General features: G+C 38.6%; 6 protein-coding genes across 13 annotated transcripts in view; 1 reads left to right on the top strand and 5 right to left on the bottom strand.

The window, feature by feature from the left end:
• Positions 1 to 7613, top strand: part of LOC112571243 (bone morphogenetic protein 10-like) — a 12352-nt gene extending 4739 nt beyond the window's left edge. The window contains 3 exon segments of the mRNA XM_025250120.1: positions 4489 to 5265; positions 5267 to 5365; positions 6640 to 7613. Coding sequence (XP_025105905.1) covers positions 4978 to 5265; positions 5267 to 5365; positions 6640 to 6873 — 621 coding nt within the window. The 5' untranslated portion in view covers positions 4489 to 4977 and the 3' untranslated portion in view covers positions 6874 to 7613.
• A 5847-nt stretch (positions 7614 to 13460) lies between these two features.
• LOC112561630 (DCN1-like protein 3) lies at positions 13461 to 23672 on the bottom strand. Of its 2 annotated transcripts, XM_025234224.1 has the most exons (3): positions 23467 to 23672; positions 23080 to 23192; positions 13461 to 21960 (listed from the first exon to the last, which is right to left on the bottom strand). In XM_025234224.1, the coding sequence occupies exon 3, from the start codon at positions 21923 to 21925 to the stop codon at positions 20972 to 20974; it is 954 nt and encodes a 317-aa protein (XP_025090009.1). In that variant the 5' UTR covers positions 21926 to 21960; positions 23080 to 23192; positions 23467 to 23672; the 3' UTR covers positions 13461 to 20971. The 2 variants fall into 2 exon arrangements, with proteins under 2 accessions (XP_025090009.1, XP_025089999.1); XM_025234214.1 differs by lacking the exon at positions 23080 to 23192 and having other exon boundaries at positions 23467 to 23671.
• Positions 23673 to 23850: 178 nt separating this feature from the next.
• On the bottom strand, positions 23851 to 31056 carry LOC112561607 (TGF-beta-activated kinase 1 and MAP3K7-binding protein 1-like). Of its 3 annotated transcripts, none has more exons than XM_025234191.1 (7): positions 30898 to 31056; positions 30540 to 30673; positions 29683 to 29836; positions 28882 to 28968; positions 28119 to 28257; positions 27131 to 27356; positions 23851 to 26728 (listed from the first exon to the last, which is right to left on the bottom strand). In XM_025234191.1, exons 1-7 carry the CDS (start codon positions 30955 to 30957, stop codon positions 25864 to 25866), a joined length of 1665 nt encoding a protein of 554 aa, XP_025089976.1. In that variant the 5' UTR covers positions 30958 to 31056; the 3' UTR covers positions 23851 to 25863. The 3 variants fall into 3 exon arrangements, with proteins under 3 accessions (XP_025089976.1, XP_025089983.1, XP_025089990.1); XM_025234198.1 differs by having other exon boundaries at positions 30540 to 30687; positions 30898 to 31025; XM_025234205.1 differs by lacking the exon at positions 30540 to 30673 and having other exon boundaries at positions 30898 to 31031.
• A 1680-nt stretch (positions 31057 to 32736) lies between these two features.
• LOC112565456 (D-beta-hydroxybutyrate dehydrogenase, mitochondrial-like) lies at positions 32737 to 45177 on the bottom strand. 4 transcript variants are annotated; one of them, XM_025240938.1, is made up of 7 exons: positions 45140 to 45177; positions 39575 to 39787; positions 39012 to 39212; positions 38720 to 38872; positions 38256 to 38449; positions 33447 to 33683; positions 32737 to 33122 (listed from the first exon to the last, which is right to left on the bottom strand). In XM_025240938.1, exons 2-7 carry the CDS (start codon positions 39777 to 39779, stop codon positions 33030 to 33032), a joined length of 1083 nt encoding a protein of 360 aa, XP_025096723.1. In that variant the 5' UTR covers positions 39780 to 39787; positions 45140 to 45177; the 3' UTR covers positions 32737 to 33029. The 4 variants fall into 4 exon arrangements, with proteins under 4 accessions (XP_025096723.1, XP_025096724.1, XP_025096725.1 ...); XM_025240939.1 differs by lacking the exon at positions 45140 to 45177 and adding an exon at positions 40232 to 40583; XM_025240940.1 differs by lacking the exon at positions 45140 to 45177 and adding an exon at positions 40196 to 40217.
• Positions 41188 to 48294, bottom strand: LOC112565443 (D-beta-hydroxybutyrate dehydrogenase, mitochondrial-like). Of its 2 annotated transcripts, XM_025240917.1 has the most exons (8): positions 48169 to 48220; positions 46379 to 46461; positions 44485 to 44697; positions 43717 to 43917; positions 42873 to 43025; positions 42409 to 42602; positions 42000 to 42236; positions 41188 to 41591 (listed from the first exon to the last, which is right to left on the bottom strand). In XM_025240917.1, exons 3-8 carry the CDS (start codon positions 44687 to 44689, stop codon positions 41493 to 41495), a joined length of 1089 nt encoding a protein of 362 aa, XP_025096702.1. In that variant the 5' UTR covers positions 44690 to 44697; positions 46379 to 46461; positions 48169 to 48220; the 3' UTR covers positions 41188 to 41492. The 2 variants fall into 2 exon arrangements, with proteins under 2 accessions (XP_025096702.1, XP_025096710.1); XM_025240925.1 differs by lacking the exon at positions 46379 to 46461 and having other exon boundaries at positions 48169 to 48294.
• A 1614-nt stretch (positions 48295 to 49908) lies between these two features.
• The window catches only part of LOC112565501 (cytosolic 5'-nucleotidase 3-like), a 7042-nt gene continuing 2091 nt past the window's right edge, over positions 49909 to 54859 (bottom strand). The window contains exons 4-9 of the mRNA XM_025240942.1: positions 54303 to 54349; positions 53921 to 54006; positions 53330 to 53419; positions 52744 to 52906; positions 52259 to 52459; positions 49909 to 52045 (exon numbers count right to left, since the gene is read on the bottom strand). Of these exons, the coding sequence (XP_025096727.1) occupies positions 51935 to 52045; positions 52259 to 52459; positions 52744 to 52906; positions 53330 to 53419; positions 53921 to 54006; positions 54303 to 54349 (698 nt within the window). The 3' untranslated portion in view covers positions 49909 to 51934. The remainder of the gene's footprint in view (positions 52046 to 52258; positions 52460 to 52743; positions 52907 to 53329; positions 53420 to 53920; positions 54007 to 54302; positions 54350 to 54859) is intronic.

Raw genomic sequence — 54859 nt, 5'->3', positions numbered from 1 at the left:
TGTGTAAAGACAGAATGGAAAGTATAATCTGGATGTTCAGTTCAAATTTTTCTCTATCTCTCACACACACACAGTGCGAAAAAGGATCCTGTTTAAACTTAAATGTATCTGCTTACTCAGAGACATAGAGCATGAAAAGACAAATATAAATTTCTCTGCCTGTTTCTCTTAAGTTTGTCGTCTGTTTTCCCCAACAAAGAGGAAGAAGGACTTTGTCCGCCAGGTAGAAGGCATGTTGTTTTTCTGGGAGTGCGCCGCCATGCATAACCGACGTACACGAAGTTTGTGGGGTAGGAGTTAGGGAAAGGTGCGGGGTGGTGTCTTCTTTGTCTTCTTGATATCGTCGAGAAGATGGCAGGTGTATCCAGGTGTTGCCTAATATCGGATGTTCACGCCTGGAGTCACGTATGCCCACCTTTATATTCTATCTCGTAAAATAGAAAAACGGACGCGCTCACACACACACACACACAAACGCACGTGGTCTGTCTGTGTGTATGTGTTTGGTAGTCTTTTGTCTGACTACTGCGTATGTATGTCTGCATCTCAGAGAGAGAAAAAAAAGAAAGGAGATTGGGGAAGTATGGTAATAATCGGGAGGGCAGAGTCTTTTCTCTATGTGGAGTATTTGTAAAATAAATCACCTGAGCAAACACATGTCATTGAATCGCTTGTACTTCTGTTCATAAACAATTCGCCTGGAATATTTTTCAAAACGCTTGCTTGTTCAAGACTCTTCACCATCTTTCTTGCTATCAGGCGAAATATTAGACTATCCGAGTCGTTACATTACGAGAACAAGCTGCGCGCCTTAAATTTTGATTGAGGGCTTTGTATCACATTCTTTTTCGCAGGGCAAAAGGTCAGTCCTAAAACCAGAAATACTGGCGAAAAATAAATTTCTTAACCTGAACTATAAACGACCTTTTTTTAAAAGTCCTCCCCCCAACCCAAAGAATTTCGTTGCACCACTATTCTGACTACCCTGGCAAGCCGGGATGGGGTGTGAGTCTCTATCAGCACCTATACGATACGCTCAGATGCCTGCCAGTGGGCTGGAACCTGCTTCGCCCCAAACCGGAAGTCTGCGAGGCATCAGATTCTTTCAGGTGGCCATCGGTAGGTTGCAGGACCGTGTTTCAAGGAACGCTACTCTATTCCGAGCTTTAGCACGGCTGTCTACACGTTTAGTCCATCCAGTCTTCCCCCACTCCACCTCTATCTCTGTCACTGGCTTTATCATTGCTACCCTTATGACGCTTACATTAATAGAATTGTGACAAACATATTTTTGTGCCCATCCAGGCTAGTTTTTTTTTACTCTTATTGCAAAGAGTTCATAATTATACCATTCCGCTAAAAAAAATTAAGTTTATTCCTCCCCCCTTCGTTCTGCTTTACTACAGAAACTGGTTTCTGAGTTTGTACAATGCTTTTTCCTTTTATTTCTCTTTCTCTGTGAGAAAGGAGCATAAATAATAATTTCAAAGATCCGATAAAGCATCTTTAGAAGAGAAGACGTGGACACCGGCAACAGTAGGAGACCAATAGACGGGAGAGGATTTCTGCAGGACTGATTTATCGACTGCCAGCTTTTCACGCGCAATTAACTGTGAACGTGACGGTGATAGAGTGATGTGAAATATGGTAGCACGGCAAGCTGGCTGGCCAGGAGGGGACCAGCAGACGAGCCACACCTCTAGATAGTGGGCGTGCATCTCAGAAAATACAGAGACTGATCCTGTGAACAACGTGGACCCCGCCATGCCATACAGACATGTTGAACTCAAGACACTTGGTGGTAATTGCGCACTTACACGCCCCTGCCTCTACACACACAGTGATACTCAGGTGTACTCGGGTGTATTCGCGCATGTTTATATGGCAAGTACAGAGGTAGTGAGATATGTACACAAACACGTTGGCTAACTCACAAAGACGTTGACAGGTTAAACAGTTTGTTAAAAACTATCAATCAAATAAAAAGAAAACAGCAAAAAGAAACAGGCTGTAACAGAAAGTCCGTGTAATGTTTACTGATGATTTTTTTTTAATTATTAAAATTGTCAAAACACGAAGATATAGTGACATGAGTACACCTGTGACACACCAGGCTCCTTCTGTTTTCAACTGTCCTGACGTTGACACGACCGTCAAAGTTCTCAGCTTCAAAAAGGGTTAATATGCGGAAAAGAAGGGCCTGGTAATTTCAGGGAGGTTGCCAGAATTTGATAGTTTTGATGCCCGTATAATTGGTGAGGTTTAGTTACCTTGAGCATCGTCTCTAGGTAACAGTCTGACCAGGTGCGGATTAACTTGTAAATTTTTTTTCTGAAATCCTGGTTACTTTAACAGGTGATGGAGATGGGAGGAAGTGAGGTGTACCTCCCGAAAATCGGGTAATCCCACCCTTACTTGGCATGCGTGAGGTGGAAATACCTATACCGCTAGTAACTTACCTAAAGGGACCTTGAAGCTTTTTATAATGCAGATGAAACATCGTGCGACACTTCCTGATCGTTCTTGCTTAGATGTTTAACTTAAAATTTCGTTTCCCAAATCCCGATTCGTCATCAGCCTTTCACGGTGAACCCAAGCCAAGCGGGAAAATAAGTTTATTAATTAAGCTTAAAGTTTCTGAGATCTCAACAGAACATAGCTATTATTAGTTTCTTTTTTAAAGTTATTTTGGATTACTTAAATTTTAATCCTACATTACGACATTTCGTGTACAAAAGGTGTTGCTGACTCAACAAGCCGATGTTTAGTGAGATTTGAACTTTTTCCGAAATGCAGGTGACAACTGCAACTTCCAAAGGTTGCAATCAATTTGTGCGATTAAAACCAGGGAGTTTTACTGTCACTGCAGTTAAATGCTACATTTAGTGTTAGTTTAGTTTATTAAAATAAGTTGACGACGGGGGTAATTTCACTGTTAATCACCAAGAGGCCGCGTGTTTGAGACCCCGATTAAACCTTCTCATTTGAAAACATCATCGTCGTCGTCCATCTGACTTTATTTTCCTAGACCGGTTTCCAGCACGGCTTTAATTAAGAACTCTAAAAACTCTCGATTGCTTGAATTTTTCAGTAAACCGAGAAAGAATGTGTTGTTCATGTACAAGCAGATGTTCGTAGGCTTTGCAAAAAAAAAAATAAAAAAAATAAATCAGTCTCAAATCTTTAAGGTTTTCCTTCTGTGTATCTTTGAGTTGGCAGCCGGTAAAGTTTACAAAACATTTAAAACTTTTCAGCGATCTACCTGAAGCCCTCTACATCTCAATCACAGGTGCATCGAAATACGGTCGCGTCCTATAAACAACATTCTGCAACGATACAAAGAAAAATGTCTGTGAAGAAAACATTATCTCAAAAAGAAAACACTGATCCTTTCTGAGAGAGACCGATAAATCCAGGACAGAAAAAATATGGTGGTTGAGTTAACCTCGGGTTCGCTACATCGCCAAATCTGCCAGCATTCAAACATCGCTGTGATTACCCTCGCCGCCACTTTCGGAGCAAACCACATATACGAAGACACCACTGAACATAGCCCTGGCCTTAAACTGGACCTCAGAGAGTAGAGAAGTGAACAGGATGGCTTAAAAATATTCTAAGGGAGGATAGAAGAAGAACAAGAGCTAATATTTACGAGAAACTAATAAGTATATGAAAATAACTAAATAAATCAATCAAGAAATACAGCTTCAAATTTTGCTCCTCCTTTTTCTCTCTCTTTTTTTTTCTTGAACGGGCCAGGTGGAGTGACAGTTAAGATCTGCTGTCTGAGATTTATATCTTGTCTTCGGCACATTTGTTGCTTTTTTTTTTTTTTTTTGTTTTTCTCTTCATTGCACACCTGTTTAAAGGAGCTGAATTTTTCGCCTTGAGATAGCCTCTGCGTAAAATTCCAGTCCCCTTCTCCTGTTCTTCATCTTCTGCCTTTTCTTCATTTTTTTTCTTCGTCGTCTTTCGTCCTCATTCACCATCATCAAATTAAAACTCTCATATTTCTACGATTTTTTACTGTATGGTGCGATTGTGTTGATCGCTGGATTGAAACAAGGTCCTATTTCCCCAAATGTGGGTGACTAACTTTCCTCCGTTCTCGAGATCCATGTGTACAAATATCACTAGAGACAGGAATGGCTCAATCTTGACGTCACGATTGTCCAGAGACACGAGTAATCAAGAGGTACTCCCAGTTATCTCATGGCTCAAGAGCTTGAAGTGACATATTCATGACATCTTGATGTCAATATTTTCTTAGCTCTTACGTGCTTGGGGGTGTGTGCAGGCGTGTATCTGAAAATTGAATAGTTTTGCTGCTTCTCACCCAGGTCTAGAGAAACAGTACCGTGTATTGAGCTCTGCCAAACCTTTAGTGGAACATGCTGCATTGTGGTATACCTTGAACGCTCAGCACTAAACAAAACTGAAATGCTATTTGTACATCGTGTAAGTCATGACATCACATGTTTGCTGCAGATACCGACAGCGACGCTTCTGATGGCTGGGACCATGAGGGGCAGGAGCAGTTGCCTGGCGTGGAGACGGTACCACACTCTGGTCTTCAACGTCACCAGCCTGCTGTTGTCAGGGGAACGCGTCTCTCGCGCCGAACTCCGCCTCTACACATTGGTGGCACGCGACCGCCACACCTACCAGGGGCGCGACCGCCTCGTCACCGTGTACGAAGGTCTGGGCATGCGCGCCTATGCCTCCCGTGACGTCACGGCACGTGTACGGACACGCCAGCGGCTGGGAGGCTTTCGACGTCACAGAAGTCATCAAAGCACCGGGTAGAAAGTGGGATCGAGGTCCAAGACGCCCGACCCAGGCCCGCCTGCGCCGGAAGTGCCAGAGAGGACGGTAGAGAACGAAGTGGAGGAGGAAGGTCCCGACGACGGGGTGCAGGTGCTTGAGGTCAGCATCGCCACGGTCTTCCAGCCCGGGCACAGAACGCCGGCGACAGACATGGATATCGACGTGGACCCGGAGCACGATCAAGGACCGCTACTGGTGGTCTTCTCCCGTGACACGCATCGCCACCGCCAGAGGGAGCTGCAAGCGCTGATAGGCCATGAACCGGAGTCGGAAGACTTGGAAGCCACAAGCGTCGAGCATGCGCCCGGGACCGGAGCGGCGAACGAGTTTTCTGCCGTCAGGAAATACCGAGATACCCGTGCAATGGTTGCAAGAAGCAACTTGACTGATGGGCCTGACGTGGAAGAGAATGATGTCCCCTTGCAAAGATTTCGCCGAGAGAAGAGAAAAGCGCAACAGCTGCAGAAGGACGCCGCTGTACGTAGACTTCCAGGAGATCAACTGGCACCAGTGGATTATTGCCCCACCTGGTTATCAGGTACTTTATTTTGTTCTCCTCTCTCTCTTTCCCTCTCTAACTGCCTGCCAAGACCAGTTTAAACAGACAAAACCTGTCCCATTCCTATCACATTTTATTGACAAAAATGTTTCGCATGTTTTGCCGACCAAAAAAATATAAAAATTCCCGCAAAGTGCCTCGTAACCACATTTTGGCCGTCGTTCGTAAACAGAACTGCATTTGAGCTGAAGTGTTGTGCTCGAACAAATACAGAGAAAGGGAAAATCGGTAAACCAGATGCAAGCACCTCTATTTATTTTCCTTCGAAATCTGTCCCTTTCTCTAAACACACTGTCCCGTTAAACTTCTCACTGCATGTCAAGATAAAGTGTTCTCTTCGTCACAATTGAACGATCAGCTAGTTTTGGCAAACCTGTTTATGATGCGCTTTCTTTGTTACTAGTAAATTTTCTACACCGGTAATCATCTGAATGTCATTAAAATTCTCGAGAATTTGAAAATGAAGCCACTCTATTCTCTCTTCAGCGAGTGGCTTCTTCGAAATATAAAAAGTAACTTTATATCAGATTTCTGGTCAGTTTTAACTTTATACACGAAAGAAGTAAAGCTATAAATTCTGACATAAAGTTACTGCGAAAAAAATATTTCGAAGAAGCCACTCTACTAAGACATAGAGTGGTTTCATTTTCAAATGGTTACTTCTACGAATGAATTAGGGTCGGTTTGTTTTGCTGAAGAAATACGAAATATTCACTTTCGTTCTATTGTAAGGGTTGAGACCAGCTAATTAATAGCCCATTTGTTGCTTAAAAATATGGAATGAAAATTCCAGCACATCAGACTACATATTTAATGACAGATCGAAGAAAGATGTAGCTAGAGGACACGACGTAGTCCAGTGTTAAACTGCGGCTAGAGAACACGACATAAGTAATTTTTAGTGAACTACTGATGTGAGAATAAATAAAATAAAGAAGAATGGATAACATTTTCCATTGCATGTTAACAAAACGAACCGTGAGTGAACCTTCAGCCATACCCTTGATTTCCCTTTCCATTTCTTTTCCTCCTCCCCTTCCTCCTCTTCTTCTTGTAATTATCAAATAAAATGTTGGGAACGGGCGTGTTGTCGTGGATTTATGATTGTGAGCGTCTTCCTAATCAAGAGATAGATAAACAAGCCGACATGTTCAAGACAACATACATACAAACATGCAGGTAGATTTCTTTCTTTTTTTTTTCTTCCAGTATCATGGAAAATTCTAATGGCAGAATTACTCTTCTCTTTACAGGCGTTCGAGTGTGTAGGCAAATGTTACGTCCCTATTGGCTCTCACCTATCGCCTACGAAGCACGCAATCATACAGACCCTGATGCACGCTGCGCATCCTAAGCGCGCATCACGTGCTTGCTGCGTGCCCACGAAGCTCGACCCTATCTCCATCCTCTACCTGGACGAGAACGGCGTCATCACCTATAAATATCACTATGACGGCATGGTTGTGGCGGAATGTGGCTGCCGGTGACGGGTCAAGCGCTACCAGTGACGTCATTTCATTCCTATGGCAGCAGGAAACATTCTCACCAAGAAGGCTGTCAGTGATTGACCAGAGTATGATTGTTGCTCATCGATAAAAGCTTTAGCTGTTTTGTTTTTTTTGTTTTTTTTTTCAAACTCCGATTCTGATTGTCAAAACAATGCTTCTGCCAAATAAACAACCTTTTCCTGTAAGGATACCAAAGAGCGTCTGGCATTTGACCAAGCAGTATTTGGCAGCCGTAATCAAATGTCAAGAGGAGGGTATCACACCGCAATGTGCTCTATTAAGCGCCTCATAAAACTTTTGCTCAGGTGCATGAGTCGAGAACGGTTGAACGGTATCCACCAATTGTCTTACCTGTTCACTCGGGAGCATTCTGCTGTTCCTTTTCAGAACTCGAACCTAGCAAACCTGCGGTGGAAATCCTCAAAGAATTTTTAGAGAAATTTCTCGTTTGACGAGTTTGGACAAAGCTCTATGATTCAGAAGATATTTAAAGACATTAAAGACATGCATCTGTAACGGCGAAACAAAGAAACTCTACTAGCTACGTTCTTTTAGTGTAGAGCTTAAAACTCAGAAGTAACATGCCTTGGAATTTTTCCCAGGATGAACATTTATGACCAGCTTTCATTCATACGTGTTGTGCTTGTTGTGACCACGCCTTTAAAGTATTCTACACTCTCTTTACACGAAAAGCTTATAGTTCGATTTACAGGAAAAAACAAGGAGGAAATGGTTGATTTCCGCTTGGTTTTGTTTTGTTGTTTTTTTTTTTTTTTTAATGTATTTCTGAATTACTGTGCCAATGAAATTAGTTTTTTTTAAACTATAATTTATGGCATGTTCAAATATTGTTGTATTTATTCCATACAGATGCTTTTGAGTGTGTTTTCTTGTAATTCGTGGAGTATGTATTCAATACATCAATATTTAACAAGTTGTTTACTTACAATATCAGGGAGAATAATGTGCAGAAATGATGCTAAGCATTTAACACTGCGAAATGATAAAATGCGAAATGATATAGGTGATGACAGGACAGGTGACTGTGCTCATCACGCGGGATCACGCATGCGTCACGACCTTTTCGTGACGTCACAGATGTGTTGATCAGACGGCTCTAATCGAAGAACATTGCAGCTATGTGCAAAACAGGATGCACCCAGTTATATATCGGGTATTTTTTCAAGTTTCGATGTTACCAGCTAGTTTTTACCCTGTGGGGTTCTCAGGCCGCAAATTGTGCAAAGGAAGGTCGGGTTTAATTTTACATGTAAACACAGTAGACGAGTTTCATCGGCGGTACCCGCCATGTTATTCGTTAAGAGCTACGACTCAATTTTTCTCTGCCTCTCGCTTATCAACGTGAACAACAACAAAACTAACAGAAAACGTCTGAATGTACAGTTCTGTATCTTTCTGCGAATATACGAAAAGTAGTTTATTAACTTATTTCAATATTTATTGTAATTTAGTTGTAGAATCCGTTGATGTGTTTATTCTTTCATATAAGATTGTAAGAAAAGATATGAATGCTTTATGGGTCATTGAAAAAAGTAATCTCTTTATTCTGTTATCTGTACTATTCATCAGTAGTACAGATCGTTATGCTTCCCTCTACCTCTCAGTACTAAAAGAAAGTAGTCGAAGTATGCATGTCCACCTAGGTAAAGCAAAACGGTTTGTACCAGTGGTCAGCAGGGATTCTTTCTAATAGATCAGTAGAATTGTGAATAGAAGATATGAAGGTTCATGATAAAATATAATATAACGTAACCGTATTAGCAAATGCCTTGTGATATATTAAAAAAATTTAGGCGTGCCTTTCTGAAAGCTTTATTTGAGACTACTATAAGCAGGACAGCTAAAAAAAAATTTTTTTAATCGTCAACACCTTTCACTGTGTTGCATAAATGACGGGCAGATAAATACTCGCTCATGAAAGAATAAACGCTGTATTAAAAGCAAAGCTTTTGGAATTCATCTCCCATATTTACTTGCCTCCCCTCCCCATAAACTCATTAATTATTACTCCAAACCACGCATGAATACTATTTCTGTAAGCTTGTTGTGACAGTAACCAGTAATATATAAAACCGTCCGGGTTTGTATTTTTAGCCATCATAACCCGGGGCATTAAACAGACATCTACACATTTCTAAGATATCTACACCTTCTCCATCCGCTGTGTAAGCTCATTTAATCATTATCAGTATTTCATTACCGATTTGAAGTTATGGAGAAGCAAAAGTATCAATACTCTAATAATTCAATTATGATTTTAGCGGTGCACCATACTTTGGACGTCGTGTTCATAGTTCATGAGTAGATTCCTCGTTTGCGCTCGGCAATGTTGATGATTGCATTGGCGGTCACATCTCTTGATTCCCAGTGTTGTCCATAGGAATGGGAATCCCATGGGAAACGTCCCATGGGAAACGTCCCATGGGATGGGATGGGACAGCACACATTTGTATTTCCCATGGTAGTCGATACTTGATATTGCAAAATAAATTTACTGTTATTTCATTCATCAAGGATTTAAATCTTTCCTCTGAATCATCTATTGTATTTGAAGTAGCAGGAATTAGAACAAAAGCCGAAAAGTGGTTTTCAGTGTTGTCCATAGGATTGTTAATACCATGGGAATCCCATGGGAAACATCCCGTGGGATGGGACGGGATGTGACAGGCATAAATTGCCATGGGATGGGATGGGACGGGATAGAAAAATATGTCCCATGGACAACCCTGTTGATTCCCCCTTTCAAGATTTTCGCTGTTTTCTGTCTGCCTTGTTCAGTCGTGAAAGACTGACAGAAACTGTGCATCTGGAAGTTTCTACTCCGCTGCCATTGTTTCTCGAGGTATCCTTGTACTGTTGTAAATTATTTTTTTCTTATTACAGCTGCTGACAACTGACTGCAACAAAACGTATTATCCAAGTATCAGTTGCAGCTGCCAACAATCTTTCCGCTCAACGATTCGCGGTCCTGTGACCTTTGGCACCTATGACGTGCGGCGGTTATCGATAACATATTTCAGCTACACCATCTATTTTCGTGTCCGTGACGTTATAAACAAAACTGTTCCGTCCGAATTTATAATATTGAGACATTAAATGTATGTATAAAAAGTGTTGCTTCTATCCATGTCTTTTGTATGCATCACTTTCAGCTCACACACGAACAGAAACCTGCCCCAGACAGAGTCATGCCCACAAGAATGCAGTCCATCTATATATCATCTCTATTGTGTACTTGAGCTTTGTATACAATACGGGCTATTGTTATATAGACACCACGTATCTTAAAGCTGCATCGTTATAGCTAGCTTCAGATATGCAAACTTGTGAGCTTTTGACCCTTCTTTACCGGGTAGCATCATCTGCTCATATAATAACTACCTAGGCTAGATTCTGAGCATTTGGTCTGTATCCGGTTTTGCTGTGACATCAATTTTTATTTAAAAATATTTACTGCCTTCTGATTGGCCAATTAGCGATACGCAGACGTCCGGTTCCCAGGTAAACAAATGCCACACGTGTAGGAGAGGTACATGTCATTGTCAGGTCAGCTGATACTGCACTGATCACCATGCTGCACGGATCGCATCATTCGCTCTAAATAAAAAAAAAAATGACAAGTAAAGAAGTCTCACTACTGTAGGCATCAAGAAATACACCTGCATCCGGTTTCGCTGTTACGTGAGTTAATTAGGCGAGGTCTGATTGGCTTATTTCCCTGGGGCATAACATTTCACCAAGGTTTGCAATTATTCCAAATAAAAAGTATGAAGAGCTTATGCGACCTTTGACCGATTAGGTGGGCATGTGAATTAGCCTTCTTATTTGAGATCTGTGTATCTTCGTTGCCCCGAAAAGTATGTGGTTATTACCCTCCGGAATAAACGAACCTCGACGCGTGTTGAACTGTTGTCTGGTGTCACGTATGCACTCCGTCGTTTGCGCTATTCGATGTGCTTAGTGTAACTCTCCCCTGGTTCCGAGTCAGGCTTGTTAGCTTGCTTTTCCAGCTGGATACCTTCAAGCATTGTTGAACCGTGACACCCGATGACACTTCTTCGAAATCCGAAGCCTCGGCCACAATACGCTTTGATGGAACGCAAAGATTACCCGAATCACGCAATGGTGGATAAAGCGAAAAACAAACTAAGAAAGAACTTGCAAGACTGCAAGATGGAGCCAAAAAAAAAAAAAATGTGGAGACAATATCTATCCCAGATTCCGTGGCCCCACGTCCAAATCCCGCACAGCGCCTGCCAAATGTCTTCAAGAACGCGGTAGAAACACAATGCTGAACATGTACTGTGTATGATGCTTTGTAAACCCTCAGCTCCAACCCCGACTCTGCCAACCTTAGTGATGTTTGAATGTTTGAAATATAACCTTTCATACACATTCGTGTTCCAAAATCATCGCAATTTTCAAGTCTTTTGTTATTGTGCTTTTATGAACACTGCTTTTGCATTTACGTCCGAGGGAAATTTAAATTAGGAATTTTTTAAACGGACAAATAAGACCTCTCAGGGAAAATAGTCGTAGTCTATAACATTGCATAACTGTGGGTATATAGATATATAGATACCTTTTTTTTTTTTTTTTTTTTTTTTGAGGGATATGAAGCCAATAAAAATAGCTGGCAGTTTTCGTCTAGTTATGATGACAAGGCTGGCCAGGTTTCTTACAAGGTTCTGTCAAGCAATATGTTTGCTTGCATTTTAAGGCAACATTTCAAATCCTTTATTATAGATCTTCTCTTTACATTTTTTTTTTTTTTTTTTTTGGTAAATTGTCGTTCGCCGGCTTGTTCTGAATATACAAGACCCTTAAAACGAGAGTACTGAAGTCAGAAATGGTAAAATTTTAATCTTGATCGCTCAAGTTTTATCATTACCCCTTCAACAGTATATTTCAATTGTCAACTAATCATTATACCTCCTGACAGTATATCAAAATATTCATTTATCCTAACAAAAATAAACTTTTCGCGATGAGTGGAAAGGGGGGCAAATCTCTTGAAATAGCTCACCATTGTTCTGCTTACTTGTTCACAAAATATTATTCCACTCTATCTACTGTCCTTAGGTTCTATGCGGAGTGTAATGAGTTTATTATTACTACTCTGAGTGATTTTTTGTTGTGCACAGATTTTTTGCTGGATTGTATTTATCTGCACTACCTATGCACAGGCATGCCGAGACCCTAAGAGATGTTTTGTTGCAGTAGAAATGCCACATCAGTGAAGACGATGGTGTGTTTTTGTCATTTTCCATGTTAACGATGTCTGCGAAATAAGTCCCGAATGTTTAGGTAAGATAAGAGTTCATTCATGCCCTATAGTCCACGGGGGTTCTTTTAATACTTTTTTAATCTCAGTAATAAAAAGAAGAGAATATATAACACAACTGTTTGATGTCTCAGTGTGTGCCTGGGTAGTGAATGTACCTAACGATCAGTATGTTTAAGGCGAAAGTAAGTCAGTCATTCCCTGAAGGCAAAATCGAAAAATCAAGTGAACATTTGTTTCCGTAGTTGCTCTGGACTTGTAGTCTTTCTTTATGTTATTGTATGGAATCTTCATCTCTGCTTTATAACTGCGGTAAGGCAACATCCACGAAATCCATATTACTATGGAGACAAGACGGTTTTCTTGAACTTACCCTGGACAACGACAACCTCGGTCCAAGCATTCACTACCGGTAAGGGAGCGGGTAGGAAATGGTGATGAGGGAGAGGTACTCAGGGTTTGTTTTACTTCCTACAGTCCAAGGAAACCATCGCTGTGCCTGCATCGAGTTGTAAGACGTTGCATCCCTTCTGTCCAAAGCTTTAACCCTGAGCGTACCCTTACCTCTTCTTCATGGATACGGATGCCGGCCGATTGATCTTTCCTTTCCTCACTAGCCCGTTGTCTACAACCGCACTATGCGTCACCGGCGATGACGTTCTCTCCACTCCCACCTTCCACTCGATAATTAGCATGCAGCTTGCAAGAGATCAATTTACACCTGAACCTCCCGGTAAATGCGTTGACGCCCATCCGCTCATACGGGTATAACACCTATCTTGTCACTCTGCTGGCTGGATGCTAAATCCTCATTAAATTAGACAGAATATCCAATACGGGTTGCCTCCTGGCTGAAGGTCAATGCTGCCACGGGCGATAACCGTCTGGGTAATGAGGCCTCTGTTCATCTGGTCTTCTGCCGGAACTACTTCCGGGACGTGGTAAAGGTCCCGCCAGTGGACATCATGTCGACGTGTTTCCTTCAGGCTTATCTCGTCTGCAATTACGCGATAAACGAATCATTCTCAAGCGCAGGATAAGGTGGTAGAGTTGGCGGGTGGGAGAAAGCATAATTTATACGACGGCGTATGCGCGTGCTTACACCCACATCCGCCTGCGTGTTAAAATGGCGAAAGGAGGAGGCAAAACAAGAATGGAAGAGAAAGAGATGGATGCTCGAACGGCACCTCGCCACACCCACACACACAAGCGTTCCCAGGTTCACGCCACGATTCATGACATAAAGGAAGAAGCTGGTCACTTTCTCCACAGATCTTTTAATTGGAAAGCGGCTGAGGGTGAACCACGTGACTTCCAAACGTTAGCCACCCCCTCTCCCCTTTTCTGACCGGATGAGAAAGTCTGAGACTACGTCAACCCCCCCTCCCACTTCCCCCACAACACTCCTAATCATACATCAATACGCACAAAATGCACAACACAGTAGCCAGCAACAAAACCTGTCAGTAAACATACAGGATGCACTTATCTGCACGTCAGCACGAACCACCTAAGAGCGGCAAATAAATTATGACACGAATTTGGACTAGAATTGGAGGAGTTAGGCGGACAGTCGGCAGAAGCCAACACAACAAGCATTTGATCCGTAAATTTGTTTGTACACTCAATACTGTTCGAAGGAGAAAAACAAACACAAAATAAAGGAAGTATTACATCACTCAGCAATAGCTAACAGAATTTTTAAAAAAAATTACAGAGAAGCTGGTATGATCGCAAGACACATTACGTTCCACTTTATATACTTCACAAAAATCTTCTTTATATACATGTCATTTATGCTTGTGTCGGCACGAAGCATTACAAACAGAACAATAGCGATTCGCTCCTTTCGCAACGACCCCTTCAGTGTCCACACACCATCAACCCGTTTGAGACTGGAGGCAGCGAACGCGACCAAGACCTAAACTGAACTTGGTGTCAACAGCCGGCATGTCACCATCATGCACTCGTTTGAAAATAAATTCTTGTCCTTTTCTGGGTCCTTCTAAATCATTATATTTGACAATCTTTAGTTAAACAAGTTTGTCCAAACATCTACTGCAGCGGTGTCCTCACTTTTCCAGTCTCTATCCCTCAAAAGGAAAAGTAATGGCGAAAATAGAAATTTACTACCCAGACTATAGTTTATTCCTGAAAGAAATAATAATGGAAAAGAAACAAACCAGTTTTAAACTATCCGGTGAAAGTCCGACTGCGGACATCACGAGATATTCTGCCTACTCTTTTCTTTTTAGGGGAGAAAAAACTAACGGTGGGAGTTGTCTGAGCATCAAACAGTAAGTCACAGGGTATCCTTGAAAAGAAACGCACATAATGATAATTATAATGAAACAAGAATGATAAACCTACAGATCTCGATCAGTAAAATAATACATCACATTAAATACTATCTGAAAAAAAAACGAGTAGGGGTATATATGTACAAAAAAAGGTACAACAGCGGTGCATACTACTGACAGCTGTGGAAACTGAACAACGATCTGACTCTCGTGAAAGTGGCGGTTTGGCAGGAGTACATGGTAAGAAAAAAAAAAGAACGATCCAAGTCTATGCAACAAATGTATAAACTGATGAAAACTAAACTCGAATGTGGTGTAACACCGCGTATGGTACAATCTGTTGCAGACAGCTCAATGGCATCTCTTCACAGCTGAGACATGACCTGTGTCTGCTGGGTTCCTGGCAACGCCCAAGAGCTCTTCCTCTACGCTGTGCTGGGGGTGCGAGAGTTACGTATCATTCGACTCCATCTGAGACCACCACTGCCATATGACATACACGTGCTGAAGCGCATCTTCCGAGACAGCAGGCTTCTTTCAAAACAGAATGCAGTAAAATTCCATTTACAGAAAAATATTTTGCGGGCACAAATATACATAGCCAAAATGTGCCCTTATATCCTCCTCCCCCCAACTCCCTCTAAGCCACAAAATTCGCTTTGCGAGTAAATGCTCAATAGCCTTATTCCACTTCAAGACTTCTACTGTATCTTATTCCAAAAAGAGCCAGTAAAGACGAAGCCTGTTTTATTTTAAGGTGAAAAAGCACTAAGCAAGAGCTTATCAAACTCTGCCCCCATACCCTCAGACGCCATTCCGTGGTCTAGAATGCGACCACCGCTGAAGTTAACTTTTATCAGATCGTCGTTCACTTACGCAATCAAGTACTTAGCAACTTAGCAACTCTACAGACAGCAATCTGTCAAATATCTGCTTCAGCACAACTGAGCTGTTGGTCGACAAACCACACATCACTTTATTGGCCCCGAAACCAAAAGGCGCGAAGTCCCTACCGTGTGGGCGGCTAAGGAGGTGCTGCAGCCCTCGCCCAGATGTAGCAGGTGTGTGGTTGCTCGAGGTCTTCATTACCCTGCCATGTGCCCAGCCCAGGGCATCAGCACAGCGAACACACAGGTTATCATCTTGGTCGCAATTCTTGGCACTGGGACGACGCTTCTGCAATGGCCCAACAAGCAGCTTTACAAAGGCAAGTTGTTGACAGATGGCGTACAGACTGTGGTGAAAGGAGATGGGGGGAGGGGACGAAAAGAAGTAGCTGACAGCTAATCGCCATGACATGGTTGCCCAGACTGAGTTTGCGATGTGCCAGATAAGTGGTTACGGCGTACTCTTTGGTAACAGAACCCTTCTGTCAAAGTCCAACAGAAAATATACAAGGTGAAAAATAAAAGTAAGAAAAAAGAGGAGGAAACAGCTTTCCTGGAACATTGTCGGAGCTGTGGTCCACTAGGTCGTTTAAAAACACATGAAGGATACCTCTTGAAAGCAGGGGCGCCCGGTAGTGTAGTGGTTGAAACGCTGGCTAGTTACCACTGCAGTGACAAGCCATGAGTTGGTACCTTGGTATCTCGTCTCGGGACGCTCTCTGTGACGTCTGTTCTCTGGGTTTTTCTCCTTTGCCTGTCCCTTCACAGTACGAAATCACCTTTAGGTGGAAATTCCCGAAAAATCAACCAACCAACCAGCTCTTGAAAGCACTATGTGACATGTTCCACAGCTTATAACTATACGACAAGGCGTAAACGCAAACCTTGAAGTAGCCCACTGAAAGATTCATACCGCTAACTAGCACACAACTGGCCTTACAACCGAAGAAACCGATCGTTAAGAACTAGCCTACCAGTCCCCCTCCCCCAGTGCCTGTGCAAGGCGGGTCATTCTAAACGTTCTCCTTTACCAGCAAATTCTTGCCTCAAATGACAACTTTCATCTACTTGTCTCAAATTCTGTAACCTCTTGCCTCAAATTCTGCACTCTTACCTGTCTAAAGTTATGAAAATTCATTTTTGTCTGAATTCTATACTGCCCTGCTTAGTAAGTGTTGACTTCAGCAAGATGGGTTTCTTATAACAGATAAGAGTACATGCTTGAGCAAAAATGCCTTTTCTCCTATTAAAATTTGAAAGTCTTGTTAGTGGTTTCATTAGATACCTAGATGATTCTGCTGAGAAATGTCACATCCACAGCAATACACCTAAAAAAAAAACTAAATCCCCACCCCTACCAAAATAAAAAAAAAAAAAAAAGAAAAAAAGAGAGAGAACAAATTGCATGCAAATCTTAAACTACAGACAAGTGCATACATTTTAAAAATGCCCATATCTTGTTCGTGCTTCATGCTGGCACTATCTGTATACCAACACATTTTGACAGGTGTTTTTATGTCCACTGCAACATGCTGTAGTATAAATTTAAGAATTGAAGTACCAACTACTAACTAAAACTTCAACAACAATCATCAGTTTTATACCCTTTCTCAAAACTGGGAAGTATCAACTGCAGCATTTACATTAATGCACTGAATTCCACACACTAAACATGTCTCTGAAATTGTGTAACGATGCCAGAAATTCTGGATGCATTCATGTATCAGAAAACCAGATAACAGTGTCACCAAATTCCAAGCAAACCTTCATATAACCATCAAATAATGAATACACAATCTTTTTGCAAGCAGGTCTGCATCTGTTAGTGATATTTTGGGGAGTATATAAGGAGCATAAAGAACACATACTCCTACTCGTTTTGCAAAGTATGGGGAGAGGGGGAAAAAACTACCCAATGCGTGGCTGCCCTTGATTCATGCTGATTTTTAAAAAAAAACAACTCAGTTGCAATCTCTTGATATGTTGCGAATAGTTTGGTTTAAAAAAAAAAACCTGCAAAAAAAGTCATCTTAAACACATGTAAACCAGTACTGATGGCAAAATTCCACAACGAATTAGATTTAAAAGCCATTTCAACATGAAAACATTTCTATTTTCAAGCAAGCCAATGGACCTTCACAATTTGCTAAATCTAAACCTGTACAAGACATAAACATAAACCCACAAAAATACATGCAAAGAAATAAAGATGGCATTTCTTTGCTTTTTTTACTTCTTGCCTGAGTGTAATGTGAATTCTGCAATTAAGGATCTTCAGTTATTTACAAATATACAGAATAATGACATCATATTTAAGGTAAATTTGAGGAATGAATATGTCTAGCAGATATAAAACAACAGCATAAGCAAACAAGAGGGGGACGGGCACTAAAAACAGATCTATATTCCAAAATCTTAACAAATTTTGACATGTATGCTATTTAACCACAGATCTAGCCACTTAATAAGGAGCCTGACATTAACATCTGTTTAAAGTACACTTGTCTTTCCAAAAATGATAATCATAAAACCAAAGACTGCCAGAAAACAGCTTCCAAGATATCATTTTGATTAAAATTATTATTAAGCTACTCAAAGAAAAAGCTATTTTAATGCTTTTTTGTCACATGTTGAAATAGCTTTATGTTGTGCAGAACATTTTATATTCCACAAGGCCAACAGATAAGGAAAATATTGCTAATTTCAACAATACTCTCCATTTAAGTGTCAATAGACTGCAGTTTCATGAAACTCTATATAAGACAATATATTTTACTGGAAAAAATTATGATGGAAAGAGATCATTTCTAAATAAAGACTAACTGCATTACCTCCCCTTCACTTTGCATTGTCCTGCACTCCATGTCTAAATTACTTTTTTTTTTTTAATCATATGCAAAAAGCAATTACCACAATGCAGGACTAGACAGATTTTAGGAAATGGAGTGTGTACAAGCTTATGTATGAAGAGTGAAACAGATGCAGAACATAATAACACAGAAAAGCATGGCTTGATTTTAAATAGTTGATACAGATTAGAAAACTGAAAAATAACAAAGTCTTGAAATATGATTAAAGTGTCTATTATAACAATTAATGTGGTCCACCAAAATTAATATTTAAACTGCTGTGAGGCATATCATGTGACTAAATTGCATGGAAACAAAGTCTAATGCTTGCCAGCACTATAAAAATAGCTATTGATTGTGGAATCTTCCCTTTAGTTTTAATAAGTTTCATCAATAAAAAAAAAAGGCCAATTGCAATCTGAGAGATAAAGATGACTCTCACGAGTCCTGCATTCAAAAAAAAAAGTGAACTGCTTCTATAAGTAACAGTAAAGTAAATGTATTTTGTGAACATCTTTTTTTCTGGCCAGAATGCAGTACCTCAAAAAGCACACTAATTTATTAATCACTTAAAATTATTTTTTGACTTTGAAAATCACAGTTACTTAAAAGTGTGAGAAGATGTAAGATAAACAGAAGAGGTCAACAGCCTATCAGGTAGTCTTTACTAAATACAAATATGCAGTTCAACAGCCTCACTATCTGGTATTCTTTCCTAAATACAAATGCATAATGAAACTTTCATCACTAACAACTATCTCTACCATGGCTCATCATTTTGCTAAAACGTATATCATACCCATGAATCTTACGCAATTAATAAGGGACATGCAAGGATTTATACCCAATTATTTATACTCTTTTTAGCTTTGGATTTCATTCTGTACAATTTAGAATACTCTTTACCCATGTCAACAAAATGTAAACCATTTGTATAAAATCAACACAAAACAGACATACATTTCATTGCAAAAATCATAACACTGGACAAACATAAACAAAAGCATCAACTGTCAACAAGCACACAACCTAAAAAGCTGAAGGACAGTTTCTCTGTATGCTAACAGACTTTCTCATTACTTATGTTTTGTTATGGGTCAGGGAGAGGTCCAAAATAAACCTTTTCAAGCACTGCACTTTTCAACGGCACATTCCAAGGAACAATTTCTACATTGACCAATGACTGAACTCAAATTCTCTCAACAGCATTCAAACCTTAAGATGGAGTACCTTTACATGCAGAAGAAAACTGAAAAACAAACCTAAAAAGTGAAATAAGCCAACCACACCTGTGAGATACCATACTGCACATGATACTAAAAATGATTTAAGCACCCAGGAAGATTGTCTTCTTATCAATATTACCTTACATTCTGAGACCTGGCACACCAATCTCTACTGAACTATAAAACAATAAAAAAAAAAAAACCATTAAAAGAAAAAGCAATTAAAATGTCCACAACTTTTTTTTTGTTACAGTGTGCTGCTCTTCTCTTTTCAAGTCATTTTAAGAAACATGAAATTAATCCATTTGTTTATGAACCATTTGCAGAAAAATTTAAATACCATTCATGAACTCTACAACAGAAAAGCTACAAAGTCAAATATGTAACATATCTCACCTTATTTTATTTTCTGTGTAAAGCCCATTTTACCTAAAAATTCAAGAGTTCTGCAAAACATACATCACCTAGGACTTGTGTGTCCTGTGCTTTATTACCATCAAGAGAGGTAAGTCAGCTTATTCAAGTTTAATAAAAACTACAGAATGCTTGCAACCTCACAGAGTGTGGAACCAAGAAAATGTCAAAGAACCATTAGATAAATTAGCGAGAAATCTTTCGTGAAGAAGCTAACCCAACTTTAGAACCCTGCTGCTTCCTTATGCAGCTGTAGCTGGAGGAGCTAAGCATGACATCTGATCTCAGTACACAACCAGTTCTTGACAATTTAATATCATTATGAGCACAGCCAAGAAACTAGGATTAGAGGAGACTTTCCACTCTCCTATGCTCCTGATTTACCACCACCAACACCACCAAAACAAAACAAAAAAATAGTAATCTGGTAAACACCAGAAGTTTATAAATACCATAAATTCAAATTCCAATAACAAAAAAACAAACAAACAAAATTCAGGTCTAGGCTTTGTTCCTTGGAGGTGAACATTAATATATTTTTTTTTCTGCCAACTATCCCAGGTCTGGGTTCTCAAGCACTTAAATGAGTATGAGATTTTTTTTTTTATTATAGTCACAACTACAATGATTCGTAGAGTGCTTGATTGAAAGCGAAAGACAAGAAATAAATAACTAAACATATTTTATGGAACTGCTGTACCTTTGTTCAAGTGGAGTTTGGAGACAGAAAAAAGAATAAAAAGAAAAAAGAAAAAAAAAAAGTTATCTTAGAAACAGATCACTGTACAACTATTTAAAAATTAAAAATCTCTTTGACCATAAATTAACAAACCTTGTCATGATCATGTAAATTTTACAGCATAAAATAAAAATGGAAAAATTTTTGGTTTTGCAATATGTTGAATAACTGTCTGATGCAAAATGATTCTAACTTTGCAAACTTAGCAAATAAAATATGTTTCTTTTCTGAAAGCACTTCAACAAAAAGAAATACAATTTTAAACATTCAAACACAATTCAACAGCTGAATGTTACAAATTCTCACAGACGTCCCTGCACATTTAATCATATGGTATGCTGTAGGCATGATTTAGAACTAGTCAGTCTTTACGTTTTGATTCTGACGATCATTTTCAAATTCTACGAAGTCATCCAGCAGACTCGGCCAAGCCTCTGTGTCATCATATGAGCTAAGGTCCTCCCCTACTTGCTCTGTGAAATTCAAAAACATATCCCACGTATCTTTAGGAATGCCACGGATGTTTAAGTGTTTCTCCAGGAACTCTAGCCACCTCTCCAGGACAGGTGGAGAATTCTGGGAGAAAACCAACCTCCAGAGACTGATAGCCATGTCCAAAGGCAAAGTCCGCTGACCTGTTTCAGAGTCCAGACCAAACTTGTAAGTCCAGCGGTACAAATCCTTGAACTCTGGACGCCCACGAGCTTCTGCTTTCAGCTCTGGAAAGCGACCTTGCAAGCTTTTGATGGAGTCCGCAAGCATGGCCTGACATCCCCTTACAAACTCAGTTCTTGAAAATCGGCACATGGTGGCAGCCTGGCACTTCCAGGCAATCAAAAGCACCACAAACTCATCTGGTTGCACACCAAGGTCTGACAAGAAATGCTCCATGCCATCTTCCAAAATAGCATCCTCTTCTTCATCCCGATACTTCTCAAACAGAGCAACTATCTTAGCCTCTGAGATTTCCCGCCCTACACCCACACCACTGCCACCTCCAGTAACTGCAGCAACTGGTGTACGTTTGCTCTCTCCATTTGTTGAGCGCTTAGTGGGAGGCAGCTTGGAGTAAGGAGTAAACATTTTCTTCTCCGCAGATGTTGGCCCACCAGAACTGATCAGACTGTCAGCTGGGCCTGGTGGGGTCTGCTGTAAAAGATGCTGCTGCTGAAGCTTGGATGATTCCTTGGAGTCAAGCGCCAGTACAGTGTACGGCCTTGCTAAAGGTGGTGCATGAAGAGGCTGGCTGGCAGTGGCATGCGAGGCACCGGGCGGCACCGGCTTCTCACAGCATGACAGGCACTTCCCCATGAGCGCCTACCTCACACATGCATCTCCTATCTTGCCTGCAAAAACGTTTCACAGATTTTGTCATTAGGTCATAACCTGATACTGTAATAAGAATTTGTGGTCTCATTCTTGTTAGAAATATGTTTCCCTTTTAAAGTAATAAGCACTTGCCAACTCTTTTATAAGACGTAATTATTTTTCAAGTCTAGGACGAGGAAAAAAATTATCCTTCCAACCCAAAACATCTATAGCAAAAACAAGTAAAATTACATGATTTGTATCCAGAAGAAGAGAAAAACTCACCCAGAAATGTCTTGTAAAATAATATTGAAAGAGACCCAAATACAAACTGCTGCCTATAAAATCACTAAAATTCACTTGAAAGTAATACTGTAAGTATCCTGGATTTTGAAACTAAGTTTTGACATCACTAATCTCTTCCATAAAATCCTGAACACAGTTTCCTTTTAAAACAATCTAAGAGGTCAAGAACAAGTGATTCAATCTACTTTTCGTCTCACAACTTCCTTGTTGACAATCTACTGTAACAAATGTTTCTTTCATCAATATGTATGCTGAGTAAGGTTTTGGAACACAATGTCAGGAAGATGCATTAAACTTCCTGTTTCTTCTTAAGAGCTATGTATCTAAGGTATCCAGCAATCTGTCTTTAACATGTTAATGTATTTGAAGACCAAATGATTAGTAAAGAAATGATTGGACAAAACTTTTAGACAGGTGAAAACTTTTAGTAAAAGCTCTACAAATTGACAGAAAGGTAGAAAGAGTTAAAGAGTGTAGGTCTATTCACAGGTTTTAAGACAGGGTGAGTAAAAGTGTTGCTGATTAAATAACTATGCAGCAAAATATGACAAGACAAAGTGTGGTGTCTAGCTGTTGATCTGATATATATATATGTACAAAGACAAGCAGAGCCATAAACCTACCTTAAGTAACACCAAGTAACACACAAAAGCATCTGTTCGTGTAAAATCATTTTGATTTTTAGGTTTTTATGGGATTGCAAGGGAGTATGGATAGTCTGATTGGGATTAACGAGCAAATGATGATGGCAGTTAATATTCAGCCATTTGTTGATGTTTTGTAGGATGGTACTAGTAACTTATTAACAAAACATATAAAATATTGTAAAATGCACATGGTCTTTTACAAACTTTAGCTGATGTGACCCTGCAAATCTGAGAAGATTTGGTAATGATAGTGATCATCCCAACAATCCACATTAGTTGATGTGATATGATTTTCTACACACAAAAATTTGGTGGGGCTGAAAAAGAAACAAACAACAATATTCAGACATCAGTGTTAAAACCTTTAAGCAAGACCAGCGCTTTGAATTTACTGACCACGTCAAAAATTGCGACTTAAGCAAGAAACAATCGAAGATGTCCATGTGGAAAAAAAACTATTTTCAATGAAGTAATTAAATGGTTTTAGGAACTGCTGCCACACTTTAATGTAATCAAAGGATTCTGACCGCTACATTAAGTTGCCCGGTGGACCAGCGACAACACGAACAAACACTTCATGATCCTCCTTACCCCTTCTGAGAGCCAAGGTTTTCACACGACGACGAAGGCTGCATCACTAGAAGCTCAGCAGTTCTTCCATGATCATCTACTTGCAATACGTATGTGATTGACGAAATTTTGCTCAACAACAGATACAATTGCACACAAAAGAGGCTCAGCTGTGGATTTCGAGGGCTTCCTGTTTGTGTGTGACGTCATACAAGAAGCAAAGCTAACTTTTCAAGTGTAGCCGCGGAGTAATTTTTTTCCAATAATGAATCCAGTTGTATTGAAATGCAGCGAATGCTTGGATCGTGTGTCTTTTACTGCTGAATAACTGGAAAGATGTCCACTCCACCCGTTCTTTAACTAATAAAGCTGCTTTGCAACCAAAACAGATCGTAACTCAAGTCATAGGTGTACAAACCGCTTTATTCAGTGCCGTATAAAGATTTTGATCATTTGCATTCTTTACCTATCTTTAAGTGCTTTTACTGCTTCCTAAGTTTCAGTCCTCTCTAGTGGTGATATTTAAAGTCCTGTTATTATAGATAATGCTATTGATCTCTCCATGTGTTCATACACTCGCACTCCTACCAAATACAGCAACCAACTATCGATCATTGTTTCTGAATCAGCATGGAAATTCTGTATGGGACAGTACAAGCGTTGTTCTCTTTAGCTACATGTTTGTACTTACGAACACAGCTATAGGTAGTACAAATCTCAAGCTGACACACCTCTTCAACAGCAACATTGTACATGACGGATTATATTGATAAACTGATAGTGTGCTTGGTCCATGTAGTTAAGCCACGAACTAATATCACGTCCATGGTTAAACATTGCACTGCAGGTGGTGAGATTAATAATGTGCATTTTTAAAATTACCAACTGTTGCTCAAAGCATAAAGAATCAAAAAGAAGTCATAAAACTCACATTGCTGGAAATATTTAAGGAAACATCTTTATACAAGCAACCAAATGATAAATTAATCATAAATTATAGCTACAGAAATTGATAGAAAATATGGGGGAAAAAAATAACACTCAAGTACCCAAACCATAAGCTGGTGTTTGCATAGTTAAAAAAACTGTATACATTGCTATGTTCAGTCAAATGTAGCACACTACCTGTAGACAAATCATCTCAGAATCCTACACATTAGACACTTTACTATTGTTGTTTCTGTCAATTTAATCAATAAAATCTCTGTAAGTTAAGGGGTTCAATATAGTAGTTATCATCAGATTATTTCAGACTGCTATGATACACTCATGTATTTAGATATCACTACAAAATGTAAATGTTCCTTTACTTTTTTTTTTGTTAAGGGGGTGGATGGTGAAGAATTGCATTCTTTCTCAAAAATTATTTGAAAATCAACCTCACAAGGTATGATGTTACACATTCAAGCACTAAAATTAGAAGTATTGAACCAAAAGTCACTGAACTTTACAAAGATAAATGCAAGGGTGAGCAATGAACAAAGCTGTGTATCTGAATTTTGCTTGCAGCTATTTCAATAGGAAGTCAACACTAAAATTACATGCTTGTGTGTGATGGTGATCCACAATACTTGGCTTAGAGCTGACAATTATATATCCATTTGTTTGCCAAGATTAGCCATGTTTTATGCACTGGTTAGTAACACTAATATTATGATCATATTGTAAACAAAAACATCACAGAAAATATTAATAAGAGAGGCAAAGACACAATAAATACACATGTAATGCTTCCCATTTTAGATGCCACTTTAAATATGAACCAAACTGCTAACTGAAACCCATAACAGTGGTTAAAAAAAAGGGCGTGTATCAGTTTTATAGCAAATCTTGCAAAATACTTAAACACAACTTCAAATGTAACATCAGATCTAATAGTTTTATGCTTAAACTTCTCTATTCTTCTATTTTAATAAATAATTTTAAGTTGTAAGTTTTCAACATTTTTTCTGCCCTATTGTAAGGACATTAATCACAGCAATGCCTTAATTTTCCAGATTTTTTTTTTTTCCAAACCTTAGTTCATAAAACTGTTCTTTTTCAGAGAAAACTTCAATATAAAAAGTGAATAATTTTTATCTCACATTTAAGCTACTTAAATCTAAAAACAAATCAAGTACAAATATGCCATAAAATAAAATCGTCAATAAATTAAAGTAAAATCAGCATTAACAAATTTAGTCTAGAAATGTTTACATGTTTTCCATACTTGGGCAGTTGACTAAGGCATTTGCATATAGCTATCAAACCTAGATACTTCTTTACATCTTACAGTGTCTTATCATAATATAAAAATTACATTCCACTTTCTGCTTAAAAATATATATTTATATAAACTTCCTTTTATAATGCACTTTTTCTCTTTGTAATAACCACAGGCAACCCCAATCTGCTCTATGAGATTTTTTGAAAAGGCAGTCAATGGTCAGGCATGCTAACTGGTTCAGCTTCTTCCTGTATGGGATCATACATGGATCGTGGTCGCATTTCATTCATCAGTGCTTGCTGCTGTTCTTCTGTCATATTCTGTAAGGCAAAATAAAACTCTTTAAAGTCCACATATGGTTTGATGCGTCCTTCCTCATCCAGGTCAAGGTAAGGTTCGTGAGATCGGTGCTGAAACAGCCCCACCTCTCCACTGCTTTGGGTAGAATCTTCACTAGTGCAGGTGCTGCTGCTAGTTTGGGTTCTGCCCCCTACAGTTGATTCTGAGGGAGGGAAAAGGCTGCTAACTGTTGCACCACTGCTATTTGCTACCATATTTCCCACAGCACCAAAATAGTTTGTTGGTGTCTTGGGAGAGTCCCCAGCACTCTCACCACCACTACCTGCTCCAGAACTGAAGGAACTTGTGTTCTGAGGTATATGAAGAGCTGGGGGTCTTGGCTGATAAAATGGAGTGCCAGAGGAGTGGTAGCTAAGGACTCCAGTGGGACTGTGAGTGGAGGACAGGGGATACTTGAACTGACGCACCATCAGGGTAATATCATCTCTTTTCTGGCATAGGCGCTTTTGCTGTGGTGTTCCTGTCATAAAAGTGTCATGGTGTATACGCACTACTTTGTCCACCACAGCCTGAGCAACACCATTGAGGGTTGTTTGTTGAGAAAACTCTGTGATCACCATCCCAGCAATTTCCACATTGACACGTTCTGTGCCAGTGGCATCAGCAAGTGCTCTATACAGTCCATCTGACATGATGATTAGGAAAGCACAGTTTTCATCTACTGGAATACCTCCATCTACATAAGGATCTGCAATCACTGGTTCTTTGGTTGCACAGCTGAAAGAAAAGCAGTAAAATTGAATTTATGGCATTTGATATTAGAAGCTTAAAAACAGAGTATGCAATATTTCAGATTCATTTGACAAATTCTGAACTTTTAATTTTTTTTTTTTGCTAATTCTTTATATAACAAAAAATAGTGTAAATAGATAACTTAAGATAGACATGAGAATAGATAAAAAAATTCAATAAAATATTTAAAATCATCATCACTGTCAGTAGTTAACGTTTACTTGCAAACAAAATATAAAATAAACCTGGAAAAAAACATGACAATAGCAACAACCTTCATCAGGGTGTGTTTCTTCCCTTTAAATGTCAGTGCGAAGCATTAAAGATTAAAACTGTTACAATTTTACAAATTTGCCATTTTCCCTAGAAAGACACTATAGTTCATACCTCAAATAGTCAATATCTCGGTAGCCTCCTTTGACATGGTAATCACCAATGCAACGTGTACAGTTGGAATTGCCAATCTTGTTTAAAGTTTTGAGTTTTTCCACATCCAATCCGACAGCTGACAGGCGTGCCAACTCCTGTGCATTTGCTAGAGTGTGGTCAACGGTAAGCTGCTGCATAGTCAGGCTTTCTTGCGATGTCTTTACTAGCAAAACTCTGGTGTCTCCTGTTTCAAAAATAAAACAAAGATAAATGAGGCCAAAATTGTACTTATTTTTAATAAGTAATGTTATAAGTTAATTTTAAATTTCTAAAATGCACTTCTTTTTGGTTTTCCCCCTTATGTGAAAATCTGTTTCCCTTCCTAGTTAAACCAACCAGTGGAGTACAACAAACCTCCTACTCACTACCTAGAAGATTATTTTCTTTTCTCACCACTAGCAAAGATCATTGTTTGTACAAGAAAAGAACAATGAGAAAGCAAACTGTAAACGTAACAGGTCTGGGGCAGAAAAACTTGATAAAAGAGTGATATAAAAAATGCCACATTAATCTAAAAGAATTTCAGGAAAAGTGACCTTTTATTTTCATCTTTACTGTAGTAAAAAACTGCGAGTTTAAAATATAGCTTTCAGACAATCAGAAGTACCCATGATAATCTACTATAGAGACTTGATAAAACAAACTGACAAATACTTGGTACATTTAGGATGCAATTACTGCAGCCTAAATAGTTGCATATAAACACCCATCCACTAAGCAGAATCATGGCTAAGACACATCTTTGAATGTTCTCATGCAGCTGGCACCCATTCCCATTTTGTTTTTTTAAGACGTAATCATCATGTAATGTCTGAAGTTATATTCACATGGCAGATTAATTAGTTGATTTCCCAGAAGGGATTAATAAAGATGTTTTGTATTGCATTTGTATTTTGTAAGTAACCTCAACACTTTTTTTAAGAAGATGTGTAAAAACCAAACTAACCAACATTTGCAACATAAATTTTATTGTTGTAGATCAAGACCAGCGTGGCAGTAGTTCCCCCTGACAGTTCCTTCTCTAGCTGCTGAAGTTTGTTTACGACCTCAGGAAAGTTTCTATAGGCATCATATGCCTTTATGCCCTGAAGCAAAGAAAAACAAAGTATTGGAAATAATTAAGCCAACTACAAAACTTCTGCTTTTTGTGCCTTTTAACGTTAGAAACTAATGTCTTGATGCAGCATGCAAAATACTGTCTTCAGAATACACAGAACAGCTAAAGAATACTTCTATCTCATCCTTAACATTAAAACTTATTTATGAGATAAATTTTAAAACGTAAGATTTTCAAAACAATACTGTTTGGAGCTTAAGGAATGAAGTGATGATGGAATTAAAATTAGCACAGCCCAGAGTGTGCAATAGCTTAATCTGTACATAATCTGGAGTTGATTTTTAAGTGAAATAGATGTTGAAGATATGTGTGGGGGTGGTGGGGGAGGTGGGAGTAACACTCTGAAGCAAAAACGTGCACCACTTTCGGATATATGGCACACTACCACTATACAACATATAAACATGAATATTTAATATCATCAAAATGTGAAATGGTTGTAGAATAAAGTCACTTCTAGACAAGATCCTCAGCATGATCCTAGGGAGTCAATTAAGGGTCTTCCCCTCATTTTACAAGAATTTAAAAATGAGTTGACAATAAAATAATTTCAAAGATGAAATTAAGAGAAAATATAAATCTGCAGTAAAACCTCAGGCAAACGATCCTGTGTTGTCGTCTTCTCAGCAAGTAATGCATCTGTCGACTCAAAATAGACATTTTCCACTGCAAGAAAAGCCTGAAATAAAGAAATAGCATATTTTTAAAAACATGCTTGACTAGACAGCAATGATGGTTTTATCAAGTGTAATTTGCATTAAAAAGACGTTTTTTCTTTTTTCCATTTTCCATACAAGTCCACCTCAACATACTTTTTCAGTTTTCAAATCTATGAACAGGAATAGAAGCACAATAGACAAATCTAAATTATTTTTGCCTTCAAAATGCTTTAGTGCTGCAGGCCTTTATATATACGGTTGATGTGCACTTTGTTCACCTAAAAGCACTGCAATAAGAGTTGCAGCTCATGCAATTCAATACTTGCCAGGAAGTGAAGAAAACATTTATTCTAACTGAGGCTGAATTTGAGAAAATAATGTATACTTAACGAATTCCTCAGCAAATACAGAAATTTGACAAAATAACATCACATTGCAAATATTCAATCTAGTACAGATTGTGATAAAATTTATCTTAGGAGAATGTAAGATTCAAAATGGAACCAATCTATTTCAGCTTTAAAATGTTACTACTTATCTAAAACAGCAAAAGAAAACTCAACATCTGAAATACCTGCAATTATCATAACTGTTGAATCATCCCCTATCTTAACATGATGATACTAGAATTATAAATTGCTAAATAAAGTATTTTCTCATTTAATTTTTGAAATAGGAGTGGAAAAGGCATCTAATGCCTTGACTTAAGTATTACTTTCCTTTGTTCAACCTACCTGTCGCAACACTTCTAGCACTTCTGCATCTGTTGTTTTGTTCTGCAGCTGACCCAATAGCAGCTCAGCTGGCATTCTCTGAGCGGCGAAATCTGCTACTCTGCTCCCATTGTGTCCATCAAATACACCATATAGATAACAGTTTCCAGCATGTCTGAAAAGTTTTGAAGATTTTGATCACTTCCTTAATGAAATGGAATAATACAGGTGACTTGAACACAAATAAACCATTTGCTTTTCATCTTTACTATGTGCCTTCATGCATACAGTAAGTCCTCACTTAATGTCATCAACAGATTTCCTGACTTAAAGTGAAATTACACATAAAATTAACTTTACCACAGGATAATTGATATTCATATAAACAAGAGCTTAGTTACTACATATTTCATGTCACAAAAATAACACCAAAACACATGGGAGGAAACTGGAGTACCCTCAAACATTGGGAAAACAGGCAAACTTTTAAGTAATTCTGGCCGGGAACTGATTTTTTTCACATCAACTTTACAACTTCAAAACTTTGAATGAAATAGCATTAGGAGACTTCTTACTGTAATATTCCCTGATAAAAATCTACTAATGCTACTGTAACAAGTATTCAGAACTTATGACCTATCCTATCTGCAATAGCTTATGACCTATCCCATCAGCAATAGTAAAATACTAAAAATCACATTCAATTATTATGTTAAAAATGTATCACTATTATTTCTAGACGACACACTTATCATTGCAAGCTAAACGCTACATTCATATACTCATGCTTATAGTCCCTCACAGGATTGTGCTCGCTCTCTCTCTCACACACACACACACACAAACATAAACACACACAAAACTCGTGCAATATGCACCTAAAATGGAAGTTGCGATCTTCACACTCATGTTCTTCTCTGCGGTTTCCGTCTTCACGATATATTTGGTTTGTGGACAGTCCGACACCTGAAAGGTGGCACACTGGTAGGTCGTCAGTCCAGCTTATCTGGCCCTGCATGCAGCAAACTAAATGAATACATGTCAGTTTTTATTAACACGATCTGTGTTGCCCCCATGCCCCCCTGGTTCAGCATTACTTAGTCTGTGTGATCATCTTGGTTAAGCTGTAATGTCAAGTGCTGCTGCTCTCTACTAAGCAGACCAAACAAATGAAACGGGAAATGATACGCTTTGTTAATTATAGGATTTATGACCGAAATGTGTATGAAAACTCACCTGCATTTCTAACCTGGGTGGAGATCCGACGCCTCCGTTAGACAACCTGCCATTCGACATAGCCTAATAAAATATTGATCGTGTCTCCAGATTTATCGACTCGACTTCTTTATCGTGACGGAAGTCGATCACCGGAAAGGTTGTACGCGATGCAGTTAGCTCCCCTGTAATGGAGTAGTACACCTCGCAGATAGTTCGCTGTTGTATATGGTTAAGAATTTATTTTTTAAATCCCTCGCAACTGTTTAGCAAAAATGGGATGTCAGAAAGTGTAAATATGTTTATGTATAAAATCTGTGCAAAGTCAAACTAAAACTTAGAGGAAATCGTCATTTTTTCATCGTGGATGTCTATCACACAGACTTATATAATTTCTGAAGTCTGCGGTCTATCGCTTTCAGGTGTTGAGGAGAAACGACGACAGACAAGGAAAACTTTTTTTTAATGCTAGTATTTCGGCTGTTTATAACTATTTCTAAGATGGTTTTAGCTAAATAATTTAAAAGTCTGTGTGACAAGCTATTTTTATGAATCGAAATATGGTTTTGTGGGATTGACTACAATAAAGATATCGTCACTCGATCCAGCTTCCCCGCGATCTTTAAACCGCCCACGTCCCAACCTTAACAGTTGCGCAAGCATGCAGTTAAAAAAAAAAGAATCTCATTTATTTTGCGTTCATACGAATAACACTGCCAGTTGCAATGGCTTATTGGAAATCATCTTTTACTATACAGAAAGCGTTATATATCCTCTTTCACTCTTTTGTCAACTCTGATCACGATATATCCTCTCATCCCCCGCCCCCACCGCAGGCACACACACACACATATATGTATTGTAACTTGATTTAATGACACTTCTGTGGTGTAATTTTTACTTTTTTAGCTTGTTCTCAAAATAGCCACACGTACCCTATTTAAAACAAACTCCAGTTTGGCTTATACTCAATATTTTACTTTTTCCAACACAATTACAGCTGTGTAAAATGTTCTACACATATGTAACCATTTTGATGCTGTTTCTTAACATTTCAGGAATTTAAAATTAAATGCATCATATTTCCAGGAAAATGCAATGCCTTTCCCCAGAATTGTATCAGCCATGTAAATGTTCCCAGTGTCATCAGAATATCATAATGAACGCTGGTGGACATTACAAACCGTTTAGTCTGAACGCCTGATAAAAAGTTTTTAAAGCTAGAAACGAGTAATCTTGTATGAACTCACGAAGGGTCATCACTGATAATTATGAAGGTTACGAGTTACGAGTTGACATTTATTGTGATACCTTTTTTTTAAATTTCAGTAAAGTTCCTGAATGTGTGCGAGGGTTTATTTTATCTGGCTACCAGGGCATTGATCTCCCACCAAGGTACCTTGAAGGTGAGTCAGAGTTAAAATGCCGGTGCACAGCCAAAAGCAGAGCCATACACGCCCCTTGGACTGCTGCAAGCTGCACTTGTACAAAGTCATTGTTGTATGTTCCCTGTATGAGATCCGGAACAACCTCCTCAAACTTTATTAGTACTTGCAGCTGTTTACACAAGCTATGACAATGCAACGCTTTTTTTTCTATTGAAACCAAGACCATAGCTATTTAGATGTTTTGCTAATGGAATATATCTTCCTTCGTTTCTGCCTTTCATTTCATGGGTTCCTAGCTCACACTGAATAAGAAAAATATCGTACCATTGCTTTTTAATATACATTAATCCTACACCTCTTCTCATACATAGACACACACAAGTTTCTTGATTTATTTACTTGTTGGTAGGAACATTCCATTAATTTAGTTGTTACTTTTTCCTCTTCAGCAACTATTTACAACAAATTCAAATTTAGCAATTTACAAACTTTTTTATTTCAACAAAATCGCTGCAAGTGTTTCGTAGATTTATTACCGGTTCGGTGTTTTATTTTAAGCTCTCAGACATACAAGTGCATCATATGTGTTTCAGTCTAATACCACACATCTTTCAGGAGAGTTGCTTTAGTCCTCTGAATGTTCCATCATAAATTCGTTTCACTGATGTTTTATGCAGACAGAAGTTTCAGTACAGTAACTTTTTCAGGCAAGTATTTTAAGGGTGTAGTGTTTAAGCACATTTTCAATGAAAGATTGGATTACGATTAAAAGTTGGTGTCAACCTTGTATGGAAAAAAGTATAAAACCAGGTGATCAAAAAGACGTTCTGGGAGGAAATGCTTCACTCGAACCAACATCTGGAAAGAAAAACAAGTGTATAAATTAGACTATTCAACGTGTGAGATATATATATATAAAAAGAGAGAGGTTAACAGTGAGAGAGAGAGAGGGAGGAAGTATAAAAAATGCATCATATATAGAACAGCCGGTATTGACTAGAAATAGACTACCTTATGACCTTATGCATGCCCATCTCAAAGTGATTTGAAAACATACTGTGATCTTCAAAGTTACAAAGAGATGGATAAAACTCTAACATCATGAAGTAGTAGTAGTGTCTTTTATCTTTCCATTATTGTATAATCCTCAGTTCTGGTATCATTGTTACTGTTACTACATACGCAGTATTTGTCCATAAGCCTATTTGATCCATCGATAATGTAACGTATTTCTGGGTCGCCAGAGGTCAAAGCTTCCTCGATGGTATTCAGAACCGGCTCGACAGTCGGGTAAGAAGTTCCTGCAGCTGCTTCCGTTTCTGCCAAGACCCGGTCAAGATGCTCCCTTTTAAACAACTGTTTCACATCGTCGGATGCAGCATCCCACATTGAGTCAAAATCTTTCTTTATTCGAAGCATCTGTAAACAATAAGAAATTCTTTAGAAATAGAATGATAGTAATTAATTTCTGATGTACACAAATAAGTATTTATTCTCTATGCCTATTTAACTTAATGCACACATCTTCAGAGTTCACACAACCAGTGGCGCCACCGAAGTGCCCTGGCTCAACGGTGACGACCTTAACTCCGAACTCTGCTACTCACTCCTTCAGAATTGATACAACCAGTGGCGCTACCGAAGTTCCCTGGCTCAATGAGGACGACCTTAACTCCGAACTCTTTCATCTCCAGTCGGACAATGTCGGAAAAGGTCTCACCGCCATATTTAGTGATGTTGTAAGCGGCATTTAACGGTCCTGGCAGCAGCCCTTTAATGCTGGTCACGTTGACGATGCGTCCTGTAGGTGATATTCGTATTTTTCAGACAGCTTTCTCCTTATATATATAAAATATTGCCTATAAACGCTCAATACTAAACTTAATAATAAAATAAATTTAAACACCTAGTAATGTCAGACAGTGTGTTTTTCATGTCTGTTACGCTTGTTGTTAAATGGAGAAATGAATGATCGAGACCAAGAATGGTTGGTAGAGAGATCTTATGTGAAGAGAAGTGTTTCTATCGTGTGCATGTGCAGTGAACCATCTCACCCTTGGCCTGTCTGATGAGTGGCAGGAAGGCCCTGGTGCATCGGACCATGCCGAACAGGTTCACGTTCAGCCACTCGCAGATACTGGGACATCGTGGTCAGCTCGACATCCCCAAGAAAATTAATACCAGCGTTGTTTACCAGTCCCCATAAGCCTACGGTAGATAATCGAATGTTATAACCTCTAATATTGTGAAAGCTTTACAATCAACATTTAATTTGTTAAACAAATTCATTTTTTTTTTTTCTTCTTTCCTCCTTCGAATCTTTTTTCTCTACTTTGTTCCTCACCTGTGTTATCACACACGTCCTTGACCCTTCTTAAACACGATCTGACGTCGTCGTCCTTGCTGACGTCCAGAGACATCACGGACAGTTTGGGCGAGCTGACGTCACGAAGCTGCTTGGCGCCAGGACTGTCTGGATTCAGCACCGTGGCGAACACGTGACAACCCCGCCTATACAGGTGTTGTGCCAGCTCCAGCCCGAAACCTAGAACATGTTTAGTTGTGTTTTGTATAAATTACAACGTTTTTACAATCATTAAAATATTTCAATTACTCTTTTCTTGGAATCATTCTACTGATGACAGTGAACAATTCAACTTTATCTAACATTATCCACCTCCAAAAAGGTCAGAGCTAGCGATAGGGCTGAAGGAGTTCGTGCTAACTTTTCAGAATCGCAAATCTGAATCAAATATAGTGATTGTGAAGTTTTTGTCTACTCTTCGGTCTTCTTTCATGAAATTGTGTCTTTAAAGGGTCTAATAATTTAGCCCCAAAACATACCTTGCAAAATAAGACGCAAACTTTCTAAGCTAGATATCAGTCGACTTCAACGTCAACACTTACCTGAATCTTAAGTTAACACTTACCCGAATCGCACCCAGTGATGAGAACATGCTTGTCTGTCAAAGGAATTGTTCCTGCGGCTTTCCTTCTCTCACGTCTATAGATGACGTACAAGACGGTCAGTGTCAACAGACACACCACAGTGGGCGTGGTCAAAGCAGTGTACACCGCTAGAAGTGCCACGCCCAAAAGCCCTGCCTCCAGCGAGTGTACGAGAGCAGTAGACATTTTTTGAACTGTGGAATGTAAATCTTTATTCCATCAGTTTCAAGGAATGCAACCAGATTTATAATTTATTTTGGTACGAGTGCAGATATAGACAAGTTTCACCTTTTACAGCATTGTTTCAGTTTCTTCTACGTAGATCGAGGGGTAGATATAAAATGCATAACTTTTGTACATTCTGTTATCATCGTAAATAACGATTTATCGTTTGATCTCTGTACTCTCTCTCTCAGTCACGCGATGGTCGAGGGCAGTCGACCTGACGTACCCATTGCAAAAATATGCAACAAGTTTAGCTGTCGTAGTGTAAGAGGCAAAATATCATGTCTTTTATACAGAGACATATTCTTGTAAATATTAGAAGATGTTAAATGTCTACAGCATTAATCATTTTACTTACTGTGACAGTAAGACTTGAGCGAACTTTCAATCTTACTTCGAAAGTAGCGGATATGACCGAGTCGGATATACTGTATTATAATAGGAACAAAGATAAAAGGTTTGGGAACGAAATCATATTCGGGGTCACCTACAAACGTGGTTGTTATCTTTTGAAGAGAACACTATGAGCAGCTGCACAGGTAATAAGAGATTAATGATGGAAACAGCAGCGTTTAGTGTCATAAGCAAGTCACTTGCCAATTGACAAAAGTTCTCAGTAATGATGTTGGTCGTTTTGAGCAGTAAATGGAATGTTTAGCAGTATGTGAAGCGATTAGATCACTCACAGCATCTTTTTATTTATTTGTTTAATCTTATTGTTTATGTGCTTTTTTGTTTTTGCTTCTTGTTGATTTGAAAAATCAACTACATTTAGGTTTTCACAAATAACGTTGCTTATGACGACCAGTGTTACACTAGCTATAGTCTCTTCCACCTTCTTTGAAGGGTATCAGCGATCACACAATCTGAATGAAGACTACAAGGTTTTTAAAGTCTCAGCTAAACAATAATGAGGCAGAAGGTTGACACGTTTATTTAAGGTAATTACAATCCACTGATGTTGACATTCTTCGTTACTCAAGTACGAACAGCCTGGAAAAGCAAAGTTTCACTTCAAATATCAATGAACACAGGGGACAAAAGAATGACAAATAAACGCTTAAAGGACATTAGATGATGGATGAGATAATTAATTAAAAGCAAAGATTTGACTCATAATAAATGAATCTAGATCTTAATCATGGTTGAGAACGGCAACCATTAAAAATCTGCAAAAAGAAAGAAGAAAAAACAACAACAGAAAAACGAGGTTGCCTACAATCAATGGATCATCACCAGTGCTCCATTTTACTGCTGGCTTTTATAGGGTTATATAGAAATAAATAACAGATTCACTACCTAACTAAAACATCTACATTTTTTATCATCGTATGCACGATATGCATGATCACGATATACCCTCTCATCTCCCCCCCCCCCTTGTAACCTTGTAACTTGATTTAATGACACTTCTGTGGTGTAATTTTTACTTTTTTAGCTTGTTCTAAAATAGCCACACCTCTATTTAAAAAAACTCCAGTTTGGCTTATACTCGATATTTTACTTTTTTCCAAGACAATTACAGCTGTGTAAAATGTTCTACACATATGTAACCATTTTGATGCTGTAACTTAACATTTCAGGAATTTAAAATTAAATGCATCATATTTCCAGGAAAATACAATGCCTTTCCCCAGAATTGTATCAGCCCTGTAAATGTTCCCATCATATGATTGCATCAGTGAATTTTAATATTCTAGATATACAGCAGTTTCAGTACTGTAAATGTTTCTGGTAAATATTCAACAATATTAAGTTCTTCCATCTTTTTATGAAAAGTTTACATTATATTTCAGTGTCATTTTCAATCTTATATGGATAGAAGTATAAAAGTAAGCGGTCAAAAATTCGATCTGGGAGAAAAGGTTTCACACGAGCCAACATCTGGAAAGAAAAGAAATTTACAGATTAGACTAGTTACTGTGAGGGATAGAGAAAGGTGCTTCGATATCTTTTTGAGTTGGTATTGTCTATTGTGTGCTATTGCCGCTGAAGTTATAAATCCAAAAGACTTAAAAATTAACACTGATATCTTGAACTGGAATGTTGTGGCATCATAGAACGCATCAATTAAACATAAAAAACCTTCTCTGGAGCAACATATTGTATTCCATTCCTGGAATCCGAAAACAAGTATTCTAAGTAGGGAGCAGACAAACGGCATAGATATGGGAACAGAGATCGCACTCGCATGCACATATTTATATACTTCATTAATTGTTTATAAGATTTTTTTTTTATTCTCGCCATCAATTCAGCAGCAGCTCTAATATCAGTACTATTACTACATACGCAGATATTGTCCACCAGCCTATTTGATCCATCAACAATGTAACGTAATTCTGGGTCACCCGAGGTCAAGGCTTCTTCGATCGTGTTCATCACTGGTTGTACAGTCGGGTAGGTAGTGTTTGCACTTCTTGTTATTTTTGACAACTTCCGGTCAAGATGTATTTTGCTGTACAATCTGTTTCACCTCTTCGGATGCAGCATCCCACATCAAATCAAAGTCTTTCCTTATTCGCTTCATCTGCAAAGAATTAGAAACACTTCAGAAAGTGATTCTATTAATTGCTGAAGGATGCAAATAAAGTTTTCATCTTCTATGTAATTCTTTAATGCATTATATAAACAAACACATTAAATTATAAAGATCAAAAGAAGACAAGTGATACTTCCAGATGTCGGTACTAAGACGATGTGCATCGTTATCAGCATTATCCTCCATAATGCAGTGGCGAAGGTGATGGCGGTAGTTATGTTTCCTCCAATGAAATAAAGAGATCGTACGGTACATGAGCTTCGTCTGCTACTCACTCCTTCAGAATTGATACAACCAGTGGCGCCACCGAAGTTCCCTGGCTCAATGATGACGACCTTAACTCCGAACTCTTTCATCTCCAGTCGGACAATGTCGGAAAAGGTTTCACCGCCATATTTAGTGATGTTGTAAGCGGCATTTACCGGTGCTGGCAGCAGCCCTTTAATGCTGGTCACGTTAACGATGCGTCCTGTAGGTGATATTCGTATTTTTCAGACAGCTTTTCTCTTTTTTTTTCTCTTTCGATATATATCGAAAATATTACCTATAAACGCTCAATACTAAACTTACTAAAAAAATAATTTTAAACAGCTAGTAATGTCACACAGTGTGTTTTTCATGTCTGTTACGCTTGTTGATAAATGAAGAAGTGAATGATCGAAACCAGGAATGGTTGGTAGAGAGATCTTATGTGAAGAGAAGTGTTTCTATCGTGTGCATGTGCAGTAAACCATCTCACCCTTGGCCTGTCTGATGAGCGGCAGGAAGGCCCTGGTGCATCGGACCATGCCGAACAGGTTCACGTCAGCCACTCGCAGATACTGGGACATCGTGGTCAGCTCGACATCCCCAACGAAATTAATACCAGCGTTGTTTACCAGTCCCCATAATCCTACGGTAGATAATAAATGTTATAACCTACTACTATAGTGAAAGCTTTACAATCAACATTTAATTTGTTAAAACAAATTCTTGTTTCTAGTTTTTTTCCTTTCCTCCTTCGAATCTTTTTTCTCTACTTTGGTCCTCACCTGTGTTATCACACACGTCCTTGACCCTTCTCAAACACGCGCTGACGTCGTCGTCCTTGCTGACGTCCAGAGGCATCACGGACAGTTTGGGCGAGCTGACGTCACGAAGTTTCTTGGCGCCAGGACTGTCTGGATTCAGCACCGTGGCGAACACGTGACAACCTCGCCTATGCAGGTGCTGTGCCAGCTCCAGCCCGAAACCTAAAACATGTTTAGTTGTGTTTTGTCTAAATTACAACGTTTTTACAATCATTAAAATATTTCAATTACTCTTTTCTTGGAATCATTCTACTGATGACAGTGAACAATTCAACTTTATCTAACATTATCCTTCTCCAAATGTGTCAGAGTTAGCGATAGGGCTGAAGGAGTTTGTGCTAATTTTTCAGAAGCGCACATCTGAATAAAATATAGTGGTTGTGAAGTTTGTGTCTACTCTTCGGTCTTCTTTCATGAAATTGTGTCTTTAAAGGGTCTAATAATTTAGCCCCAAAACTTACCAAGTAAAATAATACGCAAACTTTCTAAGCTAGGTATCAGTAGACTTGAACATTAACACTTACCTGAGTCGCACCCAGTGATGAGAACATGCTTGTCTGTCAAAGGAATTGTTCCTGCGGCTTTCCTTCTCTCACGTCTATAGATGACGTACAAGACGGTCAGTGTCAACAGACACACCACAGTGGGCGTGGTCAAAGCTGTGTACACCGCTAGAAGTGCCACGCCCACAAGCCCTACCTCCAGCGAGTGTACGAAGGCAGTAGACATTTTTTAAACTGTGGAATGTAAATCTTTATTCCATCAGTTTCAAGAAATGCAACCAGATTTCTAATTAATTTGGTACGAGTGCAGATATAGACAAGTTTAAAGGGATTTTTTTCTCACCCTTTTCAGCCTTGTTACAGTTTCTTCTACGCAGATTCGAGGGGTAGATATAAAAATGCATAACTTTTGTATATTCTGTTATCATCGTAAATAACGATTTATCGTTTGATCTCTGTACTCCCTCTCTCTCAGTCACGCGATGGTCGAGGGCAGTCGACCCGATGTACCCATTGCAAAAATATGCAACAAGTTTAGCTGTCGTAGTGTAAGAGGCAAAATATCATGTCCTTTATAGAGAGACGTATTCTTGTAAATGTTAGAACATGTTAAATGTATACAGCATTAAGCATATTACTTACTGTGACAGTAAGACGTGAGCAAACTTTCAATCTTACCTCGAAAGTAGCGGGATATGGCCGAGTCGGAAATACTGTATTATAATAGGAACAAAGATAAAAGGTTTTGGAACGAAATCATATTGGGTCACATAAAAACTGGTTGTTATCTTTTGAAGCGAACACTATCAGCAGCTGCACAAGTAATGAGAGATTAATGATGGAAACAGCAGTGTTTAGTGTCATAAGCAAGTCGCTTGCCAACTGACAAAAGTTCTCAGTAATGATGTTGCTCGTTTTGAGCAGTAAATGGAATGTTTAGCAGTATGTGAAGTGATTAGATCACTCACAACATCTTTTTATTTTTATTTTTTAATCTTATTGTTTATGTGCTTTTTTTGTTTTTGCTTTTTGTTTATTTGAAAAATCAACTTGGAGTACCTAGTTACATTTAGGTTTTCACAGACAACGTTGCTTATGACGACCAGTGTTACACTAGCGGAGTCTCTACCACCTTTTTTGAAGGGTATCAGCGATCACAGAATCTGAATGAAGACTACAAGAAGGGCTTCTGCTTACGCAAAAAAAGCGTACAGTGCGCATTAAAAGTTCGGAGGACCCCTTCAATTTTCGTCAATGGGGTCCTCTTCAAATTTGGGCAAAGAACAGGGACCCCTTAAAAATCTGAAGAAGGGGTCCATGGGACCCCAAAGAATTTAGCCTTAGCAGAAGCCATGCTACAAGGTTTTTAAAGTGTCAACTAAATAATAATGAGGCAGAAGGTTGAAACGTTTATTTAAGTAATTGCAATGATATTGACATTCTTCGTTACTCAAGTACGAACAGCCGGAAAGAAGCAAAGTTTCACTTCAAATATCAATGAACACAGGTGACCGCAGGCACACACACACACATATATATTGTAACTTGATTTAATGACACTTCTGTGGTGTAATTTTTACTTTTTTTAGCTTTTTCTAAATAGCCACACGTACCCTATTTAAAACAAACTCCAGTTTGGCTTATACTCAATATTTTACTTTTTTCCAACACAATTACAGCTGTGTAAAATGTTCTACACATATGTAACCATTTTGATGCTGTTTCTTAACATTTCAGGAATTTAAAATTAAATGCATCATATTTTCAGGAAAATACAATGCCTTTCCTCAGAATTGTATCTGCCCTGTAAATGTTCCCATCATTACAATTGCATCAGTGATTTTAATATTCTAGATATACAGCAGTTTCAGTACTGTAAATATTTCTGGTAAATATTCAACAATATTAAGTTCTTCCATCTTTTTATGAAAAGTTTACATTATATTTCAGTGTCATTTTCAATCTTATAAGGATAGAAGTATAAAACAAAGCGGTCAAAAATTCGATCTGGGAGAAAAGGTTTCACACGAGCCAACATCTGGAAAGAAAAGAAATTTACAGATTAGACTAGTTACTGTGAGGGATAAAAAAAGGTGCTTCTATATCTTTTTGAGTTGGTATTGTCTATTGTAGGCTATTGCCGCTGATCGAAGTTATAAATCCAAAAGACCTAAAAATTAACACTGATATCTCGAACTGGAATGTTGTGGCATCATAGAACGCATCAATTAAACATAAAAAAACTACTCTGGAGCAACATACTGTATTCCATTCCTGGAATCCGAAAACAAGTATTCTATGTAGGGAGCAGACAAACGGCATAGATATGGGAACAGAGATCACACTCGCATACACATATTTATATACTTTATTGTTTATAAGATTTTTTTTTTATTCTCGCCATCAATTCAACAGCAGCTCTAATATCAGTACTATTACTACATACGCAGTTATCGTCCAGAAGCCTATTTGATCCATCGATAATGTAACGTATTTCTGGGTCGCCAGAGGTCAAAGCTTCCTCGATGGTATTCAGAACTGGCTCGACAGTCGGGTAAGAAGTTCCTGCAGCTGCTTCCGTTTCTGCCAAGACCCGGTCAAGATGCTCTCTTTTAAACAACTGTTTCGCCTCGTCAGATGCAGCATCCCACATTGAATCAAAATCTTTTTTTATTCGAATCATCTGTAAACAATAAGAATTTTTTTAGAAACAGAATGATGTTAATTAATTTCTGATGTACAGAAATAAGTATTTATTCTCTATGCCTATTTAATTAAGAGCACACATCTTCAGAGTTCACACAACCAGTGGCTGGTCAACGGTGACGACCTTAACTCCGAACTCTGCTACTCACTCCTTCAGAATTAAGACAACCAGTGGCGCCACCGAAGTTCCCTGGCTCAATGATGACGACCTTAACTCCGAACTCTTTCATCTCCAGTCGGACAATGTCGGAAAAGGTTTCACCGCCATATTTAGTGATGTTGTAAGCGGCATTTAACGGTCCTGGCACCTGCCCTTTAATGCTGGTCACGTTGACGATGCGTCCTGTAGGTGACATTCGTATTTTTCAGACAGCTTTTCTCTTTTTTCTCTTTATATATATATCTCGAAAATATTGCCTATAAACGCTCAATACTAAACTAACTAATAACAATAATTTTTAACAGCTAGTAATGTCAGACAGCGTGTTTTTCATGTCTGTTACGCTTGCTGTTAAATGGAGAAGTGAATGATCAAGACCAGGAATGGTTGGTAGAAAGATCTTATGTGAAGAGAAGTGTTTCTGTCGTGTGCATGTGCAGTGAACCATCTCACCCTTGGCCTGTCTGATGAGCGGCAGGAAGGCCCTGGTGCATCGGACCATGCCGAACAGGTTCACGTCAGCCACTCGCAGATACTGGGACATCGTGGTCAGCTCGACATCCCCAAGAAAATTAACACCAGCGTTGTTTACCAGTCCCCATAAGCCTACGGTAGATAATAGAATGTTATAAGCTCCTGATATAGTGAAAGCTTTACAATCAGCATTTAATTTGTTACATTCTTATTTCTATTTTTCTTCGTTTTCTCCTTCGAGTCTTTTTTCTCTACTTTGTTCCTTCCTTATCTGCCTACCATAATGGGTTTTTAATTACTTTTAATAGAGCACAAATGGTGAACTAACGTTAGGAGTCGAACAGGCTCACAGTACAATAATGATGTTTTCACTTGATCGCATAGATAAGGAAATCATTTGTTCCCAAATGTTCCCTTAACTGGCGCGATCGACGAATGTTAATTTTTGAAAAGAATGTAACGAGCAGGAATGAAAAAAAGGTTAAGGAAGGAAATTAAGAAAGCCGTTTAATGACAGCATTTATTGCCTTACATTTGATTGTACTCACACACTGATCTTAGTTTCTCCCTTTTCACCTCTTCTTTATGTGCATTCTCTCTCTAGTATCATCTCTTTCTCTCTTAATCCTTTTCCTTCCCTACATCTAACGAGGACGAGCAGCACACTCATTACATTTTCTTGCTTCGCCTTTTTCTATGCTTCTTCTAACGATCTACCGCTTTCCTACATTCGTTCGCTCAAGCGCTCTTGTTCAGTCGTCCGCTTGAACTTTCTATAGATTGTGTATACGTCGCTTTTTTCATCTGCAGTAAGTCTCATCACCTGTGCTATCACACACGTCCTTGACCCTTCTTAAACACGCGCTGACGTCCTCGTCCTTGCTGACGTCCAGAGGCATCACGGACAGTTTGGGCGAGCTGACGTCACGAAGCTTCTTGGCGCCAGGGCTGTCTGGATTCAGCACCGTGGCGAACACGTGGCAACCTCGCCTATGCAGGTGTTGTGCCAGTTCCAGCCCGAAACCTAAAACATGTTTAGTCGTGTTTTGTATAAATTACAACGTTTTTACAATCATTAAAATATTTCAATTACTCTTTTCTTGGAATCATTCTACTGATGACAGTGAACAATTCAACTTTATCTAACATACATCTCCCAATAGTTCAGAGCTAGCGATAGGGCTGAAGGAGTTTGTGCTAACTTTTCAGAAGCGCAAATCTGAATAAAACATAATGATTGTGAAGTTTGTGTCTACTCTTCAGTCTTCTTTCATCCACTTGTGTCTTTAAAGGAGGGGTGGGCAATTAATTTTCCCAAGGGGCCGCATAAGAAACTGGGATGGTTTTAGAGGGCCGGACTAATATAGTTAACTCAGTTTTACCCAATACTGTATATATAGGATATATACTGGCGGGCGGGCCAGCGGGCGGGCCGGTCAGAGACAGGAGGCGGGCCGGATCCGTCCCGCGGGCCGGCCTTTGCCCAGGTCTGCTTTAAAGGGTCTAATAATTTAGCCCCAAAACTTACCTAGTAAAATAAGACGCAAACTTTCTAAGCTAGATATCAGTCGACTTGAACGTCAACACTTACCCGAATCACATCCAGTGATGAGAACATGCTTGTCTGTCAAAGGAATTGTTCCTGCGGCTTTCCTTCTCTCACGTCTATAGATGACGTACAAGACGGTCAGTGTCACCAGACACACCACAGTGGGCGTGGTCAAAGCTGTGTACACCGCTAGAAGTGCCACGCCCACAAGCCCCGCCTCCAGCGTGTGTACGAGAGCAGTAGACATTTTTAAAACTGTGGAAAGTAAATATTTATTCCATCAGTTTCAAGAAATGCAACCAGATTTCTAATTTATTTTGGTACGAGTGCAGATATAGACAAGTTTAAAGGATTTTTTTCTCACCCTTTTCAGCATTGTTTTAGTTTCTTCTACGCAGATCGAGGGGTAGATATAAAAATGCATAACTTTTGTATATTCTGTTATCATCGTAAATAACGATTTATCGTTTCATCTCTGTAACTCTCTCTCTCAGTCACGCGATGGTAGAGGGCAGTCGACCTGACATACCCATTGCAAAAATATGCAACAAGTTTAGCTGTCGTAGTGTAACAGGCAAAATATCATGTCCTTTATACAGAGACATATTCTTGTAAATGTAAGAACATGTTAAATGACTACAGCATTAAGCATCTTACTTACTGTGACAGTAAGACGTGAGCGAACTTTCAATCTTACCTCGAAAGTAGCGGGATATGACTGAGTCGAAAATATTTGTATTTTAATAGGAACAAAGATAAAAGGTTTTGGAGCGAAATCATATTGGGGTCACATAAAAAGGTAATAAGAGATTAATGATGGAAACAGCAGTGTTTAGTGTCATAAGCAAGTCACTTGCCAATTGACAAAAGTTGTCAGCAATGATGTTGCTCGTTTTGAGCAGTAAATGGAATGTTTAGCAGTATGTGAAGTGATTAGATCACTCACAACATCTTTTTATTTTTATTTTTTTAATCTTATTGTTTATGTGCTTTTTTGTTTTTGCTTCTTGTTGATTTGAAAAATCAGCTCGGAGTACCTAGCTACATTTAGGTTTTCACAGAGAACGTTGCTTATGACGACCAGTGTTACACTAGCGGAGTCTCTACCACCTTCTTTGAATGGTATCAGCGATCACACAATCTGAATGAAGACTACAACTACAAGGTTTTTAAAGTGTCAACTAAATAATAATGAGGCAGAAGGTTGAAACGTTTATTTAAGGGTAATTACAATGCATTGATGTTGACATTCTTCGTTACTCAAGTACGAACAGCCGCGAAAAGCAAAGTTTCACTTCAAATATCAATGAACGCAGATGACGAAAGACTGAAAAACAAACGCTTAAAGGTGATGCTGACTGTAGCTTATATTTGTAGTTCAGTGCAGCTATTTATCATATCAGTGCCATGTATGTAGATGTGTGTGTGCGTGTGTGCACGTGTGTGTGTTGAGAGAAATTACTTTTATTTTTTTATACTCCCTTCTCTAATTGGTATTATATTTTCGTGGCCTTGTAATGTGAAGACATGGCCACGTGCTGGCCTCTAAAGGTATACAACCATCCTTACTGTTATTATGTCATCTCTTCCTATGTTTGGCACTATTGATAGTGCCACTGACACATTTTAAACCAACATACGCTGCACGATCGCCTCATTCTAATCAGTTCTCTTTAACGAAGCGTAAGCTCCTCTTCCCTTGCAGACTTTGCATAAGAATCACATGTGACTGGCATTCCTACCTGTTAAAGATGTGAATGCTAGGCGCAGCTTATTTACTGTAGTGCATTTAGATACTTAGTGAGATCTTGTATAAAACTTATTTGGATCTTAGGTAACAAACTGTGAAGAGACGTCCTCACCGCCAGTAGCAGACACTCAAGTATCATGCATCAGCAGTCTAGAGGACAATAACAATAGTTGTGACTAGACATACACAAAGTCAATGGGATTCGCACGCCAGTGGTTGTTATCTGGTTCTCATGCACGGAGATCGAGGCCGCAGTCTGTGAGCATTATCTGCAACAGACCCCCAGCAGCAGTTCATCAACCCTGTTGTTCTCATCGGACATTGTACTTTGTTAATTCAAGAAGCGTGGAAATAGTTTTGACTTCTGAGGTTAAAGTTTGGCTGATTATGTTCGCGATAGAATGGCAAATCCGAGAGATTAAGCATAACTGACAGAGTGAGTATAGGAAGATGAAACATAACATTCATTAGACATTATTTACAAACCTGTCGTTAGAGTGAAAAATTGCAGAGCTGTTGAGAATGCAAAGCTTGAAACCTTCCTCCAGATTGTTTATATAAAATAACGCGGTCGTATGATTATGCTTGTGAATCTAGAAACAACTTGGTTCGAATTCCAAAAGAAATACAGTTTCAGTCTCAATCAGTTTTGTCAAAACACGAGAGAAGGACTCTCTTAGTGCTACACAGCGTTTGGTCTGAACGCTTAACAAAAAGCTTTCAACGCTAGAAACACGTTGTCACGTGATGTGCTTAATATGCGGTATGTACTCTTCATGAGCTTGTGCTCGTTATAACGACAGTATACAGTGATGGGAGAGACATATACGTGTGTACTGGCTATTTTTAAGCGTCCTAAATACAGGCCTGTACTTTGTGTCACCAAGTGAAAATTAGTTCGATAAATCTATCCGTACGTGGGTATATGTAGGTGTGTATTAATGTATGTACTTGCATGCATGTGTATGCATATATATGTGGGCAGGGCTTCTGCTTACGCAAAAAATTGCGTACAGTACGCATTAAAAGTTCGGAGGACCCCTTCAATTTTCGTCAATGGGTCCCAGCTTTTGACCCCTTCCAATGTCCCATTCTAGCAAGTCCGAAGACACCACATAAAACCTTAGGGTAAGTGTAGTGTCTTACATCGTAGCCCAATCTATTGTCGTCTGCTACAAGGTGAGAGTTACTTCCCTTGCACTCAGTTTTTGTTTTGTTTTTTTTTTTTCCCTTACCGGGAAGAGTTCTAACCTATTCCCAAGATGTCGTTGACAGCGTGGTTGAAATCATCGTCTCAGAACAGGAAAGAAAGTGAGCACCCCAAGTACAGTGAGCATAAGCTCATCACAGATGCTTGCACACTCTTCATGGCACAGAAATCTCTCCGTTTCTGACTAGACTTTACAGTGCTTTGTGTGCCTGAAAGGCAGTTGAACAAAGTAGTTGATTTGTTGGGGTTTTTTTTCAACTTAGTAAAGGGACCCCTTAAAGTTAGCCTGGGACCCCTTAGAAATCTGAAGAAGGGGTCCCTGGGACCCCAAAGAATTTAGCCTTAGCAGAAGCCCTGTGTGGGTATCTATATATGTGTCTGTATATGTCTAACAGACGACTGACACTCCGTGTACCCTTGTGAATCTTTCTTTTCGCTGCATATTGTAGGCGTGTGTGTTCATTGTGCCGAGTGTTTCTGCAGATTTAGATCATATCGGTGTGTAGTCCTGTCTGCTGTACTCAAAAAATATATATATACTGTGGGTCCACAAGAAGGTATTCTAATTGGTATCGTATCAAACCTTCTTCAGTGTCATCTAAACGATGTGCGTAGTTAGTACACGACGACCTACATTCAATGTTGTTTATTATTATTTGTTTGTTCAGTGTTCAGTGTAGTGCGTAGTCCATACGCCATGAGTCAGGTTGAATAGGTAAAATGTTTTACGCGCGCACACATACACACTAAATGTTGAAAGACCAACCTTCTCGCCCCTGTGCACAGACTCTCACGTACGTCAAGGTGGTGGGTGGGTTGAATTGGTATTTTACGTTGAACCAGCAACTAGGTCAAGATCAGAGCAAAGCAGCCCTGCGTACCGCAACGCGGGCGCACGCGTGCGCCTACGACGGGCGGGCCGTACCGCAGCGAAATTTGAGTGAGCGCACGCGGGCGCACGCGTACTTGCTTGAGAGGTACTACGCCACGGGCGCAAAGATGGCCGCCATGGTTGTAAAGTTTTTACATTAAAACAAAATTAAAGTAATAACAAACCAAGGCTTAGCAGTTTTTCTTCTTAATTTATTTTGTCAGAAGTGGACGTTTGACATCTTTTCTTGACAACAAGTTCGTTTATGTTTGGAGTAAGTTTCTGTGTTGTGGAGATTCTCAAGATGGACTGCAAGTGTGCATCAGTAAGACGACTGTGTGATGTTTGTTGATCTTCATCACAGAGAAAAGTTGTTAATACAGATATATGTACTGCCAAACATGCTCAAGATTCGAGCCTAGGCACCCTTTGATCTCGGACCGATTCAGGGAAGTTAACAGGTACTAAAAATCTTCGACCCGCGGCCCGTGTTGAGGGCAAGGTGTCGCGTGTCAAAGGTCAGATTTATGAGCCCCGCCTTGACCATCCTTTAGGTCATCAACAGGAGCGGTGGTACCTTGACCAGTGCACTGTTGGTGGTCTATACAAACTTCACGAAACTCATCCCATATCTTGCTGTCCTCGACGGGAACTTTACTGTTGTTTGCCTTTTGCTTGTCGCTGGGCCATTAACAATGATTTAATTAAACTTCTTTCGCGGGCCAGGTAAAATTTCATGGCGGGCCGGATGTGGCCCGCGGGCCGGGTGTTTGACACCCCTGCTTTAGGGCGTGAGTGAGCGCCCGCGGGCATCCGCGGTGAGCGCCCGCGTTACGGTACGCAGGGCAGACTGCCCTGTAAACAGTTGCCACATGCAGCGAAAGAACAGCGTGATCCGAACCCAGAACAGCCAACCTCCACTGTGTTGGTGACAGGTGCTATGGATATGGCCGGACCGCTTCAAGTAAGTCGAATTTTTTTTTTTTTTTTGGTGTTTTATGCCATGCCAGCAACTAAGGCTACATCATGGTTCAAGTAAGTCGATCTGAGAGGGATGATCGACAAGATTTCTGCACAGTATGCGAAACATTCTTTACTGAAATGACCATTTGAGTCACGTGCGTGCAAAGTACAGATCGTGACACCGTTCTTTTTGACCCAAAACTAAATCGCCTCAACGATCTCGATCTCTGCCACGACAAAATCGACCCAACACCGAAAGTCAAATTGACCCATGCCCAAAATGACTATCATATGAGACAGTTCTGGTTGTGTACGTGATAACGTTTACTTGCTTGCTTTACTTGATAGGAAAGTTGTTCAACATCCTAATGATTTTAAACTGCAAGGAAAAGTGGGGGTAGAAACAGGAATACCTGGAGAAAGGCCATGAAGACATACCCTGCGGCGAAACAGAAAATTTCGATCCGAATATAGATGACAACTTTGTAAATCAGTACCCATGGCCTTGTGTGTTTAGCAGTTTGGCCACAGTTATCCTCTATTTGCATACTATTTTATTCACCCGAGGAATGAACAGAATGGAAAACACATTAGTTGGAAATTGGTTAAAAACAACAAAAAAAACAAACGCAGGCAAGACAGCGTCTCCAAAGTTTAACACTTAAACCAGTGTTTGTGATCATTAAAAGGTGGACTTTTATTTCAAAAGAGATTTGCAGGCCAAGAAAACCTTGGGGCAGAATACAGTACAAATAGAGCTGGAAAAACCTGGCACGTCAAAAACATTCTGGCATTTCCTGAATGCAGCTTGTTCCTCTCTCACACACTAATGCTTCAGGTGCACTAACGAATGTTAACAAAAATGATTTAAGATGTGGTGGCATATTCTTATATTTACACTTTGTTGCTAAAGGATCAAGTAATTGATTAAAAACTTTTACTGAGGCTTATGCAGTAACAACTATGGAAACATTCAAATTTAAACACATTGACATTATTGTCAAATGCAAAATGTTTACGACAACAACCTTTTCAAAAGTGCACACACAAAAATAACTATGAAAATCAAATTTTGATGTCCACTAGTCAAGCCACAAATAACTTCTCCAGCAGCATGAAGTCTTCTGACTGCTGTAGTATAGACTAAGTCAAATACCAAAAACATCAAGTCACAATAGCCGTAACGTGAACAGCTGATGATTACACGATGTGAAAAAAATATAAAGTGTTTTCAAAAGAGCAGCATTTACGATTCATGTTATTACTACTGGTATTAGTCTGTCAAAAAAAAAAAAAATTTAATGATAGTGATTATCTCCCTTGATAATACTTTAAATTTTTCTTCTACACAATTTAAAATACAACACCACACAATACAAAAAACGTTTACTTAAAATCCTCCAAAACACATAGCATTGTTGATCTAACACTTTTATTAAGTTGATATTTTGTTTCAAAGTGCAATGATATGTTAAATTCTCCGAGCTTGTCCTCCCTCATGTTTTGTTTTGCCCACTCCTGTTTATGAAGGACTGTCTTGTGATACACCAACTCTTCCTCAGACGTAATTTTTCAGTCTTTAAAATTAATGAATGATTATTCTTTAAATCCACATTTCTCATATTGCACCATGATGGAAAGCAAGCATCTTTTGTTCACCTTATTTATGTTCTAATGTTGCTGACACATACCATCTTCAATGATGCATTGAGGAGAAAGTATCTATTAAAATACTTAAAACACTCCTTGCTATGCTTAATGATAATGTCCAATAAACTCTTAGAACCTGCTCTTTTTAGTTTTCCTCACACAAAGCATTCAGGAAGCTTTCCAGCTTCCACGTAAGGACAATCAATCCAAGTATTTCATATGTTTGTAACTATTGAAAAACTGACATAACAGAACTCATCATAAACATAAGCTACAAATATTTATTGGTCTACCAAACTTGTTTAAACCATGTGGTCTTCTTTAAGCAACAGTTCCCTTCTTTTCTCCATCTCTTTCTCATATACACAGCCTCCTTCCCTACTCCCAACCCACTAGAAACAGCAAAGCTGCACTATTTGTAGGTAAGTATACACAGATAGAACAAACTGCACCCAATTCTAAATTTTAAAAAGAAAACAATCTTCTGATTAAAACTTTAGTACCAAAATATTTGCTACATCTGTAACTTTGTATATGTATAGTGCATCTATAATATCAGCCATAAATATACAAGCTAATGAAGCATGTTCTATAAGAATACTCTGCAGTGTGGTATCTGCTTAAAAGCTTCCACCACAGCATTACTATATGGGAAGATGAGGTGCAGGGATTGTGGGAGCTAAAATACCATATTATAGATAACAACTAGCAAAGGATGCAATAAATATCACTGTGGTCAATGGCATAACACAGATGTGAGTTGAAGGTTGGACTACCCTTTCCCACCATCAGAAAGAAAGATTGAAATTGATTATGATTAAAAATCCACACAAAGGCCATCACACATTTTAAATAAAAGTGTCTGCTGCTTTTTTCAAGTCCTTTATAACAGCCTGGATCATGCAGCAATAGGTCCAGATGTTCAAAGTCATCACAGCCACCCAGATAAATATAAACAAAGCTGTGGGAATGGGAAGGAGGATGGTAAAACGATAATGAATTTCACTGCTATCACACTGTTAGCACCTTGAAGTCCCATCAATCATTGCTAAGAAAATCCTAGAATTTTTGACATGATCCCGTTGACTACCTCCAAAGTTTCATCCTGGACAATCACAATGTCAAAGTTCTCCACATATTGTTGTAGATTCTCTTCAACCTGAAATCAAATAACATTAACCTGATGAGCCCTTTTGCAAGAAAATAATGTTTTATCTTCTTAATGCTCCCAGGTGTAAAAAGTAAATCCATTGCACACTTTCACAAATCTCGATTTTTCTGCAAGAACAACCTGTGCATTGCACTTCTTTATCTGTAAAACATTTATGTTAAAACTCAGCCACTACATTTAGGCAACAAAAGAAAAACAAACCTTGATATTTAAAAATCCTATTTTTAGTGTACATTCCACATCTTCAGCTCCCTCTGCCATGTGTAAATCTCCTAACGAATCACCAAGAAGTAGAAGGTTTCCTCTATGTTTGATATTCTCAAAGTAATCAGAAGAATGGACAGCATTCTCATTTTTATTATATACATGGATCAGATCTCCTTCGAAACCAATGACTTTGCCCTGCAACAATGCATTATGATGGCATGTAACTTAAGGTGCTTGCAGAACTGAACAAATATTAAAGTCTGCATTTTAAAGAATACTTTTCTTTAAAAATTTCATTAATCTATAAAGGTAAAATCTGCTTAGTTTTTAAATCTTACATTTTGTTGAAGAATTAAATGTTGGTGTTGCTTAAGAATCAGAACTTTGTTTGGGGGGGATAGGGGGAAGGCCAGAGAAGAAAACAAAAACAGATATGATGGTGATAATCAAAGATGATAAGTCTTTGAAGGCTAACTTACAGAGTCATCAAATTTCAAAAAATTTGAGACAATCTTCATGTTGTCATAAAGAGTTGCCTGATGAATTATGATCTCGCGAATGATGTCCCCAACACCAGCTGAGAAGATAAGCAATGGAATTTCATGCTTATGCAGCTGATCAAAAAACCAGCGGCAGCCATCCCTATAATAATAATAAATGCAAAATTTGTAGAGTGCATACTCACACTCCTAAGGAGTATGCTCATAGCACTTAAGAACAAGAATGAAACATGGACAGCATACGAGGGGCAGAAAACAAACAAATAGCATGTGAACTATAAAAGAATCAACAACCGAACTAAACAAAGAATAAAATCAAATACAGAAAACATAAAGAGGGACCAAATAACAAGATCAAGAGCTGAGATTAACATGATATTGCAAAACAAAGGATGTGAAAAAGGACTAGCATATAATGAGAAAGTAAGTGCTATTATTATTATTTAAAATGTATAACACGAAAAACACATGTCTGCATTTACTCATAAATAAACTTACTTTTAAATTGTGCAGAAGTAATCCAAATGAACACCATAAGCAAGTGTTATATTTAGCAAAAGCATACCTTAAGCAGGCCGTTGATTCACAAACAATATTCCTCAACAAATCGTAGGTCAGATGGGCTCTTGTGATCAGTTCGTGACCCTTGGTCCACCTGCAAAAGATATGTGACCAAAAATTTGGAAAAATGTTCAATCTTTAACAATGCTAAAAATATGTTTCTTAGATTTACAAGAGAATATTCTTTCTAGTTCCTTTCAGGACATTTGTAATACTGAAATTAACTTTATGGAAAATAATAATAGCAGATTTGCTGCTGGAAAAAATATTCAGCCCTTATAAGCTAAAAAACAGAATGAAAATGCTAAGAATGAGGACAGAGCCATGACTCAAAACTGAGTGACAGCCCTGCCCTTTTGACCAGTTGTGTGCTGTTTTCCCTTACATTACTTTGAAATCGCCTGTGTTTATTACTTTCAGGAAAAGATTCAAAACATTATGCTATCTCTGATTTAAATTAATCTAAATTTCATATCCCCAAAGAAAGTTCACTCTTTATTCAATTCTCTTTATTCCAGATCTTGATGTCTGAGAATATTTTTACTCTGAATTCACAGCACACAAACTGGAAATACTGGGCAGAGCTACCACTCACCACTCAATCATAGATGGAATTTTTTCTGCAGTTGATTTCGTTCCATCGAACTCAATAGGCAGGTATTTTTCCTTCAGATGGGTAGCCTATAGACATGTGTGCATTAAAAACATTTATACATGACATAGAAGCAATAGAAAAATCTCACGGAGCGTTTTAAGCCGAAACACATTAAAATTTTCTATTTTCGAACAATCTATCTTATGGACCATTTACTTCATTTTAAGCTGTGAACATTTAAGGCTTCTGCATTGGAAAATAAAGGAACATTAAAGCAATAGAAAAATCTTTAGATAGTTTCTAAAAGATCAAATGAATTACCTTTCAAAAAAAAAAAAATTTTTTTTTTAATATTTGCTGTATAAAATTTCTGTCAACATACCTCTATTTTGAAATCATCAGGCATATACTGACTGTCTTCCAAAACACCTGACAAAAAAATAGAAAAATTAATTTAGAAAATTAAAAGATTTATAAAAATTTCTTTTGTTATATGTATCTATATCTTATATATATATATGCTAAGATATGTAAAATATAAATCCTTTATAAAGTTAAGTAGACATTTTCACTTGTATTTGTATGAGATTATCGATAGTAAACTCAGCAGTGCTAAATGGAAGAGCCTCCAAATCATGATTATTTCTTTATTAACTACGCTATATAATTATACCAAAATAACAAGTGTTGTAAACAATCATATGCTGATTATATACTGACTAACCAAATTTATAGGTAGTGTCAGCAATGTTAACAGAATCTATTTTTTCTCTTTAGATCAGCTCAAGATCACTGCTCTTTCACTATTACATCTAAATTTCAAACAAATTTTACTTCTTTCAAACTGTTTCAATCAGGAAAAATAACATTAATTCAAAAATGGCCCTATAATTAAACAGCTAAGCCTCATGTCAATAATAAAATCTTTAGAAAAAAAAC

This window comes from Pomacea canaliculata, linkage group LG1 (genome assembly GCF_003073045.1).
Source record: "Pomacea canaliculata isolate SZHN2017 linkage group LG1, ASM307304v1, whole genome shotgun sequence".
NCBI lineage: Eukaryota > Metazoa > Mollusca > Gastropoda > Architaenioglossa > Ampullariidae > Pomacea > Pomacea canaliculata.
Note: the sequence above shows the minus strand (reverse complement) of the source record. Positions and strands in the feature narration are given on the sequence as shown.

Bases quoted from the DNA above. Each gene is read 5' to 3' on its own strand.
- LOC112565443 (XM_025240925.1), bottom strand. From the start codon at position 44,689: ATGTCTACTGCTCTCGTACACACGCTGGAGGCGGGGCTTGTGGGCGTG. The intron at 43,918-44,484 runs GTAAGTGTTGAC...AACATGTTTTAG, and splicing joins CATCACTGGATGTGATTCGG to GTTTCGGGCTGGAACTGGCA. The intron at 41,592-41,999 runs GTATGTAGTAAT...TTTTCTTTCCAG, and splicing joins GGCTTCTGGACGATAACTGC to ATGTTGGCTCGTGTGAAACC.
- LOC112565456 (XM_025240938.1), bottom strand. From the start codon at position 39,779: ATGTCTACTGCCTTCGTACACTCGCTGGAGGTAGGGCTTGTGGGCGTG. The intron at 38,873-39,011 runs GTGAGGACCAAA...TATCTACCGTAG, and splicing joins GGACGTGTGTGATAACACAG to GATTATGGGGACTGGTAAAC. The intron at 33,123-33,446 runs GTATGTAGTAAC...TTTTCTTTCCAG, and splicing joins GGCTTATGGACAAATACTGC to ATGTTGGTTCGAGTGAAGCA.
- LOC112561630 (XM_025234224.1), bottom strand. From the start codon at position 21,925: ATGGGGAAGTGCCTGTCATGCTGTGAGAAGCCGGTGCCGCCCGGTGCC.
- LOC112561607 (XM_025234191.1), bottom strand. From the start codon at position 30,957: ATGTCGAATGGCAGGTTGTCTAACGGAGGCGTCGGATCTCCACCCAGG. The intron at 30,674-30,897 runs GTGAGTTTTCAT...TGCTGCATGCAG, and splicing joins CACCCAGGTTAGAAATGCAG to GGCCAGATAAGCTGGACTGA. The intron at 28,969-29,682 runs GTAGGTTGAACA...TCTTTATTTCAG, and splicing joins TGCTAGAAGTGTTGCGACAG to GCTTTTCTTGCAGTGGAAAA.